Below are 68,153 nucleotides of genomic sequence, written 5' to 3' on the forward strand. Positions count from 1 at the left end.
GGTGGGATGGAAGCTGGCCCAATTGGCCGAAACTATTGGCGTAGAGTTTGAATTTCGGGGATTCGTGGCCAATAGTTTGGCGGATCTCGAACCCTCGATGCTCGAGATCCGCCCTCCAGATGTCGAGACAGTGGCGGTGAACTCGTGTTTTGAGCTCCACCCTCTCCTGGCTCGACCCGGGGCGGTTGAAAAGGTCTTGTCATCAATCAAGGCCATGAAGCCTAAGATTGTGACAATTGTGGAGCAGGAGGCAAACCATAATGGACCGATTTTCCTGGACCGGTTCAACGAGGCCTTGCATTATTACTCCAACTTGTTTGACTCGCTGGAGGGATCGTCCGGTCCGAGTCAGGATTTGGTCATGTCCGAGGTGTACTTGGGTAGACAGATATGCAACGTGGTAGCATGTGAAGGTCAGGACCGAGTCGAGCGACACGAGACTCTGAGTCAGTGGCGAGGCCGGATGGACTCGGCCGGGTTCGACCTGGTTCACCTCGGGTCGAACGCGTTCAAGCAGGCCAGTATGTTGCTGGCTCTTTTCGCCGGCGGAGATGGGTACAGGGTGGAGGAGAACAATGGGTCTCTCATGCTTGGGTGGCACACACGGCCCCTCATAGCCACCTCAGCATGGCAGCTGGCGAGTTCGACTGAGTCAACCCGGTGAGTTGAACCGAGTGACTCAGTGAGCTACAAAACTGACCTCTGAAGACCCTTGGGTGATTATCGATTGACTACCGGATGAAAATAGGGGTGTGTCGTATCTCGTATGGTGGGTACACATACCCACTGTGGGGGGTGGGGGGTGTGGCTAGTTTGTCAGTAGAAAGAGTGGTGGAGCTGCAGTAAAAAGTGAAACTGTAAAACGAATCCAATCCAATCCAATCAAGTTTGTAATTGTAACTGTAAAATGGTGCGTTTTTATTTTTACCCTTCTGTGGCTCCTAGTCTCGGTCAGATTTTCACCTCATCTGTTTTTTAAACTTGGTTTAGTTTAATGTAATTTCTCTTTTGGTCTAGATTTTTTACTTTTTTTAGTTTGTGTGTGAAGTTTTTTTGGGCCCCTTGCATAATTTCAAGGGAGGGATCAATGTGGATCGTTGAGAATGTATCTATCTTGCTTTGTTGAATAAAAATAATGAGCATTGATTCTGAATGAGAAAGAAAAAAAGAAAAGAAAAAAGTCGCTATTGAGATATACATCTCTCTCTAAATTTTGACACTTTGTGTGTGTTTGTGTGCCACTTCTTTCTTTCTCATCCTTCTCTTCGCCTGCAAAGACTGGACTTAGCCGATGATGATGAGTCTAAACATAGAGACGTGGCCTGCATATGCTATGTCCCCATCTGAAAGAAACTGTTGGTGACACAAGCATGACAAATATTTAAATCCATGTCCCTATTTATAACCCTAGTATAGTAGCTATCAATTCAAAATTGGGCTCAATGTTATCTTTTTCCCTGTTATCTGCATTTCAAGTCGATATATATATATACCGAGAGCTTCAACTCAAGATTTATTTACGGACAATATTCTTGTGATGCATTCGTATTTTAATGATCTAAATCGTAAGTGGTAGTTTAGTTTGCATTGGTTATGTTGCAATTGGGATTATGAAAGTAATTTAACCAGGTTATTATTTGGTCTGAGATATTCATAATTTTCTCTGAAACTATTGTGTCATTGGTACATTTGAGATTCTGGAAATACAAAAACACAGAGAATATGTTAGTACATAAAAGATCAGATTGGCGTATAAAAAATAAGCAGGTGTTCAACACTTCATGTGATTGAAAGTGCATGCGACAATTTCAGCTTGTACATTCTGGGGTCCATGTTTCTCTTTACCCTTCTCAGCCCAACATATATATATATATATATATATATATATATGCGCACTGTGTAATGGCTCAGATCAGACAAACTGAGTTGCGAAATCTTGATCTGAAGTAGCTATGCCTTCAATTTTCAATTTAGTTTTGAGCAGAAAAGATTAAGGGCTTGCAAAAAGTAATTTAGATCCAATAAAAACCTGTAAAGATTGCTTCCACTAGGTTTACAGAAACCAACAAGCAGCTGCTTGAATGTACTCAACCAACCTATGAATTCAATGCATCATCTATCTGTCTATAGCATACGGTCCTACTACCCTAAGCATACTATATGCATTATTACTATATTGTGTGAACCCACCCTACCCCCATGTAGTTTAGATCTATGGCAAACAAGAATAGTAACTATACTAGACCTCATCATGAAGATTATCCCAAACTACTAGTTTGATGCCAACAAATTTTACTTTTTTAGATAAAAGAGGAGAACAATTACATTAGCTCGAGGTTTTTTCAAATTTTGGTTTTGTTTTTCTGAGAGAATTGGATTAATGTTTGAAGAGTATTGAGATTTGATTTTGAGTCTCCAAATGGAGATTGGCATTTGAAAGCGAATCTATAGAAAAGTAGTTCTCTATGTTTCCGAACTTAGATGGGGTAATCAAGGTATGAGAATCGGATCAACTACTCTCCCCTAGTTGATTCTATTTTAGATTTTGAGAGTATTTGATTACAAATTTTAATGTGGAACCCACATAATTTTTTATTTCTTATGTGTTAGTAAACGCATGAGAAGTCAGGAATTAAAATCATTCAAATTAATACTCATTCCTTATGTGTTTAGGGCATGTTTGGTATTCTATTTTAATCTAGGTTTTTAAATTTAAAAACGTAATTTGAGTCCACAGCTCAAAAAATCTATTTGGTAAGTCCAGTTTTGAAAACTCAAACTAAAAAAATACCTAAATACTTGAAAACAGAACAAATTTGTTTTTAGGAGGTAGGTAATTCCTTAGCTAAGACAATGTTAGTGTAATTAACTCGTGTAATTCAAGCAGGTAGGTAATTCCTAAGCTAAGACGATGTCGTACTAAACTATGACCATCCCTAGAGATTACAGTATGCAGTGATTTTGTGGAGAGAGAGATAGAGAGAGAGAGAGAGATGAGATATGGATAAACATTTGGAATTGCAATGACTAATGAGGTGTTTCAATGGACCACACAAAGGCATGATGAATAATAATCGTATAGCAGGCAGGCACCACCTTTGTTCTAAGTTTGGACCACCTGCGCTGAGCTTCATTGGGTCTACAGGTAACATTAAAATTGGTAGACATCATTGTCTTTAGCTGAAAATAATCATGATGGAAAAGGCTGAACTTGGGTCTTTTTTTTTGAAAAACTTTTACTTGCATTCAGATTTAGGGTTCCTGGCTAAGCCTTGAAGTTATACGAGTTACTGTGGCGATTAGGGTAGGTATTTTTGTCAAAAATTCTTACTGCAAGGACAATAATGACGATTGCATGCATGATGCATTTAGGTAAACAGGAATGGAATTTAAACATGAATGGTAGATAGATGGTGTAGATACAAAAAGACAAAAGAAGATGCAATAATTCTAGTAAGTTTTTATGGCGTTGTAAATTCTAAGTATATTGGAGAAAATATGCTGTACTATTGCGTTTAATATAATGCAACTACCTTGCTATTTATAGCAACTAGCTTGCTATTTATAGCAACTTTAACGAGTTGATGAGTTTTAATACTCTACCATATTATAAATTGGTATGAAGAATGTTTATGACTCGAGTCGAAACAAGAAATATTGAAAATGAATCATAATCAATCGTTCTCATTAAAGTCGAGCTGATTCCAATTAAACTGTTTACATTAAAGTCGCGTTGCGCGTTCATTTTAATTAAACTGTTTACTAATTATTATGAGAGTGAATGATAATTGACTGGTGCATGAATATATTGCATTGCATTGGTGATCTGTTTTCTTGACACGTCTCTTTTGGATAATTGTCTTGAATTTAATCTAGTTAAGTATTCCGACGTTAGTAAGTACTAGTACATGATGGTTTTTCCTTGGTGGTACTTTATGGGTCCTGCATATAATTTGGATCCCAAAAGGCATGGGGACAAATACTTGAACATGATAGTTGGTTTAGGAAAACTACCCAAGTGATCGATTTGCCTTTTACTGCATGGTAAAATTAGTAATTATGGATGCTCAAAGATTTTTTGCCAAAAAGATAGGTGAGCTCGGGAGGCCAAAGCCTTGGTAGGCCTAGCGGTACGTAGTGGTTAGGTGGTGCATATGGATCCCAACTCGAAGTTCGAAACGTGATTTGAACTTGAAACCTGTTTCGATATTATTTACTGCTAAGATACGATTTTCTAACAAGTCGACATCTCATCAAATTTTGACAATGGACAGTCAATTTTTAAAAAGGTTTATCAAATTTTTATTTTTCTTTCTCCATTACAAGGAACTTGCCCATGCAATATTATACTAACATTTGTTGGGGTTTTCAGTGTTTTCAAAAAAATCCCTAAAGTTTCAAAAATTACACGAACACCCATTGAGGTTTGAAATTGTTTTCACAAAACCATTTTCTATTGATTTTTCATCTAAAGATTGATGATTTTATATAAATAATTTCTCCAAATGACAAAGTTAGCATTTAAGATTAGATTGCAAATACATTCATTGAGGTTAATTTTGTCATTTGCATAAGTTTCTTTTATAAGATCATCATTTTTTGGACGAACACTTACTAATTTGGATGAACAATCAATAAAAAAGGATTTTGTGAAAACAATTTAAAACTTTAGGAAATATTTATATAATTTTTAAAACCTCAGGAAATGTTAGTGTAAATAACTCTTCTGAAGTTTTATTGCAAAATTCTTCTCATCTAGCAATATGATACAATGCAACTCATCAAACTCAAGAAAGCTACAATCTCAAAAACAAGATGCCTAATAAAAACAAGGTGTAATTTTGAAAAAAAAGGAACTGCGTGTAAAAGTCAAAATGAACGAGTTTGGCAGCACTATGCTGCACATGGTAGACAAATAGGTACGGGAGAAAAACTTATTGTTGGAAGGACCATATATTTCTTGAACTCATGCAAACCCCTTTCTCTCATAAATTTTTTATTAGTTGTAGACATTATGAAGTAACTAAAAATGCCTTCAGCCGAAGTGAGAGGCCAACGGATCCTTAGTTCAGTAGTAAGAGTATTTCCCTGCTGATTAATCATCTCAGGTTCGAAATCTAATGACATCTTCCTTTTCTCCTTTCAACATAAAAAGAAGAAGGGAGAAAAAGAAAAAAAACCGACAATTAGTTAATGATTCATGAGGGGTAGCATGAGGGGTAGCTTTCCCATTGAGAAGCAAGAGGTCGGTATATGGTTTTTCTGGCTGTGGGGTACATGTCACATCCTCTCTTTTACTTCTTTTTGTAGTATAAGGCCGTGAAAAAAAGGAGTTACACAGAGAAGATAGTTTTCATAAGCATCACCGTATTCCCATCAAAGAAAAATAAAATTGGTGCCTCCAACAGCTTAAAATTCTAATAGAGTTTCCATGAATAGTAATCGATTTCACTTCAAGAGTACGTATAGTGTTTAGGACAATCGTCGACGTGCACGTAGATATCTCCCGATCGTTGATATAAATGAGTCTCATAATGAGGTTCACATGAACTAAATCATTAAAAGTCACTTACACGCGCATGTTGTTGTTATTAAGAATTCTTTTTACATAATTACCAAAAAAAAACACCACTCATAAAGAAGCCAAGCGAGCATAAGATGGGTGGTGGTCTTGCTAAGCTTTGCAATGAGGGTATGGCACCAAGACGACGCTTGATTAGAATTATTAGTGTCAAATTAATTATAACAATACACTCTCTTTAAATTAAACTTCATCCAATAATCTTATTAATTCAACAGAAACACAAATGAATTGGGATCAAGAGTCAATTTCTCCAAGATAAGCCTAGCAGACAATTTCATTGTGCTGGGGGCCTTGAAATTGACTGGTGGTTCCATTGATTTTGACAACCTCATCACACATGCACTATGTTTGCTTCTTTTGACAAACACAAGGGCCCTTCAAAGCTTCTTTACAGCTCCCATTTTTTCAAGTGCGAAGTCTTCTCAATAACTACTCCTAAAGTCTCTTTTTTCATGAGTGTAAAATGCTTTCTCCACTTTCTACACAATTAAATAATTAATTAACTATTTATTTATCTAAAGATGTGATTAAAGAATAGGATTTGCTTTATCACTCCATTTGTAAAGCTTCAATCTCCCTCAGTGTTGGAAAATTAAAGGTATTGCAATCACTATAATTGACCTCTTGTCACTAACACGATCTACCAGCTAGATTTATCAATTTCTCAGCGTGCCGTCCACGTATCATATAAATAAAATAATATGTTAGAAGCCAAAGTAGAAAAAAATATATTTCTATACTTAGCCTATGATTGGAAGGCCATCAACTTTATGATGTGAAATCTGCTAGATTGCAACTCTTGCATGCTCTAAGAGCTGAACCAATGTCTTAAATTATTAGTAGGATAATTAATTCTATCTTGTTTCATTAGGATGAGTTATTAAACAGAAAATACAGTGTGAGTGAGTGTGACTATGTGACCCTTCCATTTTATTTAAATTTTTTTTTTATACCGAATGCTGCATTGTGAAAGTGGAGTCCATCCCACCAGAGGCCAGAGTGGTCTCTATTGAAAGTTCAAAGAACCTAAATTTAATGATTTCTTTTGGTTATTTTCAAAAAAAAAAAAATCTGAGAAAAGCGAACTTTATTCAATTTCACTATGATTCTGCATTTGGTATATTGGTATTTTTGCACATCAAAGTGTTGCAACACACATATATATATATATATATATATATTTTTTAATACAAGCTGTATTGAGAGAGATGAGTTTTCTCACACATACTGTGAAGGTACAATGAAAGTTCGAATATGAGATTATTGATCTACAAATAAAGCCGTTTTTAACTGGGGTAGACACCGATGTCTCAACATACATTATGTTTAACAGTGTGTTTGGATGAGTGAAATAAACTTGAGATATTGATAAAAGTCAGAATTTCTAAATTGACATGAACAAATTGTAGTGTTTGGACAAAAAAAAACATAGAAATTTAGAAATTCTGCATGGGAAAAAAAACATGGAATTTGGAGATCATAAATCCAAACTTTAAATTCTATCTAAAGTCGTCATTTCTCAAATTCCAAGAGAGATTGAGTTTTAAAAAAAAATAACTTTATAAATAAAGGTTAAATTTCGTATTTTAAATCCGTCACCCAAACAAAAAACTTTATAAGTTCTAAAACATTAATTTCTGTCATTAATTTCATCATTTATAAATCCCTTTATATTATTAAATTTCCTTATCCAAAATGTTTTGTTTTCAGTAATTATAAACTGTCAAGTAAATGGGAATGCAAAGCCCAAAGAATACACCATGGGCCAACAGAGCCCCGCAACAAACAAGAACTAAAACAATCAAAAGCCCAAATGAATTGCAAATAAATGTCAAAACCATCATTTCAAGTGTATGATTTACCTTCGACTGCGCATTCCACAATCCACAAACCCGAAAGACGCCCTTGTTCCTATGTTTTTCGGCCTGCTTGACACCTGGTGGGAAATATTTTGGTGTAACGCCATGACAACACACATGTCCAATCTTGACGAGAAAACCTTCCATCTGTTCAATCCCTCTCCTTCCTCTCTTCTATCCATAGAATTTTTTTATATTTTATTTTTTTAACGAAGTGATTTATTTTATTGCTACAACTAATGACGTTTTTTAAAATGAAGTAATGCTAATAAAATTTAGTTTGCTGTACAATTTTGTTTCTAATATTAATAACTCAAAGCAGAAGTATGTTTTTTTTCTTTTTGCCTGATATCATTAACTCAAAGAAGAAATATGTTTTTTTTTTCTTTGATCAACTTGCATGAATGGATTTATAATTGACTAATCCTTCTTCAAAGAACATATCAAGGAAGAACACAAACTTAATCTCATGTACAAAAGTACTCTTTTGGCAAGATAGTGGAACAAAAAGGAAACTGAATTATTCCCTTGTATAAAAGTGTAACCTCGGCCAAATAACATAACAAAAAGAAAAGGAGAACACTACGTCACATCTACATAAATGTAATTTTGCCAAACTAAAGATTAGATTGTTCTCCTTTGCAAAATATGTTGGTCTTTATATATCGAAATGAGGACATTACACCTGTTCAAATAAGATGTCCAAACAAAAATTAGAAAACTGATACAAAGCATAGCACATCCTTCAGATGTTCATATTATGAATAAAAGTACAATCTCTCCGTACCTATTGTCATAACCTTGAGACAGATTTCAAACCCATAAAAAGACATCCACCAGCCCTTATGTCTTACTACCGATGCAATTGGTTCAAACTATTGAAATACACATTCTGCATCACAAATCATGAATCAATATGGAAATTAACACAATTAAAACTAAATTTTATATCATGAGTCAAACCCGACTTAAATTAGTTGATTGTCCAAATGTGAAATTTGCATTCAAAGTTGTAGATGAATCCTAATGCATCATAAAATAATCTCAAGTTCGAAATATCTGATTTCTTTATCCCATGAGTATATATTAAATTTCTATACCTGACTCAAGTAAGGTATTTGATCACTTCCTTGAAGCATGATTGTAAATTGAAAATTCGGATGTCCAAAAGTATGGCTTGGAATATCCTAAAAATACATATAACATTAGGAGATAAATATTAAAATTAACCATCAAAATAATGAAGTGTAAGACTAAGTACACCAAAGTGATGAAATGATGGATTATAATGAGTTGAATGAGGCGGAACACTGTTGGTTTCTTGCTTAGATTGGCTATAAAAAAAAATTATTAGCACATAAAATTAAATACTAGAAAAAATAGTTGAAACCTAATTAATATCAATCTAGTTAAAAACAACTTAAAGAAAATAATTCTTACTGGCAGCCATGGTGGTAGGCCTTAAAGTTTGAGAGGAATTTCCAACTCTTGTGTCTTTCTTTTCTTCTCCAATTGACTTTTTATCCTAGCATTTGTTATGCCTTTAGCCCTTATAGTGGGCAGATTCAAAACTAGTGGCTTAGCAGTGAGCACATCATGAAGAGTTTGGTCACCAATGCTATTCAAATTTTCCTTTGATCTAGTAATTTCCATATCACTTTCAAGTAACATCATAACCTCTGCTAACTTTTGTTTGACAAGCCTTATTCATGAATAAGATAATGATGCTATACTAACAACATTATTTGCTTCATGCATCAACTCACTCAAGCGTAATGATTGGGCAGATCTTGCCTTCTTGTTATAAGATTCATATAAGTCACTATTCACCACAATTCCTTTCTTGGTCCCTTTAGTCCATCTCTTCAATATGTATTGGCTTGGTATACTTGTGATATTTTTGGAATCTAACACTTTCAAGGCATGACAACATAGCAATCCCTTGGTTTCAAATAACTTAGACGAGCAAGAAATATTGAAAGTTATGGAGTCAAAATGGATTTTGTAAACCCTTTCATGACCTTCTTCAATTGCTTTAAAAACATATTTGGCACCAACATTGCAAACTTTATCCAGCCTAACTACAAAATAACCCAACAACTCCTTTTCAAAGAATGAAAAGATCTTAATGGTATACTCACTAGCTGATTGCTTAGAAATACCACTTTTTGCTTTAAGATGAGGCATTCCATTTTTACAACAAAAATCCTCTTCCAACTCTGTCAATCTCATATATGCTGTTGTTTTGCTCATAGTGTTGCACAAAACTAGTGAGACTCATTGTTTTTGTAGAAATCTGATGAAAGATATTGTTTGTGCTCTCAACCCTTTGGGTAAATCTAATATTAGCTAAGAAATAATCTAAGTTGAAAGCAGAACACCATTTCCTTCTAAGTGAATACAACTTTTGTAGCCACAAATGATTCTCAAGCTTGAAGGTTTTAATCATGTGATCCCATGTGTCTTCAAATTCTGATTCACTCAAACAAACATAAAAGCACTTGTTGAAATATTTGCTAAACTTTGGGTTAGTATAAAGACCAGCAAGAGGTTGTGTAGCATTTTTAGCGATATGCCAAGTACATAATTGATGGCGTGTTTGTGGAAATACAATCTCAATTGCATTTTTCATCACTTTATCCTCATCCGTGAAAATGGTTATCGGGTGTTTGTTTCCCATTGACTCCAAAAAAGTTTCAAACAACCAAACAAATGAGATTGGATTGATTTTGCATCTAGGAAATCGATTTTGAAACCTAGGTTTTGGCCGGATTTCAAAGTGAAATTCCAGCCGGTTGCCGTCCAAATTGGACCTCCCCGTAGTTGAATAAAGTGATCCTCGCCTCGAGTAGTAGCTAAGGTAGGAAGGTTGGATCATGGTGTGGAGTTTTTTCGTCACCGGAAATTACTCTACCCACGCACTACCGACGCGTGTGGCGGCACATGGGCAAGGATCAATTCAGATGTCGTTTGACTATCAAACGGCTATCGTATATTGTGTGTTATCTAGGTTCGTTAGGTTCTGACCGTTGGATCATTTCCAAATTAAAATATGTTACTCTAGACATTCATAGGATCGTGTAAGAATTCGCGGATCGTGAATTGGAGCCCCGGATGTTCCGATTTAATAACTTAAAATTTGGGTTTTACGATAAACGTCTGATCGTGCGATCGTGAGCGATCCAACCGTTCGTTTAGGACCAAACTTGCAGGACGTGTATCCTAGACCCTGTGAAACCTTTAGGAACTTGCGGATTGTAAAACGGACATCGTAGGTCCCGTGGGCCCGATTGACCCGAATTGGAAAGTTTGACTGTTCGGTTGACCGAGTGTCTCCCGAGGCTATTCCATCGTCTGAATTGGGTAGTTGGACGTTAGAACGTTTCATTCCTCGTACACTCACTAGAAACCCGGGAAACTAGGATTTTAATTCAAAGTTCTCGTTCGAAATGCGTTGTATTAATTTCATATTCGTATTCTGAAATATGTACTCCGACCATGCATACGCAGTAGGCGTGACCCTCTCAGGGTCAAGCAGCATGGGACTACTTATGAGTGAACTTTGTTTTCAAATTATAAGCATGGTTTTATTGATGGAGAAATTGTGCATAATGTTTTAATGTTATATTGAATATATTATATATTCGATTGTTGAAATTTGTGTTTTTATAAAGCATTTGCGATATATTTTGGGTTTTGGCATATTTGAGTATCTTGAGTATGTATATATGAATTTTGAGAATTTCTATATATGTTTGGCTATGTGTGGCGTACTTAGGTTGTTGATGTGCGATGTTGGACAGTTGTGAGTATAGAATGTCAGTTTGGAACTTGGATACGGAAACTTGAGATACTTGGAGATGTCGAAACCCAGGGCATCGTTGACTGGATGTTGCTGTAGACCCTTAATTGGGTAGTCTATGTGCGTAGGACTGGTTTTCAGGCATACGAGTTTTGAGTATTCGGCTGTACGTGCTGGCTGAGAGTTAGTCCCCCAGTTGGACTGGCTCATTCCCTAGCCACATGGTCAATTGAGAGATTATTTTATGCGGGCTCTTCCATGTGGACTAGTCAAACAATCCCCCGGTTGGATTGTTTCCTCAGTACAACTAAGTGATTATCATATGTGTATATATATACATATATCTCTTATTATATATATATAACTATTTCCTTCGTTCTTATTCTTTGGTGAGGATATTTCCTTGCTGGTCGTGCCAATGGATACGCTTTTGAGAGTTTAGTTTTGGGATTTATAAGATTTGGATGGTGGATTTGTAAAGTTTTCTTTATGGATTTCGGACTAGACATCCGGTATTGATTTGATTTTGATATATGTATATACTTGATTATGATGGTTTTGGAATGCATTTGGATTTCTTGCATGGTTTTCTAAACAGTGAGGTTATATTATGTTGGTTTACACTGAACTAAACTTTATTTTTGTCCACTCACAACTTTCGGTTTTGAGCCCCCCAGCCAGTAGTTGACTAAGCTCTGCAGCAGAGTCGGATCGTGTGCTTCCGAGCCTTGAGCCTTCGTAGGACTCTTTCTTTTAATTCCGTTTGAACTTCGTTCTTGTTGTAATTGAATTCCTTAGATATGCTCAGTTATCGCCCATAGTAGGGTTTGATTTATGAGGCCGGATGCCTTTGTTGTAAACTGTTTATTCGCTTTAAAAGCATGTTGCCAGTTGGGTTATTAAACTGTGATTTTTGAACAGCTTGAATTTTGGGAAATGTTCAATTTACAAGGGAGACTCTGCCAAAATTTTCGATAGAAAGTCTCATTCTTTAGTAAGTGGGCCTGGCATTGGGATGATGTCGGAATTAAGACGGGATTCGTCTCGGTTTTTCGAAGAAATCCGGGGCGGGTCCTGTCAATTTGTTGGTCCGAAATGTAGTATCAAAGCAAAGAATGTCTCCAAAGCAATCATAGTCTAATTTTGATCTACCATCTCTCCCAAAAAAAAAATTTCGTCATCCGAGCACACTGATCCACTTAAACACTATAGAAAAAATTAGGATCCTCAGCTTGTTTAAGCTTAAAATGATTGATCAAACTTTGTGCATCCTCTCCTTCAATCACTTCTTCCTTCTTCCTATGCAAATAATTTAGACAATCTTTCTTAGTAAACCCAACATTCTCAGCACCACCAACTTCTTTTGCCAAATACGAATACGACTTTGTTGGCCTTATACCTGCTTCAACCATAGAAGACATAACATTTGTGTGAGCCTTTTGTATCTTCCGACCAGATTTGAGAAATTGTCTTTCTTCAAGCTTAGCAAACTCATGATTATGATATGAATTTATGTGACTTCTCTTCCACACACCATCATCCACTGTGAATCGAATTAAAGCCCTACAACCTGTCCTTGTATCCAATTGATGAACTGTCTTCACTTCACAAAGGTCATCATAAAACCCTTGCTTTGAACACAAATAGTCTCGTTCTCAGATATTGTTTTTTACATCTCTTCGAATATTTCTTTTACGAATGCTAAATCCTTTCTTTAATGCATAGGAGTTGCATAGATTATATGGTTCAACTTCATTACAAACCTCCATTCCCACTCTTAATCACCGTCAAATAAATTTTCTTCTTCATTTGTTTCTGACTTTCCTTTTGCCAATCAGATTCCATGATCCAAATCAACAACCTTTTGTATTTCATATAACAAAATAACAAAATTCAAAAGGTAAGAATAGATATATATATATATATATATACATAGCATGTAAATTAGCTTTTCACTTACAGGAAATCAAAATTCCCATGAAGAGTAAGCAATTTTACATAATAGCACACAAATACTGATCACATCTTTCAGTATATAAAATTTAAAGAGTTATTTAAGATAAGCAGAGAAAAAAACAAAGAATAATAGGGGAAAGAAAAATAAATATCCCAGACTGCAAAATCAGTAGTTAGTAATTTACCCACAAATAGAATATGGACAACAATAAAAACCAATAGATTACAGTAAAACAAATTTAAACGAAAAAGAAAAATACAGAAATCGATACTTGTGGTGTATGTATGAAGGAGTCGCTGAAGAGAAAAAGACGACTTTGAAGAAGAGTTTTGCATGGGAGAGGAACTGGGCGGGAATGGGAGGGTATTGTGCAAAAAGTAGGAAAAAAAAAATTAATTGGGAAATTAAAGGCCTGGCACGGATATAGATATTGGATGAAAGAGAAACTCTACTTTTTGGTTTATTTTATTGATTAAAATATGTTTTAAAAAGTTTTTAAAAAGATTGGTAAGTGGTAGTATTCTATTGGCTTGGGATAATGAGTTGGAAAACTGACCTGGCATACTTGTGCTAGGAAAGTTTTACTTAGACCGATTTCGGTTTATTATTTACTGATTTATGTCCAACCAGGGACGGATCTTAGAGCAACTCCACCCATTTATCTTTGGTCATGGCAAAGTGGGGGCTAGGATAGCTACTATCCAAGTGAATAGTGGCTGTCATTACAAAAAGCAATGTGTGTTTCCACCCATTGTCATGACAAAGGGCAAATACTATTCATTTTTTTGTTTTATTCACAAATTTTTTTACGTAAACAATTAATTGGGATAATATTTTCGGATAAGATTTTTGGATTCGTACGTGTAATAACCCAAACCTAAATTAATATTTAATTATTAATTTATTAAGAGGAAAAGACAATTTTGCTCTTATAATAATTTATTAAAGAAAAATTGACTTTTTGACCGAGAAGGAATTTGACAATTCCACACACACCGTTGCGTAGCGTGTGACGAAACAAGTCTGTAGACATGAAGTGGGCTCGAATCGGAGCTTTAACGAAGAAAATACGGTTAAAATACTATGAGGGGCAAAATGGTAATTTGAAAATTCAGATTGTAAAAACCTCATTCTCTCTCTTCTCTCTCAGTCTCTATTCCCTCCCTCTCCAGATGTCCTCCCTTCAGCCGCCTTACAAACCTCCGTCACCGACCACCCCAAGCCGCAAGACCGGAGCCAAAACGACCGGCCAAGCCTCGCCGTCAGCCTCAGCCCACCTCGACACCAGCCGCCGCTGTGATCCCTCCGGAAAACCATGAAAACCGCCAGTTTTCGTTCGAAACTTCATGGCCGCCGATTTCCGTCCTCCGGCCACCAAATCGGACGATCAAGGTATGGATCCTTACCTATTTTTCACGACTTAGCTGCTGGTTGGGTAAGATTGGAACGATTTCTAGCCTAGATAGATCAAACCACGATCCAAAGTTCCGCCGATTTTGAGTTTGAAGTTCCGGCCATTCTGGCCAGATTTTGGGGTAAGTCCAAGAACAAAAGTGGTTCTAAATAGGGTGTTTTACCTGGGACATGAGTTTGGGCCAGCGGTTTTCCGGCCGCCACAAATTTATCAAGCCACCCACGCGCTGCCGGAGCGTGTGGCGGTGCGTGGGCAGTTTAGTGGTTTAGTGGAGCTCACTTTCAGTCATAAAATGATCCTCGTGTTGTCACGAGCGTGTAGGAATTCGCGGATCTCAATTTGGATACCGTTTGAGCCTCGAACGAATTTTTGCATATTGTGCGATTTTCAGGTTCAATATTGTTAAGCCGTTGGATCGAAATCTTTTTCAGATATGTTACTCTAGACAATTCCAGAATCGTATAGGATTCGACGGATCGTGAATCGGAGTCCCGGATACTCCGAAATCGCAAAGCCTAGGGCTAGGGTTTAGAAATCATGCGATTGTATGATCGTGATCAATTCGACGGTCCGATCGAGATCAAACCCTCGGGACATATGTCCTAGGTATATTGAAACTTCTAGAGGCTTCCGGATCATATTGTGAGGTCGTGGACCCGCAGAGTCCCGGGTTGACTTTTTGGGACTTTAGCGCTTTTTGAGTTCCAAGATACTGCTAAACTATTCCAAGTGGAAGGAAAGTTTTTATGGGCATAAGAACAACTTTAATCTGACGCACATACTTCTAGGAGCCGGGGGTCAGGGTTTTTAAATTAGTACTATATTGAGTATTGTATTAATAGAATATTATGGTTATTGAATCAGGCTCCCGGGCACTAGTTGACCTGTAGGAGGGACCTTCAAGAGGTCCAGCGAGCACGGACCACCAGTGAGTGGACTCTTTGTTTGTATAAATGAATTTAAGCAGTTCAGTTACAGTATTTGATCTTGAATAAGTTTTATTCAAAGATTAGTGTTTTATAAGCTGTTATCTGCTTTTAAATATTTTGTTTTGCCTGATGCCGAGTGGAATATCCTTTAAAGGATATAGGAAAAGAAATTCTAGCTAATTATCAGATAAATGGCAGCAGAGTTTTAGAGTTTACAGAAATTCAGTTAGTCAACAGATTTTCTTCAGAAACTTTATATTTTCTTAAACCACCTTATGTACCCAGATATATAGATGTTGCCTTCGGTAAATAAGTTGCCTTTAGATCAAATGTTGCCTTCGGATTTTATTGGTTGCCTTTGGTTTAGTCAGCATGCTTGATAGTTGCCTCACGAGTTCTTTGGTACTTGAACTCGTGTGGAGCGAGTAATGCAGATCAGACTGACTACGGTCCCCTGAATCCTGCTAGTTGCGGCTCGGACTGACCTTGTGTCACTGAGACCTGCGAGTACGTGTCACCCTTGGTGATGCGAGGAATTGACGGATATTAGGAATTGACGGAAATAAGGGGCACACCTAGGTGGTAGTTTTAAATTGTTTTCAATGCCTTAAGAAATTAATGTTGACCATGAGTATGATTGGCATATATATGTATAATTATATGAGTGCATTGATTTCAGTACGAATATAATAAAGAGAATAATTTAGTTTGTATAACTGTTTTTATAGTGGGGTTAGTATGTTCTTATGTATTTTTCTAAACTTGTTTTTGGGTCCACTCACCCTTTCAATGTTTTGCGCCCCCAGGCAGTAGACGTGCACATTGATCCACTACCGGGCCGTTTTTCACCTTCCGCTCTTTCCTTTCTGATGTAGGACTTTTGTTTTGTAAACGAATTGACTCCTTTGTAAATTCTTAGTAGTCGCTATGATATTTTGCCATAGAATTACAATTTAACTGTTGGAATGTATATATATGTATGTTGGCAGTTGGTTGTATATATATATATACTTGTTTGGCATGTGTAAATGTTTTGGTATTGATCCAGTTACAAGGGAGACTCTGCCGATTTTTCGGTAGGAGTCAACCTTGTTATTTTATCATGCTTTGTATAGAAGGGCAATTAGGTCATTCGTGTCCGACATTCGTCAGGTGTCGGACAAGCACAGGGTCCTGCTCGGATTCCAAAGCAGAATTTGGGTCGGGTCTTGTCGGTACGTGTCAATATTTATTATAAAATTCATATCTCATAATCGGATAAAAGATTCATATAAGATTTTTGGTTTCAAATTTCAAATAAATTTCAAAACTCAAAATTTAAGATAAAATTTAAATTTTAGATAAGATTTTCATCCTCTAAAATCGCACCATGCGTCATCTCTATATGCCCAAATTTTTCTATAAAACCAGAGGCTCAGCTCATACCTATCACACCAAATCTTCTCTATATTTTCATTTCTCAAATTTTAGAATTCATACTCCATTCTCAATGTCAGACATGAGCAGTGTCTTGGAGAGCCAAGAGCGACAAACTAGAGAAAGAAGACGTAGACGAGCTGAAGGCAAAAGGGTGCAGAGAGAACTAGATCAACAAGTTGTCATAGGAGTGACTTTTCTTGATGAAGAAAACCAAGGCCGCCGCCGTGGTTCACAAGTCGATCGTGGCCAGAATGTGGATAGACATAGGCATTCTCGGGGTAAGAATCTTCTGGAAGATTATTTTATCCCAACTTCTTTGCACTCCGATGTTCATTTTCGAGGGCGATATAGAATGTAACCTCATTTGTTCAATAAAGTCATGCATGATATTTGCAATTATGATGAATAGTTTGTTCAAAAGTGTGATGCTGCTGGGGTTTTAGGACTTCTTCCCGAGCAAAAGCTTACAGTTGTTATACGAATGCTGATGTATGGTTCATATGCTGATTAGGTGGATGAGATTACCCGGATGGGGAAGTTCACTACTTTGGAGAGCTTGGTAAGATTTTGTGATGCAGTTGAAACTCTGTACACCAGAGACTACCTGTAGACCTACGCACAGGGACCTCCAACGGATTCTACAAAAAGCTTAAGCTCGAGGATTTCCAGGAATGATTGGTAGCATCGACTGCATGCACTGGCAATGGAAGAATTGCCCATCTACTTGGCAAGGAGATTATGGAAATAGGAAAGGGAAAAAAAGTATCATCCTTGAAGCCGTTGCTGAATTCGATACATGGGTTTGGCATGCCTTCTTCGGAGTTGCCGGATCTCAAAACGACTTGAACATGTTGGGTCAATCCCTGGTGTTCAACGATGTTTTGAGAGGTGAAGCTCCGAATAGCACCTATGAAATCAACAATATTGTCTACCAGAATGGGTATTATCTAGCAGACGACATCTACCCGAGGTGGACCACATTTGTCCATCGCTTTTGCCAAGGTATCTCTCCATTTCCCCAACTCTTTATTGTGAATTTTCAACCTACTATATAATGTCATTTTCGTACGAGTCGAACCCGATCTTTCACAAAATTTGGTATGAATTTTTCTCCACATATGATAGAATTTCATCTCGTTGCCCAAGACGGGACAATGACTAATTTGGACCCAACACTCACACAACAAAACATCTTCCATGAATGCCCCTCTGGTTTCGATAGAAGAAGCCATAAGATGATAAAGAAAAATAAAACTTGAAAGTGAAAAAAAGGGAGACTTTGGAAAAGGACAAAGGAGAGAGAAATTTTTTAAAAGAAGCCAAAATGGACAAAATTGCCCTTATTTATTTTTGGATTTCCTAAGGAATCCTTTACATTTGCATGTCTTTGGTTTGAAAGTTGAGAGATTTTTCTGTCTTTTTTTAAAAAAGCTTTGGCTTTTTCCAAAAGTGAAACCTAAATTTACTAAAAAAATATTGAGTAGAAAGTGAATAATAGTTGAAGAAGAAGAAAATGTATGAGGATTTTGGTGTTAAAAGTGAAGAGTATTGGTTGGTATTTATAGAAGAAAAAAAAATTCATTAATTTTTGGGTATTTTTTTTTATAAAATTTTCATTATTTTATTGCAAAAAAATTGGCTGCCGTTGGATTGGAGAGTCCAGAGGACGCCACGTGGCTGCTAGCCGTTGGAAGAAACTGTAGCGCGGGTGCAAATTTTTTTACTGTTGGCGCGTGCAACACAAGGGCCAATGGTAAAAAAAAATTCAAAGTCGAGGGTTGGCGTCAGTCCAAAACGCAGGTGGGAGCTCGGACTCGCCTTACCTTCGGGCCAACCAAGCCCTATAGGACCCGCAGCCAGCCCAGGCCAGCCCTCACCGTTAGAATCGATTTTTGGGCCTCCCCCCCTAGCCCTTACCGCTGGAAAGGCTCTTAGAAGGGGCAACCTGGGCTACTTGTATGTTTCTAACCCTAAACTAAAACATTAGCCCACCCAAGTTATAGCTATTCCACACTTTACACATCGTTCCCTTTCTTTCTTCCTTATTTTTTTTGTTTGTTCTGTTGCAATAGTCAAACATTTCCTTTAGTTTTATTTCTTTAAGCCCAAAATATGAGTCCCACCCCACTTACGCATAAATAAACCCCTTCTTTTTGTTTTTGTCTTTGCTTTTGTTACAATAGCCAACCCTTATTGTACTGTACACAGAAAAAGAAGAAGGCAGAAGTAGAATTCGGAGTAAAAATTCTCTTAGGACATGTTAACTAAAAGTGAAGGTATATCCATCTCACTTAGAAGGGAAACAAAAACGCCGACTTAATGGTAGATTTTTTTGGTTTTAATAGTTTCTATTTATATGTACTCTTCATTAGGGTATTTTGTTTTATTAATGTATACCGTTGAGTTTTGTATCTTCTTAAAATATTAGGACGTAAGGTAAATTTAGCCCACTTCGTTTTCAAATCCTAGATCCGTCCCTATGTCCAACAATCACAACTATTGCAACAAATAGACTAGCAACTCATGTATCATCTTGTACCATCATCAGATGTTTACCGTCCATCTAAATGCTGCTGTACGAGTGAGCAACACAAACATTCATATATTGGTTTCCCTTAGCTAGGTTTGAAAGCCATTGAACTACACAACTTTTAAATCATAGCCATAATACTTCAATGTGGAAGCTTAATTCTTGATTGTTACAAAGCAGTAACGAACTCGTTACTGGTTTGTAACAATCATAACCAATCAGGATGCTGGTAAAGTGCTTCAAGTCACACAGCTGCCACTTTTTCTTTTTCTTCTTACCAAAAAAAAGTAGCTTTGTTGAAGCTGAGCCTCTATTTTGACAAAGTTATATTCGTATTCTCCCATGAATGAATGAATGTGATGAAAGTTCTTGGAACAACCACCTCCACCGACCAAGTAATCCTCTGAAAAATTCATCAAGGCATCCCTTTCTTAAAGTAGGAGGACCAAGATGACGGCCGGAAATCAAAGGCAGGAACATATTTTAAAGGACTCTATTAAAATTAATTAAAGGTCAGGAATATATGCCAAAAACAATGTGGCACATATTTAATTAATTAATAAGGCATAAGTTTACACGGTTGGCAGCAGAGAATATAACATAAAACCTTTAATAATTTCAATCGTCTGAGAGACTTGATTGAAACATCAGATTGTGGTATGAGAAGATTCAGTAGCCTCAGTGAGATGATATCTTGAAAGGAAATGATTTATTGAGCCATGCCTTCCAGCTACTAACTGATCCCTTTGGAGCTGTCATCTCTGGCTTTCTCTCTGTAACATTCTGCACTGCCCTCTGCTTCTTGCTCAGCACAAAGTTCCTTCCCCCATGAGATCCTATACTTTCCCATGGACTTAAGGCTACAAGTTATATATAGAATTAAAATGTAATTAACAGGCCTATTAATTAAGTGAAAAATATGTTATTCCAAACAAATCACAGTTTGACATGTATGCGTAGCGACGTAGATTTTAACACATGAACACGAAAGAATGAATCGTTTTTTTATTGTACCGTCGGATCCTGCATTAGCGCAGTAGAGAAGGAAATCCTTGACATCGGAACCAAGAAGTGGTAGGCGGCCTTCACGAGCGTAGGACTTGAGAGCAGTGTCGATGACCCCAGCAACAAGATCATCTTCATTCACCACAAACCTTATTGGCCCTGTGCTTCCAACAACATTCACTGTGATCAAAAACCTGTTTTTCTTCACACTGTGAACTTCATTATTGTTGATCTTCTTATGCTTCTGCTGTGACGTAGTTCTCTCTAAAACATTCCTCCTCTTCAGCATTCTTTCTTTCTGAAATTTTTTTTTTTTCGGTTGCTTTGTTTTTTTCTTTTCCAAACGCCTAAGTGAAATCAACCCAAACAAGAGACACACAGCACAACACAAATGAACTTTCAGAGAGAGAGAGAGAGAGAGAGAGAGATTAAGTGTTTAGGGGGTCAAGGCCAAGGCAGCGATGGTACCAAGCCTGTTTGCAGGAACCAAAGGTGGTGGAGGAAGAGGAGAAGGAGGAGGACAGCGCGCGAAGGGCATGCGCAGAAGTCCTCTGAGGAAGGAAACGAAGGAAGTGCATGAAGGAACAACAAATCTCTACCATTCAAGACTCAAAGGTATTTCACAAGAAGAGGGACATAAATTTGTGAAAGAAGAATATCTTCAGCGGACATGGAAGGCTTCGTGTCAAGTATGACAACTTCAGGTTATGTTGTTATACAATGTAAAGAAAGGAAGCGAATCCACAGATTTCCACGCACTCCTTGGGAAAGAAATTGCGTGTCACCCTAATACAATGGCAAAGTGATATTATCTATTAATACATGTGTTATAAAATGAACACGTTAAAAATTACATTTAAAATATAATAGTAACAATTATTCACACATATTCCTGTAAAAAAAAAAATTATTCACGCATGCATGTGAATTTATTTGTAGTCTTGAGTGTTTTTTTTTATTTTTAATATAAGTGATAGTCTAAATTATAAGGAGAAAGAGTTTCTTATACACACACATTATCAATATGTCATGGGAGTTCAAACATCAGACCACTAATATATATATATATATATATATCTTCTTTTGAAAAAAAACTGAATAAATGTTCTTTAATTTTATTTAGTTTTTGATACATTCAATAGTGGGAGAGGGGGAATTCAACATAACATCTCAAATGTAAATGCAATTACGACTAACTACTTGAGTTATAAAATTTATTACAATTTCTTGCACTCTTGATAGTGGTAAACATATTGCTCGTCAACGAATATGTTATGAACTATTACCTTTATTATTTACAAAGATATATTCATATAAACTTAAACGTCAAGGTTTATTTATATATTTATATATTTATAAATATCAATTTTTACTTTCCATTATTTCCTACCATTACCCTCATATGAGAATGCTTCTATAATTTACTAGAATTTCAGCTCTAGTGGTCATAAATTTTCAAAGGAAAATGAGTGAAAAATCAAACTTAGAATATATTTTTCCCGTCTACTCAGCTCATAAATTTCGTGTCACACAAATAATAACAGGGCGAGACATCAGGGAAAAAATGGGACTAATGACAACATGGGAATTACGCTACAGCACAAGGCCGACTAACATTGTTATTGGTCAGTCATATTGAATATACCAAACCCAGACCTGTACGTATTGAATTCTAGCCCAATTCTTTTCTCAAGCCCAAATTTATTTGCTCAATTTCAATTTTCACTTTTTTGTGTGTGCCAAAGTTAGGAAGGGGAGGGGAGAAAATTCACACACGGGTACTGTGGGGTTTCGAAACCAATATCACTTAGGAGCACACCAAAGACCTGAGTCAAACCAACTACCACCCAATTAGTAAGAATTTTTACATTCAATAACATTAAGTTAAGCTAGGATTAAAAATAAATAAAACACAAATGGACTACTAGTTATTGAACATTGCATGTGTAACTAAAGAAAATAATCTATGCATATGTAAAATTGTGATTTGTATGTAACTATGTAGGGAATCAAATATTTTCTTCGAGAGCGCCCTCCCTTAAGGAGTCAATGCCAAATGCTGGCTAGGCATGCATGAACTTTCATTAGCTCTTTATCTTGTTGAATGGATGAATATTGGGATACTTATTTTTGGACATATTTATTCATGAGTCGAAAAATGTTGAAAGGTTCATTATGGGCAACAGCCAACAATGAATGATGAAGTATGTAAGTGGGTTACACGTACAATGTTGCTTCTAGAATTTATTTTCTGGTTTTAATTCAAGAATTTATTTTTTACTTATTAATCATATTACATCTTGTAAAATAAGTCCAGAAAGACCACCAAGACATTGGTCAAGGTTCACACACTTTGACAACAATTTGAAGTGTGGAATACTCATGAACAATCTATGTGAGTTGTTCAATTCATGGATGTTGGATGCTCAGTCTAAGCCAATATTGATGGAGGAAATTAGGGTTAAGCTAATGAGGAGAGGCTTGATGATGACGTTACGTATGAGGGTAAAATATGTCTCATGCCCTTGGTTAAGCTTGAAAAGAAGAAAGTCTCATACTGAAATTAACTCTAAATTTTGTTGAAGAATATGAGTCATACATAGGAAACTTGACTAAATAAAATACAAAATATAATGAATAATTCTATTACTAATAACACCGAGGCATTTTGTGATAAAACTCCACACATACTAGGTTTTGTAGATAATAAAGTTCAGAACAATATCAGTATTGTTAGTAGTAGACCGTTGACCCGTCTCTCTGAATTTAATAAACTTATAAAGTAATTATTATGCGCAATGGAAAATGCGACATGGAAAGCCCCATTCATATATCCTTTGGGAGAAGAAGATACAAAAAAGTGCAAGGATAACTTAATTGAGAAGAAGTCAAACCCGCACCAATAAGCATCTTCCAACAAATTAGGTATAGCACACCAGATTTTGTGTTCTTTCAAAAAGAAAACAAACAAAAAGGGAAGATCGAGAAAATTAAATAAAATATCCCTAGATTCCATTTTAATTAGTCTTTGTGGAAGGAGAAGCAAAAAAATATTCTATAGATTAAAAAGTAACGCTACAATATTTAAACTACCTAACTAACTAATATAATGCATGCAGATGCTTTTTCAACAATTCTAGAATGCATGACATTAATTTAAAACAACGTGCGAAGCAACTACCTCGAATCTCTTATCTAATTTGTCTTGTTGGTTACATGTTTTCTAGTGGGGTCCGCCAGTCCGGCCGTTGTTTTTTAAATATTAGTTTTGTGTTCACAATTTTCTTTTTCTCATCTATTATTATTGAGTGAATAATACCATTCGTCAACAAACTTTGATTAATTATAAACTAATTAAAGGTTTTTTTTTTTGTTGAGATAACTAATAATTAAAGTTGTTATCCATACTTTTAAGGCCTTTTCAATTTGATTAATTTGACCTCCCAATCAAATTACACGCATTGCATGTGACATGTGTGATATATTAGTATTATATTTAAAAATAAATTTGACAACTGAATATATACAAACAACAAATAAAATAAATTGAGATTGTGACTTAGAAAATTAATGGTGTGACAGTAATGTAAGTACCATCAAGTTTGTAAAAGAAAACACTTTGCATCCCAAATTAATTAATTCTCTCTTACTTTGGTCAAAAATTCATAAAAACTAAGACTTATGTGTGATTAAAAATTTAAGACCGTTGTTCATGACCTCAGATGGGACGTAGTTTAATGCTTGCAGCTAAAGCAACGGACAATTTCAATGTGGTTTTTATTTTATTTTATTTCATATATGTTGGTTTATCAAATTATAATTTTTTTTTTTAATGCAATGACTTTTGAGATCTTCATTGACTACTTATGCAATGACTTTTGAGTCTCATATGAATGTATGAAATCAGCTCACTACACTTCTAAAAGGCTTTAAAAACTGTAATAATAATTCAAAGTTGAAAACGAAATTGTTTTTGTTCAGACAAAGAGAGGGAGACCTTTAAATACATAATAATATTGTAATTGAATAGCTTTAAATCGAATCAAATTGGGAGTATAATTATTTATTTAACGTCATTTAAAAAAAAAAGTGTTGATTTTTTCACTCCCCTTTCCATTATTATGGTGATGACCAGAACTTCAACACAAATAACAAGCAACTGTCAACAATTCTTTCTTTTCTTTTAATGTTGGTTCATCAACACCAACGGTCAATTTGAACAAAGACTTGTAGGGATAATTATTTGATAAACTATGGCTCTCTCTCTCTTTTTTTTCTTTTTTCTTTTGGGTTAGATTATGTAAACAGTTCATTTTTTACCTCTTCCTTCAAAGATCGTTCTCGATACAAAGTCAGACAATTGAGTCATGTCATTACCACCACCACCATCTCTCAGTGTATTGGACACAAACAATCTTTTCTCATCACAATTAAAAAAGAATATAAAGTTGATATTTCAAACCATATTTGTCTCTTTGTTTGTAATTTTCTCACGCCATCACATGTGGAGGTGATATTTGTTTGTACAAATTTCTCACGTTATTTGGGTGTAGATTTTTCGCATTTCGAGCTTCTTTTTCTTTTTTTTTTTTAATTTTTGTGAAATAAACAGGAATAAATAGACCATATCTGAAGGTGTTGGCCAAAAACCCTGCGATGCATAAGTTAATTCAATTGGATCTTTAATAAAAGATGTGGCAATAGCCAAAATGGATGGAGTTTTCTCTCACGAGAAGAGCCGGATGGGCTTATGTGTGGGAGAGGAAGAGATGAGATACAAGGAGAGAGAGAGAGAGAGAGAGAGAGAGAGAGAGAGAGAGAGAGAGAGAGAGATGATTTTTGTAGGGTTATTGGAATTACCTTGAATGCTTGGTGTAGCTATGTATTTATAGCCTTCTTGTGTGTTAGAATTTTGGGAGAATAATTCTCATTTGGTTATGATTATTCTTCCTCAAAAAGATGATAGAAGTTATTCTAAGAGATTTGATGGAGATTAGTTCCTTGATTTATGGAGATATTCTTATCATAAATTAAAAATAATTTCTCCAATTAAATGGGTAATTAATTTGACATAATGAATATTCCTCTTTCACGTGTCGTCTTCTTATTAATAGGTAAAATATATGCTCCCACAATATTCATGCCGTTACTAACAGAGATGAAAGAGAAATGAGCTAATAACACCAAAAGCTTTCCTCATCAAGGCAATTTCCCAATGTGTTATCTCAACCTACTTGTCATTATCGATCCTCTCCCACATTTCACTGTGAATGACCAACTGTAACACAGCATTATTATTAAAGATATGATTAGGAAACACCTAATTACATACATATTTACATTAATTATACTTGCTGTAATCTCCTACAGTGCAAGACGAGTTGAGTCAAACAAGCCCACAATCTGACGCCTTGGATTGCCAGGTCAATTATAAACAAATAAAAACCCGCCCACTTAAACAAAACCCGACCCGCAAGTCATTCTACCCTAAGTCAAACTTTGTACACACTCTAAATAAAAAAATGCAAAATGAAAGTAAAAAAGGGAGAACGAAGGAAAGGCAAAGTGAAAGAGTCTAGAGGAGCGCGTGAGACTTGCTGGTCTTGATGTTGATTGGTCGCAGAACTCAGTTGAAAATATTAAAGGCATATGAGATAATGGGTGGCTCCTAGCTAAAGCACAAAGCCATAGCCTTCACAAACTTGTGTATAAAAAGGCAAGGAAAGGTTAAAACAAGACTCATCCACTACTTCCCTGTTTAGAAACAGAGCTTTTAAATTCCTTTGGGATTTTCTGGTGCTACTTGAATTGTGAAAACCATAAAACCAGTTTGATTAATCTGATCTTGATCTAATATTTGATGGAGAACTTGATGGGTCTTCTGAGGATTCACATCCAAAGAGGAGTGAACCTTGCCGTTAGAGACATGAGAAGCAGTGACCCTTATGTTGTTATCAAAATGGGCAAGCAGGTAACTCATTTCTTTGATCATGAAAATGGTCTATTTTTCTGATGTTTTTTCTTGAATCTTGATCCATTTGGACTTGTGGGTTTCTGGGTTTTGATTTGATGCTTGTTCATTTCAATTGATTGCTTATGAAACCAATTTTCTGGTATTGCAGAAGTTGAAAACTCGTGTGGTGAAGAGGAATGTGAATCCTGAGTGGGATGAAAGTTTGACTCTTTCTGTTGCAGATGCAAATCTTCCTATCATGGTTTGTGTGTATGATAAAGATACGTTTAGTTTTGATGACAAAATGGGAGATGCAGAGTTTGAGATTGGTTCATTCATTACAGCCTTGAAGATGCGCTCGGAAGGCTTAACAGATGGAACCATAATTGACAGAGTGAAACCAAATAGGGAAAACTGCCTTGCTGAAGAGAGCTGCATCATCTGGTCCAACGGAAAACTTGTCCAGAACTTAGTCCTCAGACTCAGAAATGTGGAGTGTGGGGAAGTTGAACTTCAATTGCAGTGGATTGATGTTCCAAGTTCTAGGGGTCTCTAGATTGCATCCCCTCTCTCTCTCTCTCTCTCCCCTTTTTTGTTTTCCTGTATATTTGTATTTGGGGGCCCTGCTTCTTCAATTCTTTTGTTCATAGATATGAGAGAGAGAGTTGTATTTTTGAGTTTTTATCCTCCCATGTATTGGTGTCAATCCTATGGGATGTGAGAAAAGTTTGAACAGCTTCATTTCCATTTTCTAATAAAATTACCATTTATTTGATTCATTCAAATCACTGTGTGTGAAGCTGTTGATGCCAAAATTGTAATCAACAGTCAGTCAGTTCAATCAGGTGGATTCAACAAAGTCTCCCTTATTCAACTTCACTGTCATTCCTTAGGATTCCACCAGCACCAATCTGGCCAGAATTACCTCTTCTAACCCCTTCTCTGCCATAGGAAATGATGATTTAACCCAGACTTCACAAAATGCGACCACTTGCTTACTCCATTTCAGCATCCTAAACCACATCGCAACAATTTCATAAAATACGAATACTGAAATATTAAACTTGCAAACACGAGTAACATTCATTACGAGTGAAAATTAAGAGTAATAAATTGGAATTAACCATAAACCTCTTTAACGATTTACTAAACCAATGTTACCAGGAGAAAGTAATTATGCGCAACTGAAATTAGGTATAGCACACCAGATTTTTTGTTCTTGAAAAAGGAAACAGAGAAGGGAAGATGGAGAAAATTACAATAAATATTTCCTAGATTCCTTTTTAAATTAGTCTTTTCTGAAAGGAGGAGCACATTTTATAAAGTATGGGTATCTACCTTAACTTACAGCTAGAATTCACGTGACCGCAGCAGCCGGGGCTCTCGCTTTTTCAACAATTCTAGAAGAGGATCCATGACATCACTTGTAAACAACCCCGAAGCGAAGAAACTACCCCGAATATCTTATATCAGACTTTTTTTTTGTATGAAGTCAGTTTTTCTACAATGTGTGCCACAAAAGGGAAGAAACTACCCTTGTGCCGTCCACCATGTTCACTGTGAATAATAGAACACAAGGGACTGAACAGGGACAAAAGGGAAGAAACTAATAAAATACGAGCCAGCAGACGACTGCGTTTTTGCTTATTATTAAAAAAAGGGAATGCTAACAACCTTCTATTTCGGACCTTCAGTTTTTTTCTCATGATATGTGTCACCTATATTACATAAAATAATATCATTAATACATGAGACAATTTGGCTTTTATTTTCTAAATTTACCCTTATGCATTGATACTTGACACTGCTAAATCCCAAAAAAAAAAAAAAAACCGCTTAAAAAAAAATCCTGTATTTTATATATGTTTTTAGTACTTTAATTTTTATTTTATATATGTTGCTTACCAAATTAAAAACTTGTTCCATAAAATAACTCTTTTTCTCGATGCAATGACTGTTGAGATCTAAATTATTGATCACACATAAGTCAAATTGGGTGTATAACGTCTTAGAATTATATGATATATTAAATCGGTGTGCTCAATCATTATTATGTTGATGACCGGATCTTCAAAACCATTAATAAGCAATTGCAAAAAATATTTATGTTTAATTTTAAAAAAAATATAAGTGTTAATTTAAATTATTTTAAATTAATTTAATCTACGAGAAGAGTAATTCAAATTTTGGTGCAAGGGGAAGTGAGCTCACTGTCCTAACGAAACCATGTTTGTCTTTTTGTTTTTAATATTCTCACATCATCACATGTGAAGGTGATATTCATGTCGTTACTAACAAACGATGAGAGCATGACCTAATAACAGCCAAAGCCTTCCTCATCAAGTAAAAAATCCCGAAAATGTCGTCTTTACCTACTTGTTATTATTGATCCTCCCAAATTTAACTCCGAATGATTAACTGTAACACCTCATCACCTAATTACATACATATTTACATTAATTATAGTTGCTGTAATCTCGTATAGTCCAAGTCCAGCTGAGTCAAATAAGCCCGGTAGTAGCCTGTAATCGACCACACACACAGTGACATTCATTCACCATCACAATCCGGCACCTTGGAGTGCCCGGTCAATTATAATTAAACAAATAAAACCCGACCCGTAAGCCATTCTACCCTAAGTCAAACTTTGTACGCTCTCTAAATTAAAAAAATGCAGACTGAAAGAAAAAAGGAAAAACAAAGGAAAGGCAAAACCAAAGTGAGAGTCTAGAGGAGCGCGTGATACTCTTGCTGGTTTGATTTGATGTTGACTGGCCGCCGTTGAAAAAATTGAAGGCACATAGGATAACGGGTGGCTTCTAGCTTAGCTATTGGGGTCAATATAAAATGGTTGTGGTTTGGTAGCCAACTTCACTCAGCCATTGAGATTTAGACTGAGGCTCCCAAATTGCAATCTTCAATCAAACCTCTCATCCTACTCCTACTCCTGCGATTTCTGGTGCTTCTTACTTTGTGAAGATAAATAAAAATTGATTAATATTTGATGGAGAACTTGATGGGTCTTCTGAGAATTCACATCCAAAGAGGAGTGAACCTTGCTGTTAGAGACATGAGAAGCAGTGACCCTTATGCTGTTATCAAAATGGGCAAGCAGGTAACTCATTTGGCTGTCTTTAATCATGAAAATGGTTTACTTTTCAGATAATTTGTCTTTTGCTATTGCATTTCTTGATCCATTTGCATTTCTGGGTTTCTTGGGTTTGTTGTTATTTTCTACAAATTTAGGTGATTGATGGCAATACATGGATCTGGTAGGATCACTTGGTGTTTCATTGTACATATTCATATTTTCTGTTTATAATTGTACTAGTGTTTGCTTGGGTTTAAGTCATGTCTTCTGGAAGCCTCTTAAGTAACCCTTTTTATTTGGCCTTACTAGTTGTTGCTTTTTTCATAGTATTAAAAACTCCAACCACACAAGAGGGTATCTGAAAAAAGAAAAAGAAAAGAGAAAGGAATCTATTTCTTTTTGTTTTCTTTCATTGTAAAGATTAAAGAACAGTAAATGAAGGAATTTATATGGTTTCCTTATTTTCTGTCTGTTGCTGTAAACATTTGTTTTGATTTCCAGAATATTGATATCACTAAGGGATCTGGTTTGTAATTTTATTTGAAGTCATCAAGACATTATTATTTTTAATCTGGTGGTAATGTTTCCCGTCTTCACCAAAACAAAATCTGGTAGTAATGTGCTTCTGTGGAGGACATTTGCTTTGTCAGTTAACAGTGCTATCCCCCCGTGACGTGCAAGTGCCTCTCTTGTCCCCACGGGAATGAAAAAGACATGGGTTCAGGCACATTAGTTATTGACCAGGAAATCAATGAACACCCAACTTTGCTATGTGGTGGTTGTCCACCAAACAACTTTCTGAATTACGTCTTGTTGAGGTTAAGAGCTTTGAGAAATTGATGTGATTCCAAATATCTATCATTTCAACTGATAGCTTGTTGAATTTATGTTCAAAAGCAGAAGGTGAAAACCAGGGTGGTGAAGAAGAATGTGAATCCTGAGTGGAATGAAGATTTGACACTCTCAGTTGCAGACCCAAATCTCCCAATCAGGCTTTGTGTGTATGACAGAGACACCTTTAGTTTTGATGATAAGATGGGGGATGCAGAGTTTGAGGTTGCGACATTTATTAAGGTCTTGAAGATGCGCTTGGAAGGCCTCCCAGATGGGACAATAATCACAAAAGTGCAACCAAATAGGCAAAACTGCCTTGCTGAAGAGAGCTACATTGTCTGGTCCAAAGGCAAACTTGTCCAAAACATGGTCCTCAGACTGAGAAATGTGGAGTGTGGGGAAGTTGAACTTCAATTGAAGTGGATTGATGTTCCTACTTCTAAGGGTCTCTAGATTTGCATTGCATCCACACTGTCGCTGTGTATAATTTCGAGTATTTGATTCATAAATGTCAAAATAGTGATGTTTTAGAAGGGTATCCACCTATGTAGTATGTATTGCTAACATATGGGATGTGAGAAAACAAATTAGAATAATTTGATTTTCATTATGTAGTACATTACTGTTTATTTGATTCTCATTTTGGTTTCAAATAATTTTTTAATCCTCATTTTAGGCCTGTAAAACTATCCCAAGCTCGATGGGCTAGTCCAAATCCGACCCTATTTTTTGAGCAATGGGGGAAGTGAGGAGAAAGAAGTAAAAAGACCTAGCTAAAAGAGCAAGAAGACAATATGTTAGTGTTTCTATGGCATTACAGAGCTACCAGCGCTTATAAACTGGAGAGGCAATGTCAGAGCAGTAAGAACAAGCACCTTGTAGGTGTTGTAACTGTTAATCTCAAGCATTCACCCTTTCCTTATTTGCCTTTTCCTTCCAAACCCCCATCTCAAATTCTAAACACTACCCAAACCTTTCTACAAGACATTGTCCTAAGATTCAAACGTCGAAGTTACCTCTTTCTCTTTTAGTAAAGTTATGGGCAATTAGCTATTATACCATAGATTCTATTATTGGTAATAACCATTTAAACCATTTAAGAAAACCAAAGCACTCTCTAGGAATTTGCACAATTTCTGAGTTCTTTAGGTCCAAATCTATAAACTTAAGAAAAGGGGCAACATCATAATCAAACTCATTTGTTAGGACAGTCCAAGAATTCCTGTAAGTCGGAAGAATAAAAAGCAGAGAAACCGTCAAAAATTGGAGAAAAGATGGAAGTCATAAAAATATTATTGCCGTAAATAATATTAAACTAAATACAGATAAATACATTAAACCTAAATGCATAGGCTCATGATCCATAACGCCATACCAAGATAAAGTGGGGTTTCATATCATTTGTCACAACTTAGCTAGACATGCGCTTGTTTACACCAATCATACGTGATATTTTAGAAGGAACATTAACAAATGAAGCTCCATTTAATGCTAAATTGACCGGTATATTATAATATATGATTCAACGCACATACAAGCTACCCAAGTTACTTGGTGATCACACACGTCCTTTATCACTTCTCGCTTGGCCAATGTTTTTCTGTAAGACTTTACTCCCATTTGTAACCACGAGTAAGCTCAATCTTGTTATGAATAAAATCTTCAAGCTTTAACGGTATCCTCAAACTCTATTTTTAATTTAAAATCTCTGGATTATTTTGGATAATCTGCTACGTGTTTCTTGTGCAAGGATCTGATCTTGATTCATGCTAGTTTTCTCCAAGGCATCTTTCACCTTTTATTGGACGTTCGACTAGGACAAGTTTTGTTCGTATATATTTGTTGTTAAAGACGTCCCCTTCAAGAAAACGACCCAAAAGTCAAATTCCAGAAACGACCAAGTCAAATAAATACTGCAACCATGAAAGGGCAGAGGGCGCAGCCCAGTGCTTGGACTTTCCAGTCAATTGCGTACCAAATAAAATAAAGGCAAATAAATCACTGATCAAGAATTATATACTGGAAAATCGAACACGAATTCCTTCCAATGAAGAGTTTGATAAAAACCATTTCCTTGTCTGCGCGTGAGATTATGGAGTTAATTAATTGATTAATCAACTCTATGGTGCAAGTTGCAACGACCCAGTAGAGAAAGGCTTGGTTGTTGTGGTATAAAATTCAGTTGGGTTTTTAATCACGGATTGAAAAAGCTATCCACAAATCTCTCTCTCTCTCTCATCCTTGTTTTGTGCCATAATCACAGCTTGTTTTCAAGTTTGAATGGAGCACCTGTTGGGCCTTCTTAGAGTTCGAGTGCAGAAGGGGGTAAACCTTGCTATTAGAGATGTCACTGCCAGAACCAGCGATCCTTATGTTGTCATCAAAATGGGCAAGCAGGTAACTTGGTTCTCTTCTCTCCATATGTTTTCATGTCTTGTTTTTGTTTCTGGTTTTTGCTGGAATTGTGGACTTTAAGTTTTAGGGTTCTGGTCTTGGACTTTAAGGTTTGTGGATTTGGATTTTTGGATTGCTTTGGTGGTCGTTGACTTCATGGTCAAGCTTTTCTTTATATTGTCAAATATTTTAGCCAGTTAGAGTCGACCATGTTCGATGTAAATTTTAAAACAAACAAAGATTGTTCTTGTTGACTGTTTTCTGGGGTTCCTTCAACTTCTTCCTTAATTTTTGCAGATGATTTTGTCTCTGTCTTTACCTTTAAATTCAATCATATTTTGATAGGGTTTTAATTGCACGATGCTTTCAAATAAGGAGGGGAAACAAAACTTCAAAGATCTGTAGCTTTGTCCCTCTGCCCATCTGCTCTGCTTTCAGTTGGTTAAGGTTTATTTGTGTATTGTCACTGATGGTTTATAAATGTGTTGCCTTATGCAGAAGTTAAAGACTCGTGTAGTGAAGAATAGTACCAATCCCGAGTGGAATGAAGATTTAACACTTTCAATTGCAGATCCAACTCTTCCAGTTAACATTGTAACTACTTTTTCTTTGGCTACATAGTAGCTGCATTTCACATTAAACTTTATGTATCTTTACTGAATGATTTGTGGTGCTGATGTTGCAGCATGTGTATGACAAAGACACATTTACTCTTGATGACAAAATGGGGGATGCTGAGTTCGAGATTGGTCCGTTTCTTGAAGCGTTACGGATGCGGGTGCAAGGCGTACCAAGCGGAACCGTACTTTCCAGAGTGCAACCGAGCAGGCAAAACTGCCTAGCTGAAGAGAGCTGCATCATCTATACTGATGGCCAAGTTGTCCAGAACATGTGTATCAGACTGAGAAATGTGGAGAGAGGGGAACTGGAACTCCAGTTACAGTGGATTGATATTCCTGGTTCTAGGGGTTTGTAAATTTTCTTGTCAAAGTCCTCTGCTTTGGCATTATGGCAGAGATTTGGAGCATTGTAATACCACCAGCTCTGGATTGGATGAGTTTCTTCAATGGGTTCCTTTGTTAATAGGCTTAAAAACAGAGTGGTTTTGAGTGTATCCTCCCCTTTATTATTGTAAACACGGTTTGTTGAAAATAAAATATACAAGAAGATGTATAAAACATATGTTCGAATATGGTGAATTTGTGTGTCACAATCGACGTGGGTATTCTCCAGAAATGAAAAATGCAGGGATTCAATTTCCTATATGATCCGAGGGTTGCAAGTAATTGATATTGTATTGAAAAATGAGGTTTGATCAAGGGCAGTCGATGCTTTGGATATTGTTTTTCTTCTTTCCTGAAAATCACGGTTTTCTAACATCTCTTACTTTATGTTGAAGAGATATACTAGCGAGTGTTAATTTTCTTTCTCCGAAGAAATGTAGCGGACGGAAAATTCTATCACGACTAAACACTGCATGTTGTCAAGAAAGAGATTTTATCGTTCAACAATTCATTTTCCTCTATGTTTTCCTCAATAAATTCAGCCATTAGTACAAAAGGTATGCTTTAAGATACATAATTTTTAGGAAAGCCGTTTTTATTTTTTTTATAAAAAAAATGTGAATTTCTGGACATGCACAAAACATAAAACAGAAAGCTGAATTATAGGCATTTTTTAAACCTGTTAGGTAAACTATTTCCTACAAAGAGTACTATATTGGTGGTGGGGGGCATAAGCAGAAGAAAGTTAAAGAAAGGACCAAAAAATAATGGTTTAGGTATGTACCAAACAATGGGCCAAATCCTTGTCAGATGCAAAGCTACATATGAGGCCAGGGCTTCTACAGCAAGACCTATGTCTCCTCCTACGGTTTGGCCATACGTGGGAAAATTTTATACTTACCCTCACCAACAAATATAAATCGTTGTTCAATTTGTGGCCAGTAAAAGTAAAAGCCAGAGTTTTCCCTGGCCATGATGAGTTGGCCATCGACTGACGTGACATTGTTTAACTTGTTTAAATTATTCAAAGCAAATGAAATATAGTCACAACAACTGGTGTCCAAATATTTAATGTAATAAGAAGTTGGTTCTAATAGCATTTGCCTTATATAAAAAAGGTTAATTACAGTTTAGTATTATATGGTTATATTTTTAAGATATGTTAGTTTCTATTTTTTTAATTTTTTTAATTTTCATATAGATAGGTCATGATTTTACATATGCTGATTTTTCTTCTGTTGATAAATTTTGGAATTTCATTTATAATTTAACTAAAAAAGTCACTAGCCATAAAAGGCAAATACAAACTAGCTATAAAGAGCCGTTACAATAACGGAGTGATCTAACATCAAAATTAAGACAATTTGGTGTACCTCCACTAACGATACGCATGATTGAAAAAACTCTGGCATATGCATCCCAACTAAGATTGCAAACTCAAAACAACCAAATAGAAATAACGGTTGAAAAAAACCAAGTCATAACAATACAAATAAAACTCTCACAAGAGATATGTGAAAAACTCTTAGAAGAGGAGAGGTGAAAAACTCTCACAAAAGGAGAGGTGAAAACTACACAGAGAACCTAAAGAGTCTCTTCGACTTATTCCAAATGTAAAGAAACAGAAAAAATGATGGTGATAGAAATATGACGCTGAGCCGCAACTGCCTGTTGGGGGGCTAGGATTTTTTTTTTGGTTTTCAAAACTAGGATAGATTTATTTTAATCACTTTTATGGTCATTAAGTTGTCCACATATTATTATTTTTAGGGTAAACTACCGAATACCCCTCTGAACTATAACGCTTGTCGAAATGTCCACCATGAATTATTTTTTCAGCCAATTTAACCTTTATACTATTTTAAATGGTCAATTTAGCCCCTGCCGTCAAGTTTTTAGACTTCCATTCAATTTTCTATTAATTATAAAGGTAAGTTTGTCATTTTACAAGGACAATACTAAAAAATAATAAATTAAATGTAAAATCATAATTTCTTCTCTCTTTCTCTTTTTTTTTTTAAAAAAAAATATTCTTTTTCCTTTTCCTTCTTCTTCTTCCCCCTCTTTTCTTTCTTCTCTCCCCGTCTCTGGAGAGACTGCTACTCTGTTGGCAAAGTAGAGGTTGTGGACCAGAACTTTGGTCTCTTTGGTTGTTGGGTTGTAGCTCATCAATCTGCCATGGGGTCTGCCCCCTAACTCGAGCCGACGTCTTGTATTTGTGTGAAGCATCTGTGAAGAGTGGGATAGGAACCGAATTCTCTACCGATGGAATGGGGACATAGCAAATCAGATCCTAGCTAGAGAGCGCGGCCCTTTTTGAACCAGAGTGTCTTCACTGGGGGCAAGGGCGGAACCATGAATTTTTCAACGGGTGGGCTAGCTAAAGTTATTAGCTTAAAATTTAATGATTATTTTTTTTGGTACTTACAATTTCTATAGTCTTTCTAGAAATAAAAGTAAACATTAAATCGTATAAACCAAGCTAGTTCATAGCTCCATAGACTAATTTTCAATAAGTTTTAACATAAACTAAATAAGGTTTAACACCATAGTAGATTGAACATCTAAGGCTTTTTACCTAGATTTACCTTAGGTTCCTTCATGCATTCATATCATACATGAAAAGTTGTTTTATGTAAAAATATTGACTAAGTATGAAAAATGGGTTTTCAGAATAATCATTTTCTCAAGATAATTTTTGGCGGCTTTTATTCCTCACACATCAAATAAGAAAACTTGATTTTATAGGATTTTAGTATGAAGTATATATTGACTTAATGAGCCATCATTTTTAGCCTAAATTGAATTTTGCACTAAAACCGATTTTTCATATTTTGATTTGGTAGGAATTTGATTTTCTACTATTTTTATTTGAATCCAAATGGGGGGTACTTTCTTATTTACATTGTAAATTTAAGTAAATGGAGTAATATAAAAATAAATAAAAGTAAAATGACAAAGACATTTACTTAAATGTTGAAAGTGAAAATAAAGTAATATGTACAGCTCCACTTACTGAGCTAATATTGAAGATAAGTTAAATATATAGGTTATATTTTTTTTTTCTTAAAAAACCACACCGGGCTACAGCCCACTGTAGCCCTTAGTGTGGCTCCGCCCATGACTGGGGGGAATTGGCTTCTATTCGGTATTAGGTTAGTAACGCTTTGCTTACCTTGAAGAGCCCTTCAGTGATCTTTCTTGGGAAAGGTTTCTGATCAGCGAGCACCCTGCACACTGGATCGTATGTAGCAGTGGCCGACCAGTAGATCTTTTGGGCATTCGGAGGGTTTGGGGGATGGGGTGGGGAAGACGTTGATTGCTAGGGGTTTTTTTTTTTTTTTTTTGGTTGCTTCTTTAGTTTTTAAATATTTAATTATTTTTAATGAAAAATTGGATGAAACTACATGGAAACTAACAGTAGAGGCTAAATTGGCCATTAAAAATAGTCTAATGGTTAAATTGGCTGAAAAAATAATTCATAATGGACATTTCAACAAGTATTATAATTCAGGAGAGTTTTCAGTAGTTTACCCTTATTTTTAATAATACAAGAGTATATTAAATTAACACCAACAGTTAAATGATATAGGGGAAAGCAGCCACCAAACACTGGAAAAGGAAAAAATCCAAGTTCAAATTATAAAGACTTGGATAACAATAAACTCATTTCAACGAAACAAACCAAAATAACAGCTATTAATTGCTACTAATACAAATGTTGACAATTGTATATTTGGCACAACAATATGATATGAATTGAAGGAAAATACTTGGAAGAACAATAGGTGACGTTGGAGCACATGTGGCAGTTGGGCTCAACACGTAAACTCTTGCTTTGATACCATGAAGGAAGTTGAGGTTCCACCCCAAACTCAATTTGCAATGGAGGTAGTAACCCGACTTCTTATAAACCCAGACTAAGTTTCTTAACTTTTAAATGTGGGACAAACACTATAAAAAATACAATACTACTAAGACTTAAGACTTACTTTCTATATTCTTCATTTGAATGATTCCAAGGGTCCACGCTAAAAGAGAAATCACCTCTAATTAGTCCTTCAGAAAAATTGATGCATTTTCTTGTCGATTGTGGCATATCATCATCAACCCAAAAACTTGCGAGCAGTTCTTCATCTAACCCAAGACCAGAACCTGTAGCTCTTTCAGTAGCATCCTTGTCATCTAAAAAGGTCTCCCACCAATCACGTTGAGTATGGTCCAAAATTGGTTCTTTAAAACTCAAACAATTTGAACTTTTGGTGAATCTTCTTGGTTGTGGCCTTATTATGGTCTTTATTGTTTCTTGGGATTTGTCTTTTATCTTTTTCATGCAATAATCCGTCCGCGATCGGGTGTTCCAGTAATTTTTCACATTATTCGCAGTCCTGCCTGGAAGTCTTCGAGCAATCAATGACCACCTTCAATACATAGCATGAGAAAGTTAATACATTTGTATGCTAGTTTTTTTTTTAATTTTTATTTTATTTTATGAAAATAAGCGATAATATATTATTGATGAACAAATAAAAGTACAAAGCAACTATGTGCCGAACATAAGTAAATCTTCTCCAGTGACCAAACACAACATATTGAATTGATCCGTAGAGAATCATGCACAACTTAAGCAATGACTAAATCGTCGATCTAGCAATCAGAAGCACATGTACTCAGACATACAATACAAATTCGCAGCGCAAACGATAGAAACAGCAAATTCGTATCGAAAGCCAAAACCTAAAAAGAAATAAAAATTTTAAATAGAAAAAAAATCACAGCAAACTCCTAAAGAATTTTTGAAAATTATTAGTCTAAAACAAGACCACCACCACATCTTCTAGGCAACCCAAAGAAAATCATAACGTCATACCGGCTAAACTCATAGTCCCGTACTAACTAAGCCCGAACCCAACGCTACCAAACATCTTTCCCTCTTTAGAGCTCCAAACTATGTCAAAGGGAGCCAACCTTGTATGCTAGTTTGCGTTTGAAAGATTTTACCAATAACAAAGATGAATAAAGTAAAAGGAAAAGGAGCCCAACATAGGTATAAAATTTCACCCAAGAAAACAAAGAGCAAATAAATTTCCTCCGTATGGATATATTAATTTAATTTTTGCTAGGTATGGGAAACAATAATGTTGGGGAGAATATTATTGTGCCGTCGTTTAATTGGTGTCGCACCAAACTCTCCACTTATTTTGTCCTTTCGAGACAAAAAAAAAAGAAAAAAAAAGCACGGGATATGCTGGCACATGTTCGTATTTTTTATTTTTGTTTTGTTTTTAGGGGTTAGGGTTCAACCAACGCAACAGCAGTAGTACCATGTGTGTTATGAGCGAGGAAAGAGGCATTTATTTATTGGTACCTGTTTCCTAGAAGCTTGTGAAGCCTAATTATTAGATCTACTTCATCCTCTGCAAACTCTCCTTTCTTGATATTTGGCTTCAAATAGTTCACCCACCTTAGTCTACAGCTCTTCCTGCACCTGTTCAACCCTGCATCCATGCATAATGCAAAAATTGAGTTTTTATCACAAAACTTGTCACGAAATTATCAGGCTGCGTCTTAAACTTCGTTTTTGTCTTTGTTACAACATGCATATCAAAATGGCCTTTTATGTATGACATCTCTTGAGCAGAACAAGTACAGAAAACCAATTAACAATGAGTGTAGAAGTTCAGGATGTCGTTTTTTCGGAGTTATATTTCACATCCATACCTGCTTTGTAAGGAACCTGGTGCCACTTTCCTTCACCTTGATTCTCAATGCACTGCCTCAGAAGATCATCTTCCTCTCTAGTCCAAGCTCCTTTTCTCACACTCAAGTCATAACCCTCCATGTTTTCTTTTAGCCAGCGTTGTATGCTTGCAGCCAGCTTATTTTGTGCCTGCTAGTTACTTCAAGCGTCCAGAAGCCATAAATAAAGGGTCTCCCACGGCATGGAGACCATCAAATTAGACCTTACCAGGCCAGTGACGTGCATGCCTCATATCCACAGAAGCAAAAAGTGACGAACTTTAAAAGATTGCAACAGTTATTAATTCTGAGTCATAAATGAGCTACCAGTCAAATTATTAAATATATTTCTATTTACACTAACACCTCTGAAGTTTTTTGTATTTTCACAAAATTCCCCTCGAGTCTCAAATATTACACGAACACCCTCTGAGATTTAAGTTTGTTTTCACAAATCCCTTTTTCGTTGATTGTTTGTCCAAAAATTGATGATTTCATTGAAAAAAAAAAAACTTATGCAAATGAAAAAATTAACCTCAATAAAATATCTGCAATCCAATCTCAAAAGTCAACTTTGTCATTTGGAGAATTTGTTTTGTATAAAATCATCCATCTTTGGATGAAAAATAAATAAAAAGGAGTTGTGTGAAAATAATTTAAAACCTCAGGAGGTGTTTGTGTAATTTCTAAAACCTCAAAAAATTTTGTGAAAAAATCGAAAACTTTAAAGGTGTTAGTGTAAATAACTCATACGCAACCTAACTCATATATAAGCAGCAGCTTTTCTATACTCAATAATCTTCATACTATTCTACTTTAGCTAAGCTCATGATGGAAACAGGATCTGGATTTGTGTGCAGATGATGATGTCCACTCATATATAGTCAAAACACATTGTAAGAATATGAATGCAGCACCGTGTAACTTGTTACTACACACACATCACCTGGAATCCTGCTTTTGATTTTTTGTCTGCATGCTCCCAACAGGCTGCCTTACTTTTGAAGTGTTAGTTTGTAATTCGTTGTGTCTGGTTTATGAAAATGAAAACAAAGATTCGCGGGACAATTGAAGTACCAAACCACTAAACTACAACACCTAACATTGTTTCCTCAAATTATTGTAATACTTACTTGAGCTAAAGTTGGTGGAGTGTTAACCAGAGTCGTAAATATTAGGAAAGGGGGAATCGAAGTAAGGACTTGTGTATGAGTAAATGTTCTTAACCACTTAAACTACAAGCCTTTATATGAATTCAACTTTAGAGTGAAAAAAAGGGATAAAACTTCAACAAGAATAATATTGGACGATATATGATTAAGTTGAAAGAGGAAAACAATAATTTAAAGGAAGTAAAAAGATAATATTCAAAAAGCTCAAACAAGATATGTCCTTATTCAAAAAGCTCAAACACGACCGACTGATTTGTAGTTTAGACGGGGCATTGGTGGAAACTACACTAGCAAACATAGAATTTAAGCCCATGAAGAACAAGAGGAAGCTACATAATTTAATTGGAGGTATTGAGGGATAGCGTTTGGATCGATATGCAATTAGGTGGAAAATCTGATTATAATTTCTTTTGTTTTGCATGGTAATTATATTGTTTAAACTTGAGGTTAAAGGTTCAGAAAAACTACTCTTTCAATTTTTTATTATAGGCCTCATTAAAACCTTGCCATAAAAAATCTCCAATAGAGAAAAATTCGATCCAAAAAAAATAATACCACCGCACCTAAATAATGCAAACACAAATCTAGGCCATAGTTCTGTCCTTATCTAACAGAATGCTTAGCCATAGGGAAGCACGGTCTGTCCAGAAAAGTCGAGATCTTGCTCTCAATCCATGCTGGGCTAGGCCATGTGCCACCCCATTGCCTTTTCGATGTTGATAAAACACTCCAGCCACCTCTTGATCAACCATTAACCGACGAACATCCTCCACCACATTGCCAATATTACTCCACGAATCCAAACCATCTTTGAGAATACAAACAGCTTCTTGAGAATAAAGACCAATGGTAAACCAAGTAAAACCCATGTATCCCATCATCAATAAACCTTCCCGGACAGCCGCCAACTCAGTGCCCAAAACATCTAGATCAGGTGGACCACCAGAAGCAAACCCAAAGATAAAGTTTCCGTCATGATCACGACAGCAGTCCCCAGACCCCGACCACTTTGCTCACGACCCACAGCCCCATCAAAGTTAAGAATAAAAGTATTTACCCGTGGTTTCAACCAATGGACCTGTTGAGGTACGAAGGGGAGCTTGGACCGCTCCTCACAAGATTTGAACACCTCCAGCATCTCCATCGTGTTTTCCACCATATTATCCATCCGTGTAATTTGTTTCCCATGCAAAGAGTCGTTACGTAGTTTCCACACACTCCACACACAACAAGCAAAGTGCTCTAAGTCAGCCTCAAAAATATCAGCTAAAGCTTCTTTTCTGTTGTAACGAAACAAACACAAGTTTGTATGTCACGGATCCTTTTCTTTAATGTCAAATAGATATTTGTTCCATTTGAGGTTTTGGAGGTTTCAAAATTTACACTCACACTCTCTAGAGGTTTCAAATTGATTTCACAAAACTCCATATGTTAATTTTTTATCTAACAATTGGTGTTGTCATAAAAACAAAATTCTTCGAATGACAAAGTTAATTAAGAGATTAGATTGTACATATTCATGACGTCTAATTGTTTAAGTTAATTTTGTCATTTTAAAGAAGTATTCTTTATGAAATGATAAAATTTTCAACATAAAATTAAAGGAAGGGGTTAGTGAAAAGAATTTGTAACCTGGCTGGTGATGTCATTGTAAATAACTCTAGCAGAAAAGAAGAAGAAGTTACTTAAACTATGTTAGTATGAAAATTGTATTGTCATTTCCTAGATTCTAGCATAGGTTGGGAATTAGTGTGTGAACATGTTTTACTGGAAGCTTTGGCGCAACACATTCAATTATGGATTTTTGAAGTATGACGTGATCGATATGAGAAACTGAGTTCAGGTAAATCATGACATAATCATGCATTCATTATAGGATTCCTAGTTGGAGTTATTTTCAATCAAGTATTTTCATGTTAATCTTATTTTTAATAGGATTAGATTTTATATCTTGAGATTATTTTTGATAGGACCCGATCCAAATTCCGCTTTGGAATCCGAGCCAGACCCTGTGCGTGACCGACACCTGGCGAATGTCGGGCACAAATGACCTATTTGCCCTTCTATACAAAACATGATAAAATAATAAGGTTAACGTCTACCGAAAAACTGACAGAGTTTTTCTTGTAACTGGCTCAATACCAAATCAGTTACACCTGTCAAAACAAGTATATATATACAACCAACTGCAAGAATACGTATATATACATTCCAACAGTTCAATTCTCAGTCTAGGGCAAAAAATCAGAGCGACTACTAAGAATTTACAAAGGAGTGAATCCTTTTACAAAACAAAAATCCTACATCAAAAGAAAGGCGCGGAAGATGGGAAACGGCCCGGTGGTGGATTCCTGTGCACGTCTACTGCCTGGGGGCGCAAAACAACAAAAAGGATGAGTGGACCCAAAAACAAAGTTTAGAAAAATAGTATATGAACATACTAACCCCACTGTAAAAACAGTTATACAAACTAGTTTATTTTCTTTATTTATGAAATCAATGCATGTATCTAATTATACATTTGAAACCAGTTTAAAACTATCACCTAGGTGTACCCTTATTTCCGTCAATTCCTTATATCCGTCAATTCCTTGCATCACCATAGGTGACACATACTCGCAGGTCTCAGTGACACGAAGTCAGTCCGAGCCGCAACTCGCAGGATGCAGGGGACCGTAGTTCACCTGATCCGCATTACTCGCTCCACACGAGTTCGAGTACTAAGGAACTTGTGGGGCAACTGTCAAGCATGCTGACTAAACCGAAGGCAACAATTATAATCCGAAGGCAACATTTAATCTCTGGGTACAAGGTGATTTAAGAAAATGTAAAGTTTCTGAAGCAAAGCTGTTGAATAATTAACTTTATGTAACCTTTAAAATTCTGCTGCCATTTATCTGATAAGTAACGAGAATATCTTTTCCTATATTCTTTAAAGGGAATTTCACTCGGCAGCATGCAACATAAAATATTTAACAGAATAAAACAGCTTATAATTGAAACTGAACTGCTTAAATTCATTTATTAAAACAAAGAGTCCACTTACTGATAGTCCGAGCTCGCTGGACCTCTTGAAGGTTCCTCCTGCGGATCAACTGGTGCCCGGGTGCCTGATTCAATGACCATAATATTTTATTAATACAATATAGTATTAAATTAAAAACCCTACCCCCGGCTCCTAAAAGTACGTGCGTCAATTTAAAGTTATCCCTATGCCCATAAAAGCTTTCCTTCCACGTGGGATAGTTTAGCGGTATCTTGGGACTCAAAAAGCGCTAACGTCCCAAAAAGATCAACCGGGGACCCTACGGGTCCATGACCTCACAATATGATCCAGAAGCCGCTAGAAGGTCCAATATATCTAGGACACATGTCCCGAGGGTATTGGTGTCGATCGGACGGTCGGATTGATCACGATCGTGTAATTGCATAATTTCTAAACCCTAGCCCTAGAGTTCGCGATTTCGGAGTATCCGGGACTCCGATTCACAATCCGTCGAATCCTACACGATTCTGGAATTATCTGGAGTAACATATCTGAATTTGATTACGATTCAACGGCTCAACAGTATTGAACCCGAAAATCGCACAATATGGAAAAATCCGTTCGAGGCTCAAACGGTATCCAAATTGAGATCCGCGAATTCCTACGCGCTCGTGACAACCTAAGGATCACATCAAGATACAGTTCCACTGCACCACCCTCGCCCACGCGCCGCCGCACGTGCCGGCAGCGATGGGTATCCAAAACGATTACGCATCGCCAGAAAATCTCAAAACCACGGCTCCAAACTCCTACCCTAGGTATAACACCATATTTGGAACCACTTTTGTTCTTGGACCTACCCCAAAAACTGACCGGAAGTGGCCGAATACGGAGGTCGAAAACCGGCCGAATTCCCAATTCAAAAATTCATTATCTACACTAAGAACCGATTAATTCCTACCCAACAGGCAGCTAGAACAGCTCGAGAGGTTCAAAATCCATACCTGGATCGTCCGATTTGGTTGAGAAATGAGGGAGAACGACGGCTGTGAAATTCCGGTGACACCCGCTCGATTTTCTGCAGTTTTCGGCGGTTGGAGTGGCTGACGGCGATGGAAACCGGGTAGGAAGAGAAGAGGAGGAGATGACGGTTAGAACAAGACTGGTCTCGTGACCGGTGGTGGTCCGTGGTGGCGACGGCCACTCGAAGAACAAAACTGTCGGAGGGGGAAGAGAAGAGTTCGCGAGGAGAGAGAGAGAGAGAGAGAGAGAAACTGAGGGAGAAGAGAGAGAGAGAGAGTGAGGGTTATAATCTGATTTTGTCATATTACCATTTTGCCCCTCATGATATTTTAACCGTATTTTCTTCGTTAAAACTCCGATTCGAGCCCACTTCGTGTCTATGAACTCATTTCGTCGTATTCTACGCAACGGTGCATGTGAAATTGTCAAATTCCTTTTTGGTCAAAAAGTCAACTTTTCGTTAATAATTATTCCAAGGGCAAAATTGTCTTTCCTCATAATAAATTACTAACTAAATATGAATTTTACGTTTGGGTCATTACAACTTTCCTAGTTAAACTCTATTTTGTTTTAAGTGAAAATATTATGTTTTCATCATTTTGGTCTTGGAAAGTATGTTTCAATTAATATTCTATTTGGCTTCGTTATTTACATATTGATATACATTGTTTCATTGGATAACAATTGATGGTTGGAAAACTATCTTTTATAATATAGAATATGACGAAACCATATAGGATTCCAAGACTATCAAATTGAATGCATGGCAAGACTTTGAGTTAGGGCTATGGGCCTTCACGTGATTGTGGAGAATAGGTTTGTATAAATCATTGTGTGCATCTCCACTACTATATTTTGCTCTTTGCGCGACGAATAACAAAACGTCGCGCAAAGTCTTATTTAGTCGCACTAATTTCAGCGCGACAAAAAATTCGTCGCGCATATTCCGTCGCGCGAAGATCGTGAAGAAAGCCTTTGCGCGACGAGGTATAACCCTTCGTCGCGCAAAACTGTGAGACGGGTAAACCATCGTTGCACCAACGGTGTGGAGACGAAACAACTGTTCGGCGCATAAATATTTGCGCGACGACCAAGCATTCGGCTCCAGTATATTTGCGCGACGACAGGAATAGTGCGACGAAACTTAATTCGTCGCGCAAAACTTGTTCGGGAGACGTATATGTTCGTCGCAGAACCATTCGCGCGATCAGAAAGTTTTCGTCTCTCATATCTTTGCGCGACGAAAATCTCTGTCGTCGCGCAGAATTGGTTGCGCGACGAAACATTTCGTCGCGCAAAACGTGTTTGCGAGACGTATGTATTTGTCGCGCAAGAATTAAAAGTAATAAAAAAGTTGATTTTTTATTTTTTTTTGTTACATGTGGGTTTGCGCGACGAAATGTTTTCCGTCGCGCAAAAATAATATTACAATTTTTTTAAATTTTTAAAATTTTTTTTTTTAAATAAAATTGGTTTTTTTTTATTGATTAAACAATGAAATTGCAAGAAAAATAAATTAGAATAAAATTTTGTTATAAAATAAAATAAATGTATTACAAATAAAATAAATGTTTATGATGAAAATAAATACACTAATAAAATAATGAAGCAAAATCAACCGGGTCGTCGCCAGTATGCGGCTCGGAGGTCTGGGCGTCCACCGGGGCAGTGGTCTGGTGGGCATGCTCGGGGTGGACGGGCTGGGAGGTCGGCACATCAAAATGCGGGACTGTGCGAGGGACTGCAGAATGACCGACATCTGGCACTGAAGAGTGGCCACCTGTGCTGTCAAAGCAGTGACCTGACTGTTCGACTGCGCTGATGAACGGGGTCTGGGTTCCCTCTGCCTGGCATTCCCCATCCCTCGACAATATGTCCCCGGTCTCCTCCCTAGAGTCTGATCCAATGTCTCCGTCAAGATCTGAAACCCAGCATCCTGTGGAGGATCCACAGACTCGATCGGAGTATCGGGAGGAAGTTGGGAGGCAGACTCCTGAAGAACCAACTGGCTCATCTCCACCATCGTCGTCTGTTTAGCATAACATAAAATATAAATTCAAACACTCATATAATGAACTTTAAAGTTGAATCGTAACAGAAGAACTAAAATTAAATAATACTTACATGAAGGGATTCGGCCAACTCATTCCCAGGCCGAACATAAACGTCGCCAAAGACGTCGATCTCTGGGAATTTGGACCCCCCCCTAAATTGAACAAAAGAAGACAAATATTAGAACGACAAAATAAATTAAGAATAATGAAAAAGTAAAAAATTAAATAAAAATTATTCTATTATTACCTGACGCCGTGCATCCATCTGATAGGAGAAGGGCCTGGAACCCGAATGATGGAGAAGAGTCTTCTTCTTCCTATTGCCCTTATTGACTTTGGCTTTATTCTGTTATACAAAAAATAAAACGTATTAGTTGAAATTGAAATTAAATATAAAAAATTAAAAAAACATTTGTAATAAAATAAATTAAAATATAAAAAATTACCACAAAAGCGGCCGCCTGAAAATGAGCGCAAAGCCACGCCCAACTATCCTCTCGCCCCTCAAGCTCTTTCGGGCAACCCTCTTGAAGAGCGACTTGCGGATCATCGAACGCCTCAAAATGGTGGTGCAAGTCGCTCTTCCACTGCTTGTACCTCTCAGAGAAGAGTCTGTTGACGTACGCCAACGACTCTTCGTCAAGGTCCTCCAAGTTGTAGTTCGTCTGCAATAAATTAATTACATACATTTAAATAATATAAAAACTACGTTTGAAAGAAAAAGAATGAAAAGGCCTACATACCGACAACTGGCCGCGAACCGCAGTCTTGGTCTCGTCAGGCATCACCTTCCAAGACTTCCATTGCATCGGGCAATAGCTTCGAATGACATGACCAATGTCGTGGGCCAAGGAGCTATGCAACTCCGCCGTCGGTGCAGCCCGATGTCGCTCGTCGTATCCGATGTTGATACGACTGTTGGTCACCCGGGTGACCTTCGCCGTCTTCAATTGCCGACACGGCCCTCAGGTGTTCTTCTTTGCTGCAAAGAAAGATGACATGAATGTTAAATAAAAAATAAATTTAACAATCAAATACACACATACAAAAATTAAAAAACAACAAGAAGAAATAAAACATAAAATGAACTGGATAAAAAGGAAAGCTATACCTGGCTGTGACCCCGACGCATCCGTGGATGTGGCGTCGGTGGTGCTGGCCGGCCGATGACGCCGCCTGGCGCTAACAGGCTGCGCCACTGATGACGCTGATGAGGCAGGCGCCTGGGACCCCGCAGGTGCAACTGCCAAGTGGTCCATCAGTGCTGGCGCAGTGGCAGCAGATGCTGGAGCAGTGGCAGCAGATGTCGACTGAGTCGGGGGCTCCGAACTCTGCGTGGTCGTCACCGCCCTACGACATGTAATCAGGTCTGACATCTGCACAATTTCATAAATACAGAAACGAATTAATAAAATATACGAATATCCGATATTGATATGATACAATTCAGATTATTGACCTAGGGTTTGCGAGTTCGGAGTATCCGGGACTCCGATCCACGATCCGTCGAATCGTAGACGATCCAACAAATACAACCTACACCATACGTGAGTTTGACTTCAATCCAACGGTCCGAACATAACTACCCCGGAAATCGCACAATAGGCAAAATCCGTTCGAGACGCAAACGGCAACCAAATTCCAATCCGAAAACACCTATGCGCTCGTGACAACGAAAGGATTGCACTGGGACCTAATTCAGTCTGCTACAGTACCCCACGCGCCGCCCCAAAGCGATACCAATCGCCAGAAAATTCGTAAAACTAAGGGCCAAGGTTCCTACCCTAGGTTGAATACATCATTTCAGGCCACTTTTGTTCTCGGACATAGCCCGAAAAATGGCCGGAAGTGGCCGGAATTGAAATTCAAAATCCGGCCGAAACTTAGGGTTTCAAATTAAGCGGCCTAGAGCAACAATCCAACAATTCCTACCCAACCATCAGCTAAAGCATGAAAAATAAGACAGAAAACATACCTCAGGTGTCGGAATTGGTTGCCGGAGGAGGGAGAATCACCGCGGAGCCGATTCGGTGAAAACCGAAGAAATCGCGGCGGCTGGCTCGACGTTGACGGCGGGGGAGCTCCGGGGTAATAGCAATGTGGCGGGCGTGGTCCAAATCCACCGAGGTAGGAGGCAGCGGCGGCGGCGGGAGAGAGACGGTGGCGTGGAAGAATTCTGAAAACTGGGGAAGAAGGAGGCCATCGCGTGGTTTCTGAAATTTTATTCATTTTTGCGCGACGAATCCAGCAACACGTCGCGCAAGAAATTTTAAATGGGTATTGCGCGACGAACAGAAGTTTATTCCGTTGTGCAATGTTGGCAGTCCGCCCAAATTTGGGATTTAGGGTTTAGCGGGCGATATTGAAATCTTGCGCGACGCAGTGATGACCAATACGTCGCGCAAGAAATTTTAAAAGGGTATTGCGCGACGAACCACAAGTTTATTCCATCGTCGCGCAATGTTTGCATCCCGCCCAAATTTGAGATTTAGCGGGCGATATTGAAATCTTGCGGGACGCAGGGGTAAGTAATTCGTCGCGCAATGTTGGCAGGCCGCCCAAATTTGGGATTTAGGGTTTAGGTTGTTCGTCGCGCAATGTCCTTAAAAACTCGCAATTCAAATGTATGCGATTGCGCGACCAACAGGTACAGCGTCGCGCAAAAACACCCAAAAAATTTTCATTAAGTGTCCAGAGGGAGGAAGAGTGGGAGGCGAAAGTTCTGGTGATATGGCGCGATGAACCCAACGGTTTTCGTCGCGCAATCCCGTCCTGGGCAGGCTTGGCGCGACCAACAGGTACAGCGTCGCGCAAAAACACCCAAAAAAATTTCACTAAGTGTCCAGAGAGAGGAAGAGTGGGAGGCCAAAGTTTTGGTGATATGGCGCGACAAACCCAACGTTTTTCGTCGCGCAATCCCGTCCTGGGCAGGCTTTGCGCGACCAAACACGTGTTTTCGTCGCGCAAACCCTGTACCCTAAACCTTAAAGCCTAAACCCTAAACCACAGAAACCCTAAACCCGAAACTAGTTTTCATTATCCAACCGGTAAACTTATTTTTTTATACTTCGAGATCGTATATGCCGAAAATCGAAACAAACAAACATTAAGAGATCAAGTAACAGGACGAAACTTTTCGACGGTTGTAAATGAAAAGTCATGATTTAACGGTTATTTTAGCTCTGATTTGTAAGATTTTTTACTGCTACTTTTCTTTCCCCTATATGAACACAATTAGTGAATTTGATCATGAATTTCAGATGTTTACACTAGGGTGATACGACAAAATGTTATGTTATATTTAACGAAAGTATAAGTAAACGATTCATTGTTCGTGAATATATGATTGCTATGGCAAACGCATTCTACGAAAGTAGTTTCAGCAATCGAACCGTCAAACTTGTTTATTTGTACTTCAAGATCTTAGACCCCAAAAATTGGAAAAAAAAAAACATTCGGAGATCAAGTAACGGGACAAAACTTTTGAACGGTTATAAATGAAAACTCATTATTTAACGGTTATTTTAACTCCGATTTTTACGAATTTTTACACCTACACTCCATGACCCTATATGAATACAATGAACTAACTCGATCGTCAATTTCAAATATATATGCGTATATATAATATATATTGTAAAATCATATAATATTTGCGCGACGAAGAAAACTTTTACGTCGCGCAAAAGGTCATCGCGTGACGCATGACACTTTGTCGCGCAATAATTTAACTTTGTCGCGCAAACTTATGCACGACGAGATTTCTTCGTCGCGCAAAAATTATGCGTACTTCGTCGCGCAAGGGTTTTCAAATTTGGAAAATGTTTATTGTCAATAGTTTTCAAACTTTGTATAAAAATGTTTGGATATAATTATTTATCAATGTTTTATAACAAATTTTGTATCATTTTCATTTTGTAAATGTGTGTTGTGAAAAAAAAAATTACAAATTGTTATTAAAAGGGTTTGGATAGATTGATTTACCAATGTTTTGTAACTAAATTTATTTGAATAATGTTTCAGTTGTCCACATATATAAGATTTGGATATTTGTACTACATATATTCGAACATTTGTATTACACAAAGTCTGTACACAAACATAATAAAATTATAAAAAATTGAATTATTCATCATCTGAACTATAATAACTTTCGTTGTCGTCGCTATCATCACTTTCGGTCTCCCAATCCTCCTCCTCCTCGTCTACTATAACTACATCATCTTCGCTGCTCGGGCCCACTGCAACATCGAATCTTGGGAGATCCCCGAGGTCAATTGTAATTGACTGAATCGGTATTTCGATTGAAGACACTCCTTGAATTTGAAACGGTTCTTGTATAACATGTGTATCTCGAAGTGTATCCGCATCATTTTCCATTGATGATTCTAAACGTTGGTCAGCCACATTGTCGACGTCGTTGTCAGTGTTCCCGTCTAATTCTGGTATAGCATACACGTTCCTATGATCCATCTTTTGAACAACTTTCCAACTCCCGGCTTTAGGGTCATCTAGATACACAATTTGTGTTGCCATGTTCGCCAAAATGTAAGGGTCGTCATCATACCAAGTTCTGTTAATGTTCACAGATAGTAAGCCATGGTCGATTTTCCGGCCTATTTGGGTTGCTATCAAACCATCGACACTTAAACATGATCACTTGGTATCGATCTTTGTAAAGCAATTGAACGACATTTGTGAGTTTGCCATAGAAATCAATATTCGTACTTTCGCCTCCACCTGGGACATGGACACCGCTGTTTTGCGTACACAACTTGTCATCTCGTGCAGCCCCCAAAAATTTAACACCGATAATATAACACCCCAAAATAATTCAGCGCGTATAGGGCCGAAGGCCAAGTTATATAACTCATCACTGTAAGTGGGGGAATTCGATGATTTCAACTTATTCACCTAATATAATAGAAAACCATTCACATGTTAGTCTGATAAAATTAAATACTAAAATTTATATTTGTCAAATACAAAACACTTATAACTTACAGATTCTAAAAACCATTGTGGAAACAATTCACGTTGTTTCTGGGCAACTAAATGTGATGGATGTTCTCGCTTCATCATCTCTTCATGCTCATCTAAGTATGCCATTATCTCATCACAATTGTTCAGTACGAACCAATGCGCTACTTCCATGTCATTTGTAGAAAACGACTCTCCTCGTCCAGGATCTCCAAAGGGCCGTGCGCTTTGGGCAAAAACAGAAAGTTGTTCCTTTCTCATACCTCCGTCGTTATTACGCTGAGGACGATTGAGAGCCGTCTCCACATCTTTTAAATGCATTCCACAGAAAGTAAGCGACTCATATTGAACCCAAGCCTCTATAATTGATCCTTCGGGCTTCGCCCTGTTGCGTACACTTTTTTTCAGCTCTCCGAGAAGCCTGTCAAAATAAAAAGATATGATACAATTTAGCAAGCCTGTGATAATGATGCATACACAAACGAAAAGGATTATATACCTTTCTATTGGATACATCCAGCGATAGTTGACAGGACCAGCAAGCAATGCCTCTTCTGGCAAGTGAACCATCACGTGCATCATACTTGTGAAGAAAGCTGGAGGAAATATCATCTCAAACTTGCATAGGACTTGGACAATGTCATGGCGCAACTGCAATATGTCTGTCTTTCGCAATATTTTTGCCGTCAGTTGGGAAAAAAATCTGGACAAGAACATGATTGGCTTTACAACATCTTCCGGCAATAGATGTCGAATACCCACAGGAAGTAGGCGTTGCATAAACACATGGCAGTCATGGCTCTTAAGTCCAGTAAATTTACCCCCGTCAACATTCACGCAACGGGCGATATTAGAAGCATACCCATCAGGAAACTTTACAGACGATACAAACTTTAGAAACTCTTTTTTGTCATTCGGTTTCAGAGAAAAGAATGCAAGATCCCTTCTAGCTTTATTACTGTCCCTGTTCATCCATAATCCCATTCGTATGCCCATTCTTTCCAAATCAAGACAGGCTTTGATTGTGTCCTTTGTCTTGCCCTCGATATCTAGAATCGTGCCCACCAATGTGTCAAATACATTTTTCTCAACGTGCATCACATCTAGATTGTGCCTCAATTTGAGTTTCGACCAATATGGGAGCTCAAAAAACATAGGCTTGTGAGTCCAGTTCATATGTGTAGAAGGTCTGGTCCGGCTAACTGTTTTTCCGAACGGAGCAAAATCCAAACGGTTAAGCTGTTCCACGATCTCATCACCGGACCATTCTCTTGGTCTGAGGCGACGCTCTGTGTTCCCGTCAAACTCTTTATCTTTTTCCCGCCACTTGTGGTCCCATGGCAACCATCTCCGATGACCAAGGTAACAAACTTTTCCTGCGTGCCAACCAGAAGTTACATCTTCCTTGCATACAGGACATGCCATATAACCCTTTGTGCTCCACCCAGAAATCATTGCATATGCTGGGAAATCATTCACAGTCCACATAACTGCTGCCCGCAAAGTGAACATCTTCCCAGTTGATTTATCGTACATGCGAACACCGTTTGTCCATAAATCCTTCAGCTCATCAACCAGCGGCCTTAAGTAAACATCGATTGACCTGCCAGGATCCTCAGTTATCAAAACAGTCATCATCATGTATTCTTTTTTCATGCATTTCCAAGGCGGCAAATTATATGGGAATACGAAAATCGGCCAAGTGCTGTGGTGTTGGTTTAGAACCCCATACGGATTGAATCATCAGTGGCAAGTCCTAATCTCACATTTCAGGGATCAGCAGCAAACTCGGGGAACGTTCGATCGAACTCTTTCCATGCCTCTCCATCTGCAGGATGCCGTATTACATCATCGTCTACCCGTTTTTCCTTATGCCATCTCATGTCTGTTGCAGTGTGCGTCGACATATACAATCGCTGCAACCTAGGTTTCAGGGGCAGATAACGCATCACTTTTTGTGGGATCTTAGTCGTTCTATTATGAGATGTCCTTTTGAACCTTTACTCGTTGCATATAAGGCATGTATCCAACGTTTCGTGCTCCTTGTAGAATAACATGCAATTATTTTTGCAGGCATGAATTTTTTCATAACCCAATCCAAGACCATTCAACACTTTCTGCGCCTGTTTATGATCTTTCGGCAAACAATTGTCCGTCGGAAGCATTCTCTTGAAAACCCCCAAAAAGTAATCGAAACACAAGTTCGACATACGATACTTTATTTTTCCGTGCATTAGCTCTACAATGGCCGTGAGAACGGAAAAGCTCTCGCACCCCGGGTATAACTCTTGGTTTGCATTTTTTAACAGTTTTTCATATTGGTCAAACTCCGCGCTGTCTATTGGTGTTGGCACGTCATCTTCCCTTCGTTATTGATGTTGGTCGATGCAAATGGAAAAACATCCTCTATAATGTCCATGACTTGATCATTATGATCCACAATAGGTTCAACACTGTCCATTCTTGTGGCATTTGAAGACGAAGCATGGTCTAATTGTTCCCCATGAAGGTTCCAAATGCTATATGTCTCAATCATTCCATTCCTTACTAAATGAAATCCAACATTTTCAATTGTCTCCCACAACATGTTATTACACTTCCTACAAGGACATCGGATTCTAGTTGCACCCGGGTTCTGTCTACGTGCAAACTCAATAAAATCCTCGATTCCATCCAAGTATTCGTCTGAGCATCTATTCGGGTTCTGTATCCACCTTCTGCTCATAATTCCTGAAACCATAATCACAACATAACAATCACAACAACTTCATACGAAGTTATAATGTCACCTTATGCCTCCGGTAAGGGCCCTATCCTCTTCGAGAATGCATAGTTCTATCACGTAACCTACGGCTACATGAGATTAGATTTCGACATGGATGAATTTCGGCAGCATCTCGATACAGTTCTTGAGGTGGGCATAGGTATTAATACCTACGTACCACCCGAAGAACATACCAAGATGACACCGAAATCTCCACAATCGAAACCTAATCCTGTAGCCGTGGATTACGTGACAACACTATGCATTACCAAACTGTCCAAATAGTGGGACAATTCAAGAATTAATTGGACCGCAGTCATGCTTTACGCATCCATGCACGAAATCCAACTAATCTCGAACGGGAAACTAAATGTTACTAAACATACAAATAAAAGTACGAAGTTAATTTCAATTAACTTCGTACATCACAACACATTGTGCTACATTACACACAATTTAACAACATAATATAAATATAACTTCAGAAAAAATTAGTACACATAACAAACTAACTTTAACATTTTTAATATATAAAACGAATAAAATACCTTCTCAATCGTTCTCCACCAATTGCTAATTACAAATATCCCTAACGAGAAGAAAATTAATAGCGTCAGTACGAATTTACATTAATATTTAAAAAGAAACGACAACAAATACTTACCCGATGAACGTACTGAATTTCCAGCAGAGACAGCGGGAGAGAAGTTGAGAGAGAGGCAGAAAGGAAATTTTTTTCCATTCTGCCTCTGCAATGGCAGTTTTCTGATATGATGAAGAAAACTTTGCGCGACGAATAACAAATTTCGTCGCGCAAACTACCGTCGCCCAAAACCTTTTTCCCGTCGCACAAATCGAGTTTTTTCGTCGCGTGAAAACTTGTAGACAAAAAAACTTTTGCGCGACGGAACATGTTTCCGTCGCACAAGAGTTTGTCGCGCAAATTCTTTTCCTCGTCGCCCAAAAATAAAATTCCGTCGCGTAACAAATATCTTTCGTCGCGCAAGATTGTACCGACTTCTCTTTTACGCGACGAATTACGTTTCGTCGCGCAAACTAAAATACCGCCCTCAATTATTTTGGCGCCAAATTAAAAAAATCCTTCGTTTTCTTACGCGACGATAACCTTGTTCATTGCGCTAAGTTGTCTTTTGCGACGAAAACTGTCGTCGCAAGAGTTTTCGCAGCCAAATCACCTCGCTTTTACGCGACGAAGTGTTTCATCGTCGCGCTATGTTTTCTTACGCGACGAGCGGTCTCGCCGCGCAAGTATTTGGCGCCAAGAGAATACTCGGATTTTTTTTTTCTTTGCGCGACGAATATATTTTTATGTCGCGCTAATATGTTTTGCACGTCAAAAAATTTGGTCGCGCAAGTTCTGAATTTTTTGCGCGACGAGAACTTCTTGTCGTCGCGCAATTGAGTTTTGCGCGACGAAATTTTATTCGTCGCGCAAACTTCTGTCGCGCAAATAATAAAACGTAGTAGTGGCTCTTTTATCATACAGAGCTTTCCCATATTTTGTTTGAGTATCTAAAATTCTTAAGAAAGCTACTGTGCATATATTTGAGATAAATCATCAAAGTGTTCCATGTTTACTTGGTGATTTATCAAACACTTTAATCATTCCTATTGCATTCATCTGTATTTCGATGACTCATACGGTTGAGGGCACCAAGACCGTGATGGCGGTTTTTCTCTGGCGAGCTTGAAGCAATCGTGGCTAGTATTGTGTTCAACATAAGGAGTGTCGAAGATCATCCCGTGACAGAAGTTGAGTTACGAAGAAGTCGGTAAACATTATCTAGAATGTGTCTAGGATAAGTGTGTGAATACTTCTTGTAATCATTGTTCTATAGTGGATTTGTGTTGGACTGAGGAGTCCCGTGGATTTTTCCCAGAGATAGGTTTTATCACGTAAAATAATTCTCTTCGTGTTCTTTTATTTTATGCTCAGCATGTTTCAGGATTGATAATCCATATCAATCCTGCTACCGAAGTTTATTTTTATTTATTCGATTATAATCTTAAATTGGCCTATTCACCATCCTTTAGGCATTTTTAGTCATCCTACAGGTATTTTCACACTAACACCCCCTCAAATTTTTGGTGTTTTCACAAATCTGCCTCATATCTCGAAAATTACACAAACACCCCTTGAGGTTTAAGTGTGTTTTCAGAAAACCCCTTTCCGTTGATTGATAGTCCAAAAATTGATAATTTCATTGAAAAAAAAACTTATGCAAATAAAAAATTTACCTTAATTAATGTATATGCAATCTAATCTCAAAGACCAACTTTTTCATTTGAAGAATTTTTTTTATATAAAGGAGGTATTAGTGTAAATAACTATTTTTAAATTTATAAAATAAATAAATAAACTTTTTATAACTGCCCAGGTGATATACGATATCCTTGTCTGGAAAAGTGGAATTCAGCAGTAATACTAATTAATAATTAAGTATCTTTATTCAATCGTTTTCAAAATCTATCTTGTATACAAAAAAAGCACGGGGCCAAGATTTCACATTCAAAAAGAATGGGACCAGAAGTTTTGAGTACTATTTGCAAATTTTGGGACCACGATTTGCTGGATTAGATTTCCATGATCCGAGTAGGATATTTTCTTAGGTAAATGATTATTCTTACAAAAGATCACTTCTAAATCTGAAATTATTTGACCACTCAATTTAATATATTTATAAATCTGAAAATATGGCATGAATTCATGTAAAAGAGATGCCTGGTTTAGGATTGGTATTAGAGTGTTGTGTGATAGTATTAGGGTGCACCAAGAGTATTTTTGGTAGTAAAATAGGGTGGATTTAGTTAACTTTATATTTTAATTAAAATATTAGGGTGTACTTAGATTATAAGGTATACTCAGTTAATTTTAGGATTCGTTTAGCAATACTCTAAAATAATGAGGATATTTTATTTTTACCAAATACCTTAAACTGGTTGATGAAGCTTATTTTTGACAAAAAAAGCATTACCAAATGGGGTCTAAATTTTGGGGAAAAAAGCATTACTAAATGGGGCTTGCAGTCATTGTTGTACAATAATGACGATGTGGATGTTGAAACACCTTAGTCTACAGCTCTTCCTGCATCTTTTTAATCCTGCACATGCATACTACAGCATGCACATCCACATAATTAAACCTAATGCAGGGTCTTCACCAGGGGCCTCACTATTTAATTAAACTGTAGCTATATATATATATACACATATATTATATATACACTTTTTCTCTTATGCGGAGGTCCGTAAGTTATTACCGTACAGACACCCACTACTACAAAAAGTGAAAAAGACGACCAGAAAACAACGACGGTCTAAGTGAAAACCGTCGTGGTTTATAAAAAGACGACGGTTCTAAAAACACCGTCGTGTAATACAACCTTAGACAACTAAAAAATGGAGTTTCAAATGGCTGTTCAAAAACAACGACGTACATAATTAAACAACCGACGTCTATTTGAAACAGATTTCCGCAGTGTAAAATCAATGCCAACAAAGAACGGCAGAAGTTATGAATCGACTGACGTAGAAAGTAAAGACGACGATTTCAATAAAAACTGCCGTTTTTACTCATAAAATAACACGACGAGGTTTTCGTATAAGACGCCGTATAATTACAAACAAATCCACGGCTTTAAAATACAAAATATTGCCGTATTAAATTAATTTACAACGACGGAAAATATAAATATATCGACGTCATTCTCGTATAGTTCTACGACGTTATCTTTAAATCGTACAATAAAATTTATCGTCGTATTTATTCATTTTATACGTCGTACCTTTAATTTTAACGGTCGTCTTAATAAGAATTTTTGTTAACAATTTTTTTCTTTGATTTTCTTATCCTACGTCGGTAGATCTACTTAATGACAAGAATTGAAATAACCACGACGGTTTATATAGAACACCGCCGACATAATCAGTTTTGTCTGAGATCCCAAGGGTTACGAAATCTTACCAGATGGAACTCTGTTCCACATCATAATCTTAACAGATGACACAGATTTGCAAATATTGCGTCGTGTTAGTTTACAAATTCTAGAACATTAATTTCCCTCATTTTAAATTTCCTCGGGAAAGAAAAATCTATTTATCACGCTTTGGAATTGAAAACTAAAACTGAAAGAATACGGGAAAAAAAACTCTATTTATAATTTAAAATTAAAATCCACGTCGGTTGTAGTACACTTAACGACGTTTAACAAAATAATCTACGTCGGTAATTATAAATCTACCGCCATCTTAACTTAATATAGACGACGAGAAAAGACGACGGTAGAACAGAAAACCGCCGTTGTTTCAGTTTCTTTAACATATCTTTCTGCAGGACTTGTGTAGTTCAAAGCATTGACAATGTCTTCATCATATCTCCCAGAAACTACTGATTCAATTGCTCATGCTTTAGAGGCCATCTGAAGCCATTTCTATTCTTTATCGCATTCTTGAAACCCATCTTCTTCTTCTGAAGCTCTACGGATAAAGGAAGAGGCTATCACAATAAATCCGACGGATCTTCTTAGGCAAGAAAATCAAGCAGAGGATCAGGCACATCTGATCTTCAGATTTCCCTGAGAAGCGAACTTTCCTTCGACAGCGAGTGGAGGCCAGGCTTGCATCTCTTTTGATGGAAAGCAAGGAGTATTCAGAAGCACTAAGTGTCCTATCAGGCTTGATCAAGGAAGTGAGAAGGCTAGTTGACAAGCTTCTTCTTGTGGACATATATTTGATGCGAGTAAGCTCAATTTCTCTTTGAGAAAACATCCAAATTATTATCTTTGAGACATGAGAGACTGAGAGAGGAAGAACTTGGAACCTTAAATGTAAACCGAAAATGAATGAAAGCGACAAATTTATAGAATAAATTTTTAAAACCAACGGCGGTCCTTACAAAAAAACCGCCGTTTAAATTGTAAAATCAACGTCGGTATGATAGACGTATATTACAGAAATTCACGTCGGTAAATTAATCAAAACGACGTGTTAAATAATATACCATGACGCGAGTTATTACTTATGTACTTTAATTTTTGAGTTTACTACGACGGTACCTACAAACTACTGTCGTATTTATTTACCACGTCCGAAGTTAAATGTACCGTCGTATTTTGTAATTTATACGTCGTAGTTATATGTAACCGCCGTATTATTTTTTTGAAATGGTTTTATATGTAAGCAACTTTTCGTCTACTTGACTTACACATTTGTTGTTTTTATATTCTTATTTTATTTAAATCTGTCATCCAAAAAAGAAACTTTACATATTGCAGAATATTAATTTCCTTTGTTTTAAATTTCCTCCGGAAAAAAAACTCTATTTATAACGCACTGTAATTGAAAAATAAACTGAAAGGTCACGGGAAAAAAAATTCTATTCATAATTTAAAAATTAAAATCCACGTCGGTTATATTAAACCTAACGACGTTAAATGAAATGATTCCACGTCAAATGAAATGATTCCACGTCGAATGAAAAATATTGCATCGTTTTAGTTAAAAACGACGTAGTTAAATGTAACCGCCGTATTATTTTTTTTGAAATGGTTTTATATGTAAGCAACTTTTCGACTTACACATGCACTGTTTCCAAACCCGATTAAAAATTTCAATCTCCCAGAGAAACCTTTTCGTCTTTTTTCCTTGTCAGAGTATTGTCAGAGTTTCTCATCGTCTTCCTCTCGTCTTCTTCGTCGTCTCTGAACTTAAACATAGATCATCTTCCTCTTGCTTTCATTGCACGCAAAAGGTAAGCTTTCATTTTCACTATTTTGGTTACTGTTTTGCATGCTCATACGTTTTTTGTTTGAAAAATCTTTTTACCTTTTTTCTGGCCAAAATCATTTTACTTCTTTCCAAGTTTGATAAAATATACAGACAAAGAGAGAAAGTTTCCAACTTTGAAGACAACTACATCAACTAAATAAGACGACGGTAGACCACGACGGTTCGTCAGTTGTTCTAGCGTCATCTGAAAATTGACAAAGTTGTTTTTAAAATAATAGTCTTTTTTTATATGCTTGTTTAATTGCAGGTTTGATTTCGCTGAACAATGGTTTTTGTTTTTCCCTTATTTGATAAAATATAAAGAAAAAGAAACTAGGGTTGGTATCTAATATAGACGACAAAATATCTTATTGTTTTACGTCGTGTGAATGTTAATACCACGACGGTGTATTACTATTGACGTCGTAGGAACATAAATACCACGACGTTATATAAATAATAGTTTACCACGACGGTGTATTACTATTGACGTCGTGTGAACATATATACCACGACGTTATATAAATAATGGTTTTAAACATTTATTACGTCTGAGATTATTTCATTGCGTCGTCTAAAATCATATCATACGTCGTATTTTTTTAATACCGTCGTTTGTGTTCTTAATGTTTTCCTGAAATATTTTCACTTGCAGTTTTGTCTGTTAAAATGGTTTCTCAACAACAAACTAAGGATTCTGGCTCCAAGAAGCTTGGAATGGTAGCTCCTCAAGACAAGTCTTCGAAGGAGATGAAGTCTTCGAAGAAGATGAAGTTTGCTTCATCATCTGCTGAGACAGAACAAACCAGCCAGACAACAATCTCAGATGATTCAAAGACTGGTCGAGGTATGAGCACAATGCCTCGTGTTGTGAAGAGAAAGCTTCAGAAACTGAGGCCAATTGTTGAGTACAATAAAAGGGGGAAAGGTGTTGGCCAAGCACATATTGAGATGCAGTCGTATATTGGTGTGTTGGCACGCTCCAGGATCCCACTTGTGGACAAGAAATGGTCCCAAATCCCAAAGGATATAAAGGAGCAGATTTGGGAAGCAGTTGACATGGCTTTTGTCGTAGGCCAAGGGGGCAAGACCTCTGTTTTAGCTTCTGCTTCCAAGAAATGGAAGGATTTCAAGTCTACACTAACGAGGCATTATATCCTTCCATACACCAATGACAGGGAGAAATTAAGCCAACCCCCTGAAACATATAAATTCATAGAGAAAGCACAATGGGATGCCTTTGTAGCTTCAAGGCTATCCAAAGCTTTTGAGTCTGTGCATTCTCAACATGCACAGATTAGGGAGAAATTCGAGTACAATCATCGATTGTCTCGAAAAGGATATGCTGGATTGGAGGATCAATTGGAGGAAACCATGCCTGGGGTAGAAATTGATCGATCTACCTTATGGAAGAGAGCTAGACAGGACAAGCATGGTAACATCCCTGATCCAAAGGTGGCAGAGAAAGCAAAATTAATTGTAAGCCTACTATCACTCTGTTTTAAATTTTTATTAAACTGTGAATTATTCTTATTACGTCGTATGTTATATTTTTCGTCGTGTGAATGATATTACCACGTCGAAAAGTTTTTAAAAACGTCGTTAAAGGTCTAAATAGGAATCATTACTATGTTTTCTGTAATTATAGCATAAGACGTCGGTGGTTCATTTTCGCGTCGTGTGAATGATATTACCACGTCGAAAATTTTTTAAAAACGTCGTTAACGGTCTAAATAGGAATCACTACTCTGTTATCTTTAATTATAGCATAAGACGTCGGTTGTTTATTCATTTCGTCGTTTTAAATAAATAACCACGTCGGTATAACTACCGTCGTGATAAGTTATAATAACGTCGGTTTATACGTTATTGCGTCGTGTGAAATTATATAATACGTCGTTTGTACATAAATAACCATCGTGTGTTTTTTTGTTTATCTTTTTTTAGGATGAATTGCAGAAACAAGTCTCGGAAGGCAAAGTCAGAGTAGATGGCAGCAATGATGTGCTGACCATGGCTTTGGGCCCCGAGCATCCAGGCAGACTGAGGGGAGTTGGTGCTGGTGTTTCCCCAAGGCAATATTTCAATTTGCCCAAACCACAGAGGGTGAGCTTTGACGACCGTTTGAAGGACAGTTTAAGAGTTCTCCTTCAAGAAGAGACTAAAAAGATGGAGGCTAAGGCAAGGGAAGAGGCCTTAAGGATGGAGGCTAGGACAAAACAATTGGTAGAGGCTGAGAGGGAGCATTTCCTGAGTCAGCTTTCCCAATTAATTCCCAATTTTGATCCAAGCATGCTTAAACCAAGAATTAGCCAAAGCCCCAAAAATCCAATGTCTGACAAAGCTAGCTGCTCTGGAGGTGATGTGAGATCCCTACATTTGGAGGATGATACTGCCAAAATGGGGAAACATCAGCCAGATGCCAAAATGGGGAAACATCAGCCAGATGAAGAGAAGGAAGAAGAAAAAAGAGATGAAGAGAAGGAAGAAGAAAAGGAGAAAGAAGATGAAGAAAAGCATGACGACAAGGTATGTTCACATAACTTTGCCTTTTTTATTTGTTTTTCAAAATTTCAGACGTCGATATTTTTATTTAATCCGTCGTTTGTTTAAAACTTAGACGGCGGACTTTTTTTAAGACGTAATAAAATATTTAAACGACGGTTTTTGCACCGTCGTTTAAATGGTTTCAGACGACGCTTTATTAATAAAACCGTCGTCTTTATTGAATTACCACGACAGTTTTTTCACCGTCGTTTAAATCCTTTTAAGACGACGTTTTATTCCTTAAACAGTCGTCTTTATTGAATTACCACGTCATTTTTTTTATTTCTTTAAACAGGTTATTGAAGTTGGTGCTTATTCAAATATGGAGGCGCCATCTTCTTTAAAAACCCTTTGTCGTTTTGTGGAAACGACACTCCTGCCTGAGGATAAGACACTCTAATTTACAATTGATAAGGAGGTGTTTGGTGGTGAGCGCGATACCTTCCTCCTGCCTAAAGATATTACACAATTTGCAGGCATGGAAGAAATTGGAGCTACTGTATTGGCTGTATATATGAGGTTTGTACTTCTAAGATAATAACTCGTTGGTTTATATATTGCGTCGTCTTAACTAACTACCGTCGTGATAAATATATTATAACGTCCTTATCTATTTCAGTACGTCGTGTGAAATATTATAATACGTCGTTTTTTTATACATAACCGTCGTGTTTGTTTTTGCTGACTTGTTTATATTATTTTATGTATTTAGGTACTTACACGATGTTTTGAAACAAGCCAATATGTGCAGCATGGTTGGCTTTATTGACCCTGCTACAGTTAGTGCCAACTCTGGCACAATAACTGAAAGATCACGACTGGTAGCAGCTCGACTTCAGAAGACAGACGGTGAACAGCTTTTCATGATGCCTTACAATCCAGGGTTAGTCTCCTTAGGATTTTGTTTTTATGATTTTCAATAAATGACAGCTTATAAACTAACCACGTCGGTGTTTTATTTTATTTAATCGTTTGAAACTACTAACCACGTCGGTATTTATTTGTCGTCGTGATAAATATATAATGTCGTCGTTATCTACTTTATTTCGTCGTATGAAATACTATAATACGTCGTTTTTGTAAATAACCGTCGTTTTTATATTAATTTTGTGCAGCCGTCATTGGATCTTGCTGATTGTAAGAGCAAAGAAGGAGACCGTCTATTTTCTGGATCCTCTGCCAGGTCATCGTGTGGTCGACGAAGAGGCGAAAAACATCGTGAACAGTGCTTTAAAAATATATAATACCCACATAGCCCGAGCAGGACGTAAAAATGTAATTTGGAAAACTCTCTCAGGCACACCAAAGCAACCCAGCAATGTCGAATGCGGGTATTATGTGATGCGCTTCATGAGGGACATCATCATGGATCCTTCCTTGGGGTTTGAGAATAAGGTAAGAAGAAATTACCTTCATACATTTCACGTCGTTTTTTGTATTATCAACGACGGTCATGTAAAATTAACGTCGTTGAATGGATATACTACGTCGGTTATGAAAAATATCGTCGTCTGTGATTGAATTTCTTTTTATTTATAAACCCTAATAGTCATTGTTTATGCAGTATGCCAAGGGAAACCAGGAAGCTTCATACCCCCAAGAAGCCATTGATGAAGTCCGGAATGAATGGGCAGAGTTTGTTTTCCAAATTATTAAACAGGGCAATTATTGAACACTTGATATTTATGTATAATGTACAAATTTTCTCTATAATATGTAATGTAAAAATTTGTTGAGGTTTTCTTAAATTAAAAAAAAAACAAACATACAAATTGCTTAACCGACGTGTAATACTTTTCCAACGACCTAATAAAGTCAAAAACCGTCGTATTTTGTTGTTTCGTGTTTTAAACAAATACGACGTAAAAATATAGTTAGACGACGTTCTTTGAACAATTGAGTCGTTGATGGTTTACAACATCTTCAATTTCTTAAGGGTTCAGGGTATCATCGACGACGTTTATGTAACGACAGCGGTTAAGTCGTTGATATATATATTTTACGTCGTATAGTTAAATAGCCGCCATGGTTTCTCATTTTAACGACGTCATTTTAACGACTTAGTAGTCTATTACAATTTACAACGTCTACAATTTATTAACACCGACGTGGTTTGTTGTTGTGGTAAGAATATTTTATTATTTTTATATCAAAATATTCAAAATAAATTTAAAATAAATCAGAAAATTGAAAAGTCAACTCCTATGAAGTCATTGATATATTTTCTTCCACATAAACCTTGAAAAAATTCATTTTGAATAACAAAAATTTAAAATGACCATCCAAAACAAAATTGTTTTGATGAGTCATAAAATCACTTCTAGTTTTATGGTTTAGGGTTTAGAGTCTAGGGTTTAGAGATTAGGGTTGTTATTTATTGGAGTTTATTTTTAAAGTATAATTTTTGGGTAGTCTAGGGTATATGTTAGGCTTTAAAACCATAAAACCTTTTATAAACTTAATTTTTTAAATTGTATAATTTAGTTTTATGGGTTTAGGGTATTAATTTTTAACGACGGTGGTTGCGTCGTGGAATACATATTTTACGTCGTACAGAAAAACATACGACATGGTTTACGCTTTAAACGACGTCATTTTAATATGTAAGTCGGTTTATATAATTTACAACGTTTTTAATTTCTTAACACCGACGTGGTTTTTCAGTCGTCGTTATATAAAAAATTCAAAATAAATTTAAAATTAATCCGAAAAATGAAGCTTCAAAATGAACGGCCTTACGTTCTTAATCCGAAAAATGAACTTTCCGTCGTGGAATATTAAATTTACGTCGGTACGTGTAGAACTTTCGCCTTGGTTTTTCTTTCGACGTTTTAAAACGCGCGAACTCTAAAAATTTTCGCGCGACCTAAATTTTTTTAGATTTGGCTCTTATTCTTATACTTCGAACCCTGAAACCTAAAATTTTCAGATTTCGCGCGACATAACATTTCGCTCTCTCACTTCTGCTCTAATTAAAAGTTGCACTCTCTAGGCTCCGTCGAATCTGTGAGCTCGTCCAACCTGTAAGTATAAACCCTATCTTCCCCTTGTAAATTCATTGAATGATATTAGGTTGTTTTGTTAAAGGGTTTTATGTGTATGCTTTGCGATCTGTTAATAATGTGCTTATAGGTATGGGTTCATGGATTTTCTGTTTAATGGGTTCATGGATTACATTATCTGTTATGTTGAATTGGGAATGGATTTAATTTTGTCGTATCTTTTAATCACCCTATGTTATGTTGAATTGGGAATGGATTTATTGTTTTCATGCTTGGTTTCATGTATATGTTGGTTTCTTGCTTGGTTTCATATATATGTTGTGTTCTTAATGGGTTTTGTGTTCTTGAAAATAAACTGAGACACGATGAATTTTAAGGCATATGACGACGATTACACGACGATTTTTTTAAACTACCGTCGTTGTATTACTTATACACGACGGTTTTTTCATAAACCGTCGTTTGTATTACTTATAATAGACGACGTCTGTTGAAAATCCGTCGTCTATATATGCCAAATACGTCTGTTTTTGTTTAAAACCCGTCGTCTCTGTTGTGTATTACTTGCGATTAGATCATTGTATAATCTGCTATAGTGATGGTCATTGCCTGTATTTTCACTTTATTATAGATAATAGGTTATAGTGTCGGAGATGGATAAGTCATGGATGCACTCGGATAGAAGATCGAAGGCATATGAATTTGGGGTGGAAGCATTTTTGAACTTTGCTGTAGAAAATCTTCTAACTACAACACATATCCGTTGTCCATGTGTTAAATGTGTTAATTTGAAGTTGTTTGGGGTTGGAATTATAAGGGATCACTTATACTTTAATGGAATTGACCAAAGCTATAAGAATTGGACATTTCACGGAGAACCTTGGGAAGCAACTACTAATGCTAGTAGAAATGTTGAAGAAGATGATGGCCATAGTAGGTACAGTTTTGTGTCTGAAGAAATTGATATGGATGATAATGATTTTGGTGATTTTGGTTCGGATCCGTATGAGTTTGCCAATGTGATTGGGGATGGAGATCAACCAGTGTACCCTGGTTGTAGAAAGTACACGAAGTTATCGGCATTAGTGAAGTTGTATAATTTGAAGGCAAAACATGGGATGAGTGATGTCTGTTTTACAGAATTATTGATACTTCAAGGCGATTTGCTTCCAGAAGGAAATACAATACCAACCTCCATGTATGAGGCTAAAAAGACTTTGTGTGCATTGGGGCTGAGTTATGAGAAAATGCACGCATGCCCCAATGATTGCATCTTGTATAGGAAGGAGTATGAGGATTCAACTAATTGTCCTACTTGTGGTATCTCAAGGTGGAAGGAAGGCAAAGATTCAATCTTGAAAGAGGGTGTGCCAGCGAAGGTGGTGTGGTATTTTCCCCCAATTCCAAGGTTTAAAAGGATGTTTCAATCACATGAGACAGCTAAGAGTTTGACTTGGTGGCATGTTGCTAGAAAATCAATTGACGGTCAGATGTCTCATCCGGCGGATTCCCCGTCTTGGAAACTTCTTGATGATAAATGGCCTGAGTTTGGTAATGAGCCGAGAAACTTGAGATTGGCTCTTTCATCTGATGGATTCAATCCCCACAGTTCTCTAAGTAGCAGATATAGTTGTTGGCCGGTTATCTTAGTTACATATAATCTCCCTCCATGGCTGTGCATGAAACGAAAGTTCATGATGTTAACCTTATTGATTTCCGGTCCTAAACAACCCGGAAATGATATAGACGTCTACTTGGAGCCTTTGATTGATGATTTAAAATCCTTGTGGGTTGGGATTAGAGGAGTGTATGATGCACATAATGGAGAATACTTTACACTCAGAGCTGCATTAATGTGGACAATTAATGATTTCCCCGCCTATGAAAACTTATCTGGTTGTGTTGTTAAAGGATATAAAGCTTGTCCAATATGCGGCGATGATACACCTAGTCACAGGTTGAAAAATGGCCACAAAATTTGTTACATTGGGCATAGAAAATGGTTACCAATCAATCATCCATATAGGAGGCAACGTGCAGCTTTTAATGGGAAACCTGAATATGGCATACCTCCCGAGCCATTAACCGGAGAAGAAGTGCTGCATATGGTTGAAAATGGTGACAGAGTTTGTTGGAAGAAGAAATCAATATTCTTTGATCTCGAGTATTGGAAATACCTTCCTGTGAGGCATGCCCTAGATGTTATGCACATTGAGAAGAATGTTTGCGATAGTATCATTGGTACATTGCTGGAGATCCCTGGAAAAAATAAAGATGGGATTGCTGCTCGATTAGATTTATTGAACATGGGGGTCAAACTGATT

At 37.0% G+C, this 68,153-nt stretch overlaps 6 protein-coding genes across 7 annotated transcripts in view; 4 read left to right on the forward strand and 2 right to left on the reverse strand.

The window, feature by feature from the left end:
* The window catches only part of LOC18782479 (DELLA protein GAI), a 2,611-nt gene extending 1,458 nt beyond the window's left edge, over positions 1 to 1,153 (forward strand). Inside the window, exon 1 of the mRNA XM_007214894.2 lies at positions 1 to 1,153. This exon is cut by the window's left edge and continues 1,458 nt beyond it. Coding sequence (XP_007214956.1) covers positions 1 to 664 — 664 coding nt within the window. The 3' untranslated portion in view covers positions 665 to 1,153.
* On the reverse strand, positions 19,974 to 21,255 carry LOC18782704 (uncharacterized protein At4g22758). The gene is made up of 2 exons (XM_007215962.2): positions 20,509 to 21,255; positions 19,974 to 20,354 (listed from the first exon to the last, which is right to left on the reverse strand). Exons 1-2 carry the CDS (start codon positions 20,786 to 20,788, stop codon positions 20,173 to 20,175), a joined length of 462 nt encoding a protein of 153 aa, XP_007216024.2. The 5' UTR covers positions 20,789 to 21,255; the 3' UTR covers positions 19,974 to 20,172.
* Positions 26,194 to 31,033, forward strand: LOC18781797 (protein C2-DOMAIN ABA-RELATED 4). Its single transcript, XM_007216408.2, has 3 exons — positions 26,194 to 26,338; positions 29,452 to 29,567; positions 30,444 to 31,033. The coding sequence occupies exons 2-3, from the start codon at positions 29,457 to 29,459 to the stop codon at positions 30,828 to 30,830; spliced, it is 498 nt and encodes a 165-aa protein (XP_007216470.1). The 5' UTR covers positions 26,194 to 26,338; positions 29,452 to 29,456; the 3' UTR covers positions 30,831 to 31,033.
* Positions 26,333 to 27,236, forward strand: LOC18782671 (protein C2-DOMAIN ABA-RELATED 4). Its single transcript, XM_007215015.2, has 2 exons — positions 26,333 to 26,470; positions 26,622 to 27,236. Exons 1-2 carry the CDS (start codon positions 26,360 to 26,362, stop codon positions 27,006 to 27,008), a joined length of 498 nt encoding a protein of 165 aa, XP_007215077.1. The 5' UTR covers positions 26,333 to 26,359; the 3' UTR covers positions 27,009 to 27,236.
* Positions 32,378 to 34,039, forward strand: LOC18783117 (protein C2-DOMAIN ABA-RELATED 4). Of its 2 annotated transcripts, XM_020561015.1 has the most exons (4): positions 32,378 to 32,546; positions 32,641 to 32,774; positions 33,270 to 33,365; positions 33,457 to 34,039. In XM_020561015.1, exons 2-4 carry the CDS (start codon positions 32,658 to 32,660, stop codon positions 33,745 to 33,747), a joined length of 504 nt encoding a protein of 167 aa, XP_020416604.1. In that variant the 5' UTR covers positions 32,378 to 32,546; positions 32,641 to 32,657; the 3' UTR covers positions 33,748 to 34,039. The 2 variants fall into 2 exon arrangements, with proteins under 2 accessions (XP_020416604.1, XP_007217177.1); XM_007217115.2 differs by having other exon boundaries at positions 32,378 to 32,774.
* LOC18783815 (transcription factor MYB114) lies at positions 37,511 to 39,730 on the reverse strand. Its single transcript, XM_007216161.2, has 3 exons — positions 39,497 to 39,730; positions 39,144 to 39,273; positions 37,511 to 38,196 (listed from the first exon to the last, which is right to left on the reverse strand). Exons 1-3 carry the CDS (start codon positions 39,615 to 39,617, stop codon positions 37,764 to 37,766), a joined length of 684 nt encoding a protein of 227 aa, XP_007216223.1. The 5' UTR covers positions 39,618 to 39,730; the 3' UTR covers positions 37,511 to 37,763.

The sequence above is a fragment of the Prunus persica genome, chromosome G3 (assembly GCF_000346465.2).
Source record: "Prunus persica cultivar Lovell chromosome G3, Prunus_persica_NCBIv2, whole genome shotgun sequence".
Taxonomy (NCBI): domain Eukaryota; kingdom Viridiplantae; phylum Streptophyta; class Magnoliopsida; order Rosales; family Rosaceae; genus Prunus; species Prunus persica.

Bases quoted from the DNA above. Each gene is read 5' to 3' on its own strand.
- LOC18782671 (XM_007215015.2), top strand. From the start codon at position 26,360: ATGGAGAACTTGATGGGTCTTCTGAGGATTCACATCCAAAGAGGAGTG. The intron at 26,471-26,621 runs GTAACTCATTTC...CTGGTATTGCAG, and splicing joins TTATCAAAATGGGCAAGCAG to AAGTTGAAAACTCGTGTGGT.
- LOC18783815 (XM_007216161.2), bottom strand. From the start codon at position 39,617: ATGGAGGGTTATGACTTGAGTGTGAGAAAAGGAGCTTGGACTAGAGAG. The intron at 39,274-39,496 runs GTATGGATGTGA...GCATGGATGCAG, and splicing joins CCAGGTTCCTTACAAAGCAG to GGTTGAACAGGTGCAGGAAG. The intron at 38,197-39,143 runs GTACCAATAAAT...TATGTATTGAAG, and splicing joins CACAAGCTTCTAGGAAACAG to GTGGTCATTGATTGCTCGAA.
- LOC18782704 (XM_007215962.2), bottom strand. From the start codon at position 20,788: ATGCTGAAGAGGAGGAATGTTTTAGAGAGAACTACGTCACAGCAGAAG. The intron at 20,355-20,508 runs GTACAATAAAAA...TATAACTTGTAG, and splicing joins CGCTAATGCAGGATCCGACG to CCTTAAGTCCATGGGAAAGT.
- LOC18781797 (XM_007216408.2), top strand. From the start codon at position 29,457: ATGGAGAACTTGATGGGTCTTCTGAGAATTCACATCCAAAGAGGAGTG. The intron at 29,568-30,443 runs GTAACTCATTTG...GTTCAAAAGCAG, and splicing joins TTATCAAAATGGGCAAGCAG to AAGGTGAAAACCAGGGTGGT.
- LOC18783117 (XM_007217115.2), top strand. From the start codon at position 32,658: ATGGAGCACCTGTTGGGCCTTCTTAGAGTTCGAGTGCAGAAGGGGGTA. The intron at 32,775-33,269 runs GTAACTTGGTTC...TGCCTTATGCAG, and splicing joins TCATCAAAATGGGCAAGCAG to AAGTTAAAGACTCGTGTAGT. The intron at 33,366-33,456 runs GTAACTACTTTT...CTGATGTTGCAG, and splicing joins CAACTCTTCCAGTTAACATT to CATGTGTATGACAAAGACAC.